Here is a 72,089-nt window from a genome sequence, read left to right on the forward strand (position 1 = left end):
GCTGCGCCCCCACCTAGGGTTCCCTCCCTAGGGGTGGCGGAAGCCCCTAGATCCCATCTAGGTGGCGGCCACAAGGGGGAGAGGAGGAGGCGCACCTGGGGTGGGCCTTAGGGCCCATCTGCCCTAGGGTTTGCCCCCCTTCCCTCTTGGAGGCGCCTTGGGACCTTGTGGGGGGGCGCACCAGCCCACCTGGGGCTGGTCCCCTCCCACACTTGGCCCATGCAGCCCTCCGGGGCTTGTGGCCCCACTTGGTGGACCCCCGGGACCCTCCCGGTGGTCCCGGTACGTTACCGATAAACTCCGAAACCTTTCCGGCGACCAAAACAGGACTTCCCATATATAAATCTTTACCTCCGGACCATTCCGGAACTCCTCGTGACGTCCAGGATCTCATCCGGGACTCTGAACAATATTCGGTAACCACATATATCTATTCCCTATAACCCTAGCGTCATCGAACCTTAAGTGTGTAGACCCTACGGGTTCGGGAAACATGCAGACATGACCGAGATGACTCTCCGGTCAATAACCAACAGCGGGATCTGGATACCCATGTTGGCTCCCACATGTTCCACGATGATCTCATTGGATGAACCACGATGTCGAGGACTTAATCAATCCCGTATACAATTCCCTTTGTCTAGCGGTACGATACTTGCCCGAGATTCGATCGTCGGTATCCCGATACCTTGTTCAATCTCGTTACCGGCAAGTCTCTTTACTCGTTCCGTAACACATCATCCCGTGATCAACTCCTTGATCACATTGTGCACATTATGATGATGTCCTACCGAGTGGCCCCAGAGATACCTCTCCGTCACACGGAGTGACAAATCCTAGTCTCGATTCGTGCCAACCCAACAGACACTTTTGAAGATACCTGTAGTGTACCTTTATAGCCACCCAGTTACGTTGTGACGTTTGGCACACCCAAAGTATTCCTACGGTATCCGGGAGTTGCACAATCTCATGGTCTAAGGAAATGATACTTGACATTAGAAAAGCTTTAGCATACGAACTACATGATCTTGTGCTAGGCTTAGGATTGGGTCTTGTCCATCACATCATTCTCCTAATGATGTGATCCCGTTATCAATGACATCCAATGTCCATGGTCAGGAAACCGTAACCATCTATTGATCAACGAGCTAGTCAACTAGAGGCTTACTAGGGACATGGTGTTGTCTATGTATCCACACATGTATCTGAGTTTCCTATCAATACAATTCTAGCATGGATAATAAATGATTATCATGAACAAGGAAATATAATAATAATCAATTTATTATTGCCTCTAGGGCATATTTCCAACACTCGTCACCTCCAGGAATGTCAAGCTCTAGCCCCGAATATTGGTCCACCACCTCATCAACCACGACATGAGCATAGCCTGCTGGAATCGGGTTGCAATGGAAGGTTGCATCGGGGGAATTTTTATAAGCAACACCGTCCGCCACCTTCAAGGATATGTTCTTAATTTTGAAGTGTAGCTTGCAGTTAGTGTTCTCCGCGATATCATCCACGGGGTACCTATCTAGCATTGCGTCAAACGGGGAGGAATCCACGCTGCTTCTCGGCATGGATGGGGCGGTGGTATCCAATGCTGTATCATCCGCTAGCTGCTGCAGCTGCTGAGACCCCCTTTGCTGGCTAAGTGAGTCGATCTGCTCCTGCTGCCGCTGGAATTTGATTGCCAAGTCCGCGTGCGCTGATTCTAGGCCTTGAAGGCGTTCATAGTCGAGCTTCCTCTGCTCCTCCTCCATCTTCCTCTTCTTCTCCTTCGCAATCTTCTTTCTTGCAGGGTTCTCTAGTCGGCGTTCCAGTCCGAAAACCCCTCATACCACGGAATAGCGCCCATGCCTCGTGTTCTTCCTGGGTGTTCAGGATTTCCCAGGGCACGCGTAAGCTCGTCGTTCTCTCTGTTGGGCTCGAACAACCCGGACCGAGCCTCTTCTATTGCAACAAGTAGCTTATCTTCGGCTCCGTCCAGACATGCCTTCTTGGAAACTTTGCCTTTCTTCGGGTCCAACTCCCCCCCATGTGCATAGAACCAAGTAGTACCTGGGGGGCCAGCTCAATGTTTCTGGAGTGACACTTGCATCCAGCATCTCTTTCTCAGACTTATCCCACTTAGGCATTCCCACCGCATAGCCACCTGGCCCCAGCTTATGGAACTTATCCTTTTTTGCGGCATTGGCCTTGTTTATTCTTGACCGTTCCTTAGATAATTCTGAATCCTTGAATTTCACGAAATTGTCCCAATGAGCACTTTGATTCTCTAGTGTTCCCTCGAATACTGGAGTCTTCCTTCCTCCCTTGACGTACTTGTCCCATTCACGATTCTTGTGGTTCTTGAATGCAACCGCCATCTTCCTAAGAGCAGCGTCCTTGACTTTCTACACATCTGCTTCTATGAAATGATCTGGTAGGGTGAAATGTTCCATGAGAGTATCCCAAAGCAGACTTTTTTGTCTGTCGTCGACAAAAGTAAGATCTGGACGTGGCTTTGCTGGCTTTCTCCATTCTTGAAGGGAGATCGGGAGTTGGTCCTTCACAAGAACTGCGCACTGACGAACGAACTTGTCCGCAATCTTCTTAGGCACTAATGGTTCGCCGTTACGTTTGATTGCCTCGATATTATACTTTACGCCCTCCTTCAACTTTTTGTTCGGGCCTCGTTTCGTCCTTTTGCCTGAAGATTTGCTCGATCCGGATGGCTGAAAGAAGAAAGATCGATTCGTTAATATATCTTCAACTCATTTAAAACATGTGATGATCACCAGATGCCTGCTTATATAAATATATATACCTCTCCGGTGTTGTCATAATCGTAGTTCATGACTTCATCAATTCGGTCATCGCGATCGAATATCATATCACCCTCTCCGGTGTTGTTTAGAAATTCGGAGCCGTCATAATCTTCTTCATTCTGATCATCATCTGGCCCGTGTATTATATCGAACATGGTCTGTTCTCCCTCTCTGTTGGTATTGTCCGCCATAGCTTTTATTTAACTATGCCAAAAGAAATTTAAAACAATTTAGTATTCAAATTACATCGTCTCGAATAATAGATATAATCTCGAATACATCGTCTCAAATAATAGATATAATCTCGAATACATCGTCTCGAATAATAGATATAATCTCGAATACATCGTCTCGAATAATAGATATAATCTCGAATACATCGTCTCGAATAATAGATATAATCTCGAATACATCGTCTCGAATAATATATAATCTCGAATACATCTTCTTGAATATTATATATCGAGTACATCACTGGCTAGGTAGCTAATAAAGATCGAATACTATAGAAGAATCTAGGACACTCGCGGTTCCTGCGGCGCGGGCGGTGGACACCCAAAGAGAAGGAACCCTCACAGGATCATAGCTGAAGTGGGATCCCTGAAGAAACTGCCAGGTATTGGAGAACCTGCCGCCCTCTAATGCAACCATGTAGAGATGGACGTGCTCGTCCTCCTCCCTAACACGGCGATGTACCACCTACGGCGGGGCCGGCTCCCTCCGCACCGAAACTGGCCCACGCGAACGCCACCAAATGAGATTAGGGTCGACAACGGGACCCGGGGCCGGGTTCCTCATCAAGCGGCGCGCCCCTCCAGGCAGCACCTCCTAGTGCCAACCCGGCGGAGCCCAGTCCCGGACATGGGTCAGTCGGATGTCGTCGCGGACGGGTCGACGGCGAGGATGCGGGCCGGGCATCGTCGAGAACAAATAGTAGTTATATGCCCGCAAAAAGAAACATTTTTTTAATGATTGGATTTTGATAACTAAAATTTCTAACATTTCTATATAACTAACATTTCTAATATTTCTAGAACTAAAAAAAGAAAATTTCTAACTTTTTTATAACTATTTCTATAACTAAAAAAAGAAAAATTTCTAACAATTCTAACTTTTTTATAACTATTTCTATAACTAAAAACAGAAAAATTTCTAACAATTCTAACATTTCTAACTATTCTAACAATTCTAACATTTCTAACTATTTCTAAAAAGCAGAAAAAATTTCTAACAATTTCTAAAAAACAGAAAAATTTCTAACAATTCTAACTTTTTTATAACTATTTCTATAACTAAAAGATAGAAAAATTTCTAACAATTCTAACATTTCTAACTATTCTAACAATTCTAACATTTCTAACTATTCTAACATTTCTAACATTTCTAACTATTTCTAAAAAACAGAAAAATTTCTAACAATTTCTAAAAAACAGAAAAATTTCTAACAAGTGTGTGTGTGTGTGCGCGCGCTCACCGGCGAGGCGAGAGGCGACGGGGGGCGGCGACGGGGACGGCGACGGGCGCGGTGACGACGGGGATGACGACGACAGGGACAGGGACGGGGCGGCGTTGACGGGGACGGGGACGTACGGGCCGGGGTGGCGACGACGACGGGGACGTACGGGGCGGCGACGACGGGGACGGGGACGACGCGGGACGGGCCGGGACGGGGCGGCGGTGACGACGGGGACGACGGGGCGGCGACGACGGGGACGGGGCGGCGACGGGGGCGGCGACGAGGGATGGAGACGTACGGGGGGCGCGGCGGGCGACGGTGCAGAGGAGAAGAAGCAGATGAGAAACTGAAATTTTCGTAAGTGTTGTTTATATAGGAGGGGCCTTTAGTACCGGTTGGAGCCACCAACCGGTACTAAAGGCCTGTTTTGGCCAGGCCAAGCGGCGGGAAGCGACCCCCTTTAGTACCGGGTGGTGGCTCCAACCGGTACTAAAGGCCCCCCCTTTAGTACCGGTTGGTGGCACGACCCGATACTAAAGGGGGTGCGCTAGCGCAGGTGCGGTGCGGCAAGTTTAGTCCCACCTCGTTAGCCGAGGCGCGACCGCACTGGTTTATAAACCCCCGTGCGGTAGCTCTCTCGAGCTCCTCTCCAAAGCAGGCCTACTGGGCCTTTGCGGGCCTGCATCCTGGCCCAACAACAGGTTGGGTTTCTAGTCGTATGCCGGCCGCTTTGGCCTAGTAGGCAGGTTTTTTTTATTTTTTTGCTTTATTTATTTTTGAGTTGTTTCTTTTGTGTATTTAGAGTTTCTTTGTGAATATTTTTGCTTTAGGTAGAAAAAATTACAAACTTTCTGTTAGTGCCCATAGTTTTCAAATTTGAATAGTTTAAATTTTGAATTATTTGAAATTAGTGTGAATCACTAGTTTGTAAATAACTTAACTTCAAAAATCAGTGAAGGCATGAAAGAATTTGTTTGCACATAAAATTTCTTCGCGTTTCAAATGCCAAAACACATAATTAACCATCCTAACTATTACAGAGATTCCCTTCTAGATGTGAAACACAGAAGAAAGTGATGATAGTGAAGCCGATCACAACCCAGATCTTTGGGTGTGAAACTTTTTCTTCGCGTGTGTCCCTTTGCGCCGTAACCATGGAAAATCTTCATCATTTAACGGGATGCTCGGGTCAATATTCACTGTGAATGGAGAAATTTCATCAAACTTTTCATAATCTTCTGACTTGTCTGTCTTGTCATCCACTCCCACGATGTTTCTCTTCCCAGAAAGAACTATGTGCCGCTTTGGCTCATCGTACGATGCATTCGCTTCCTTATCTTTTCTTATTCTTGGCTTGGTAGACATGTCCTTCACATAGAAAACCTGTGCCACATCATTGGCTAGGACGAATGGTTCGTCTGCATACGCAAGATTATTGAGATCCACTGTTGTCATTCCGTACTGCGGGTCTTCCGTTACCCCGCCTCGTGTCATATTGACCCATTTGCACCGAAACAAAGGGACCTTCAAACCACGTAGATAGTCAAGTTCCCATATGTCCTGTATATAACCATAATATGTTTCCTTTCCCGTCTTGGTTTCTGCATCAAAGCGGACACCACTGTTTTGGTTGGTGCTCTTCTTATCTTGGGCAATCGTGTAAAATGTATTACCATTTATCTCGTACCCTTTGAAAGTCATTATATTCGAAGATGGTAACTGGGACAGCAAGTACAGGTCATCTTCAATAGAGGTTTCATGCATGGTACGTGTCTGCAACCAGCTGGCGAAACTCCTGGTTTGTTCACGTGTAATCCAGTCATCAGACCGCTCCGGGTGTTTGGAGCGTAGCAAATTCTTGTGTTCATCCATATACGGAGCCACCAAGGCGGAATTCTGTAGAACTGTGTAGTGTGCTTCAGTGAGAGAATGTCCGTCCATACATATTATTTGTTCCCCTTCTAGCGTGCCTTTTCCATCCAGTCTGCCCTTATGCCGCGATTCAGCAACACCAATCGGCTTAAGGTCAGGAATAAATTCAATACAAAACTCAATGACCTCCTCATTTTGACGGCCCTTGGAGATGCTTCCTTCTGGCCTAGCATGGTTATGAACATATTTCTTTAAGACTCCCATGAACCTCTCAAAGGGGAACATATTGTGTAGAAATACAGGACCCAAAACGTTAATCTCTTCGCATAGATGAATTAGGACGTGCGTCATGATGTTGAAGAAGGATGGTGGGAACACCAACTCGAAACTGATAAGACATTGCACCAAATCATTCTCTAACCTTGGTATGATTTCTGGATCGATTACCTTTTGAAAGATTGCATTGAGAAATGCACATAGCTTCACAATGGCTAATCGAACGTTTTCCAGTAGAAGCCCCCTCAATGCAACCGGAAGCAGTTGCGTCATAATCACGTGGCAGTCATGAGACTTTAGGTTCTGGAATTTTTTCTCTGCCATGTTTATTATTCCCTTTATATTCGACGAGAAGCCAGACAGTACCTTAATACTGAGCAGGCATTCAAAGAAGATTTCCTTCTCTTCTTTGGTAAGAGCGTAGCTTGCATGACCCTCATGTATGCCGTCTTTTCCGTGCATACGTTGCTGGTCCTCTCGTGCCTCAGGTGTATCTTTTGTCTTCCCATACACGCACAAGAAGCCAAGCAGGGTCACACAAAGATTCTTCGTCACGTGCATCACGTCGATTGCGGAGCGGACCTCTAGGTCTTTCCAATAGGGCAGGTCCCAAAATATAGATTTCTTCTTCCACATGGGTGCGCGTCCGTCAGCGTCATTCGGAACAGGTTGTCCACCAGGACCCTTTCCAAAGACCACCTTCAAATCCTTGACCATATCATGTACATCAGCACTAGTACGGTGGCGAGGCTTCGTCCGGTGATCCGCCTCACCTTTGAAATGCTTGCCTTTCTTTCTTACGGGATGCCTACTCGGATGAAATCGACGATGTCCCAGGTACACATTCTTCTTACAATTAGCCAAGTATATACTGTCGGTATCGTCCAAACAGTGCGTGCATGCGCGGTATCCCTTGTTTGTCTGTCCTGAAAGGTTACTGAGAGCAGGCCAATCATTGATGGTCACGAACAGCATCGCCTTTAGGTCAAATTATTCCCCCATGTGCTCATCCCACGCACGTACACCTATTCCATTCCACAGTTGTAAGAGTTCTTCAACTAATGGCCTTAGGTACACATCAATGTCGTTGTCGGGTTGCTTAGGGCCTTGGATGAGCACTGGCATCATAATGAACTTCCGCTTCATGCACAACCAAGGAGGAAGGTTATACAAACATAGAGTCACAGGCCAGGTGCTATGGTTGCTGCTCTGCTCCCCAAAAGGATTAATGCCATCTGCGCTTAGACCAAACCATACGCTACTTGCGTCATCTGCAAACTCCTTCCCATACTTTCTTTCGATTTTTCTCCACTGCGACCTGTCAGCGGGTACTCTCAACTTTCCGTCTTTCTTACGGTCTTCTCTGTGCCATCACATCGCATGCTCTTTATTTTGGAACAAACGTTTCAACCGTGGTATTATAGGAGCATACCACATCACCTTGGCAGGAATCTTCTTCCTGGGGCGCTCTCCCTCGACATCACCAGGGTCATCGCGGCTGATCTTATAGTGCAATGCACCACATACCGGGCAAGCGTTCAAATCCTCGTACTCACTGCGGTAGAGGATGCAATCATTAGGGCATGCATGTATCTTCTGCACCTCTAACCCTAGAGAGCAGACAGCCTTCTTTGCTTCGTACGTACTCTCGGGCAATTCGTTGTCCTCTGGAAGCATATCCTTTATCATTACCAGCAACTTTCCAAATCCCTTGTCAGATACACCATTCTCTGCCTTCCATTGCAGCAATTCCAGTGTGGTGCCCAGCTTTTTCTTGTCACCTACGCAATTCGGGTACAACAATTTTTTGTGATCTTCTAACATGCGCTGCAACTTCTTCTTCTCCAAATCACTTACGCAGTTTCTCTTTGCATCGGCAATGGCCCGACCTAGATCATCAACGGGCTCATCTGATGCCTCTTCTTCAGCTTCTTCCCGCATTGCCGGCTCAGCTTCTTCCCGCATTACCGGCTCAGCTTCTTCCCCCATTGTTGTATCATCGTATTCAGGGAACCCATGGCCAGGATAGCTGTCGTCGTCCTCTTCTTCTTCATTGTCTTCCATCATAACCCCTCTTTCTCCGTGCTTGGTCCAAACATTATAGTGGGGCATGAAACCGGACTTAAACAGGTGGACGTGAATGGTTCTTGACGTAGAGTAATTGTGACCATTCTTACAGCAAGCACATGGACAAGGCATAAAACCATCCGCCCGCTTGTTTGCCTCAGCCGCAAGCAGAAAAGTATGCACGCCCTCAACGAACTGGGGAGAGCATCGGTCATCGTACATCCATTGCCGGCTCATCTTCATTACACAACACCGAATAGACCAAATTAATACAAGTTCATACATAAAGTTCATACAACACTTAAATGCAACAAACAAATAACTCTCTAGCTAAAGCATTTAAATGCAACAACAAATACGATCAAGATCGCAACTAAGGTAACAATGGATCCAACAACATAATGATACCAAGCCTCACTATCGATGGCATATTTTCTAATATTTCTAATCTTCAAGCGCATTTTCTCCATCTTGATCTTGTGATCATCGACGACATCGGCAGCATGCAACTCCAATTCCATCTCCTCCCGCTTAATTCTTTTCAATTTTTCCTTTAAATCCTCGTTTTCTCTTTCAACTAAATTTAACCTCTCGACAATAGGGTCGGTTGGAATTTCCGGTTCAACTACCTCCTACATACAAATATCTATGTCAACTTGATGGGCATAATTTGTCATAAACACGAAATGCAACTAGTTTTAAAAGAGAATATATATACCACATCCGAATCATAACAAGGACGAGGGCCGACGGGGACGGATATCAAAACCATGGCACTATATGTATAACAAACAACGTACGGGTAAGATAATTATACGAGTAACTATATATCCAAATCACACAAACATCAATTTTTATATAAAATTTCATGAACAAGAGGCTCACCACAAGGTGGTGCCGGCGACGGGACGGTGCGGGCGATCGACGGTGGTTACAACGGAGATTTAGAAGGCACTAAGTAAACCACACCTACATATGCAAACTAAGTGTTATTTTTGACCTCAGATTGCATATAAATCAAATACTAGCACATATATACATACATATATATATATATATATATATATATAATTACTAAACTCACAAATTAATCACTATATAAAGCATTGCAAGAGCTAATCTAGCAATGAGAGATGAAAGGACAAAGTTGCTAACCTTTGTGATCATTTGAATGGATGGGGGCCTTCAAATCTTGACAAATTTTGGGCAAAATGTGTGATGAGCTCGAGAGGAAGAGGGGAAGAACAGAGAGGAGAGGGGAAAGGGGAAGAACAGAGCGAGCTCGGGTGGACGAAGGGTTTATGTAGGACGACCTTTAGTACCGGTTTATGCCAAGAACCGGTACTAAAGGGGCTGGAGGGGCCCCAGTCTGACAACATCCTGCCACCACTCTCATTAGTACCGGTTCGTGGCACGAACCGGTGCTAAAGGTTCGCCATGAACCGGTACTAATGAAAGCGGCCCAGCTAGCCGTTGGAACCGGCACTAATGTATACATTAGTGCCGGCTCAAATACAAACCGGCACTAATGTGCTTCACGTTTGACCTTTTTTCTACTAGTGAGATCAACACGTGGTGGCCTTTAATTAACCAGATGGATGTCCGGACTCCTGCAAAACCTCTTATCTTGCTTCCGGTTAGCGGAAAAATGGACAAGTGTACTGGTCTGCAGACCAATTGGGGACTGCGTTGCATGGCAAAATTCATCCTCACAACTTGGTTCGGACGGTTACAAAAGGTTTGAGGGTCCATATTGGACAAGCCCTAAGGTAGCGTCCTTGAGTGTGGTGTTTTTGGGTTCAACTCTTCACATAATAATTCGAAAAAAAGGCAGGCTTTCCTAAGTGTCCTCTCCCTCCTTGAGTGCAGTGTGCGTGACTAGTAGGGTGCATCCTCCATATACATGTGAAAGAAAGAAAGTCAGACTATTCTTAAATCTCCTCGTCATGTATAACGAACAATTCAAACACGTCATATAATAATACAAGATTGAGAAATAGTTCAATTCTTAAACCATTAAATCTGCTCAGTGTCTTTTTTATTTTTATTTTAGTTTTTCTCCTTGCACATTGTACTTTTTTCATTTGTATGGATTTTCATTTTTGGGGGGCATAAATATAATGCATGCTCGTGATCCGCATGTAATTACAATGCCGCTCTAGCGCCACAACTTCTCAATCTTTTTTTTTTCAAAAAAACTTTTGATCTATTCATCTTCAATCATGACAGTACAACGAACAACAAAAACAAATATTTCTTTCAAATCCATAGACCATCTAGCGATGACTACAAGCACTGAAGTGAGCCAAAGGCGCGCCGCCGTCATCGCCCCTCCATCGCTGGAGTCGGGCACAACTTATTGTAGTACTCGGTCGGAAAGTTATCGTGCTAAGGCCTCATAAGACCAGCGCACCAGAACAACAACGGCCTCCGATGAAGAATAACGTAGGTCGGAAGGATCCAGCCCGAAGACATAGGAACGCAGACGAACAACGACGAGATGCAAGCAAATCCACCAAAAATAGATCCGCCGGAGACACACCTCCACACGCCCACCAATGATACTAGACGCACCGCCGGAACTAGGGCTAGGGGGAGACCTTTATTCCATCTTCAGGAAACCGCCGCGTCTCTTTTCGTGAGCATGACACAAATTCTAACAAGACTGAAAAAACAACTAAAAACGGAGTTCTCCCTCCAGCCCATGTGAGGATCCACCGCGCCTCCATAGCCCTAGGGCCATCAGAGACGAGACGGACCTGCGGCAGCGTCGGTGAGAGGCAGGTACCCTAACTTTCTTTTTCGAGGAGGGGGGAGGGGGGGGGGGGGGCTTAGACGTCCATCGTCCACGTGTAACTATAGTTGCACGCCTGAAGAATAGTGTGAGCCGCAATAACAAACATCTGAAGATTGTGGGACCAATACTCTTGATAAAAAACGCGGGGTTTAGACCAGGTGACAAACTGAACGAAGAAACAGAAGTTAATCACCAAAATGTGTCTCAAATAATCTAGGGGATCATTCCAAACCAACGATAATCGGCGCATCCTCCCTGCATGCTAAGTCGACCGCGCATCTATGCTCGACGTCCTCACCACCGCCAATGGTGATGGGCGTGCAGTAGTAGACGGCTCGTATGCCGGTCATGTTGCGCCCGGTGTAAACATTCTGGACGATGCGGGTGCCGATGATGTTCAACAACCCGCCAGCGATGCTGCTGCCGTTGGCGAGCGTCTCGAAGTAGAACCGCTGGACGTGCGGTAACTCCATATGGGTGGTCTTCTCAACTATAGTTTCCAACGTGGACTGGTGCTCCACGTCCATGGAGGGGAATATTGTCATTGTCAAGAAGCTCTTCATCGTTGACGACGAGTTCCTGCCGAGGAGATGGGCCCTCACATCGGTGTAGAAGATGCGGATGCTGCTGCTGGGGTTGACGGCACGGACAATGTAGCTGAAGGTTAGGTTGTGGCCGACGATGCTCGGGTTGAACGGCTCGGTCAGGTTACCGCTTCGCCGCACCGAGACGGAGCCGCCGACGATCCAGAGGGTGAGGCCTTTGGGGCGGTGGATCTCCCCGACGGCGAACATGATGACCACGGCCATGAGCACGGTCATAGTGGCGGCCACCACCGTGCGCAGCACGGCGATGCACCGGAAAACTGACTTCTTCAAGACGTTGTGTGCCGCCCGCGCCATGCGTACGTACGTGTCTTCTTGGATTACCTTGCTGCGTCCTCTCTATGGGGAAGCACGATTGCTTCACTCCACTGGTATGCATTTATACACCATTTATTCCTGTAAGGAGAGATCGGTCCTACCACACGCGTCAGCCACCGACAGTCGGCCTACTCACGAGAATAACTTTTTGTTTTCGAGAGAGCAAACTTACGAGCAGATGGAGCTGGGCCCAAATATTACATATAGGTTTTTTTGTCATTTATGCCCCCAGTTGTGTCCCACTACTCAGTTTTGCCACTAGGAATTTTCACTACTCAAAAATGTCATCGTTTCGTTAGGCACATGCTCAAAAATGATAAAAACTAGTATTCACAACTACTAAAAAACAGTAATTCTAACGCAACTAGTATGTACCGGTGAAAGTTTCCTAAAAAAATGTGTACCGATGAAACATCTATCATGCATTGTGTATATTAGGATTCATGCTAGCTTTACAGGTATAACATGACAAATCATTTCCTACGCAATACGTCAGGTTCAAGAGAGGAATACAAGTGCATGTGTCAACTTGTGTCTGCTTTAACAGGAGAGACAGCCAGAGAGTGGCCAGAAGGAGCATTGCATGTATTCTCTCTCTCCATGCAAAAGATGGGTATTTTATTTCTTGTCATAGTTTTGAATGATCGGTATATTTTCAACCAAATCGTCATTTCTGAGTTTTCTTATATATTTGAATTCGTAATGAGAAGACCTTTAGGACAGTATCAATCTTGGATATATTTCGATTATTTTTCATTTCCTTTTTTCACATTTTGGAGATATCAAAACTCATATATTTCACATTCACGTATGTTTCATATATACGAAAAGCTGATTTTACTCGCTTCGAAATTATTTTACAGAATGTAAAAAACTGATTACAATTATTTTGAAAAACCAATTTCACTTAATTCAAAAAAATCACTTGTTTCATGAATCGATTTCAATTGTTTCCAAAAACCAATTAGAAATAACCAGGTTGGCATATTTTAAATAACTAGTTTATTTTTTAAAATAGCAAGTTTCACATGTTTCGCACTGGAATATGTTTCATTTCTATGAAAATCAGATTTCACTCATTAAAAAAAAGGGTTTCACTCAATTCAAAATACTTATTTTACTTATTTTAGAAAATGAAATTGCACTAATTTCAAAAACTTTCAATTCAAAAAACAATTTCACTCATTTCCAAAAATAGATTTCACTCATTTAAAAAAATGATTGAAATAGTCAGCTTCTCTGTGAACCCTGTAAGTTAATGATAAAGCGACTTAACTGAGAAGGATCCAGATTTAGTTAAAAGCCATTTAACTCTGTCAGCCTCCTCCGACAGAGTAACCTGACTACACATATCAAGTAATTCATTCCACATTGTAAGAGTTTCTCCATAAAGACATCTCCTAAATCTAATACAATCAAAATCCTGGTTAAAGACTTTAGCAACAGTAACATGTTGACAGAAAGTTAAATTATACAAGCGGGGGAAAAGTTGACAAAGTGGCTTTCTCCCCAGCCATGTGTCCTCCCAAAATCTCGTCTTACAACCATCACCCACCACCCTTTGACAGCAAGAATAGAAGATACTCAACAACCCATTCCAAAAATGGGAATTACCCCGAGATGCTTCACATTGAACCAGAGTTTTCCTACTCAAATATTTGGCTCTAATCATTTCCTGCCAATCCCCTTCCTCATTCTCTAATCTCCATAACCACTTACATAAGTGGCTGATGTTTTTAATCTCCAAATTAGTAATCCCCAGACCCCCCTGGTCTCTAGGTTGGCATACGTCCACCCACTTGACTAAGTGATACTTTCTCACTCCATCCCTTTCTTGCCAAACCAGAGCACGAACAAAGTCCATTCTCTTGCCTACACCTTCAGGTAGTTTAAAAAAGAAAGCAAATGGCTAGGAACATTACTCATACAAGTCTCAGCGAGGGTGATCCTATCACCCATTGAAAGCAAACCCCCTTGCCAGGTTGCTGCCTTCTTCTCAATTTTCTCTTCAGCTGGTTTCCAATGCGCATTATGCAACTTTTTAAAATGTAAAGGAAGGCCTAAATAAGTAAAGGGGAAGTCCCCGACCGCACAAGTGAAAATCTGAGCATATTCTTCTTGTTTCAATAAAGCGGCACCAAAGCAATGGATTTCACTTTTTAAGAAATTGATTTTCAAACCCGTCAAGTGCTCAAACACGCATAGAATGACTTTAAGGTTTCTAGCCCCTTCTAAGTCATCTTCAAAGCAGAAAATCGTATCATCAGCATATTGTAAGACTGTAAGACCACCCTCATACAATCTAGGCAGAACTCCTTTAATAAATCCTTGTTCTTGTGCTCTTTGAACCAGGGTAGCAAGAACATCAGCAGCAAGGTTAAACAATAGGGGAGAGAACGGGTCCCCCTGCCTCAATCCTTTCCTAGTAACAAAATAGGGGCCAATCAAGTCATTTAAAGTAATAGCTACTTTACCATTATGAATAACTGCTTTTGTCCAACGAATAAATTTATCAGGAAACCCCTTCATTTTCAGCGTACTAAGCATAAAGTCCCAATTAATTTTATCATAAGCTTTCTCAAAATCAACCTTAAAAATAACAGCAGCGCATTTAGACTTATGTAGTGAGTGAAGCGTCTCATGGAGAACAGCGACATTATCTAAAATATAACGCCCTTTGACACTAACACGCGCTGGTCACCCTGTACGTCATCGTCGCGATCTCTCCGAAGGTGCTCAAGATTGGGCCGACGTCTGTAGACTCACCCAAAACCGCGGCCGCTGTGTGGAGGATAGGCATGGGAACATCGGAAGATGGAGCACACAATGTTGATGGGGGCGGCACGCGACCTACTACCTACGTCCGGGTGTATAGGTCATGCATATACTTCTAGATCGATAATTTAACGAGAAAATATGTATTTTATGTGAAAAAAATATATTTTTAGAAGCTACACCTGCACATGAATCTAATAATATACCTTTGATGATATATAACACATGTTTAATTAGTTAGTCAAATCGATGATTTAGAACTACGCGCACGCCCTATACATTAGGAGGAGGGACTACAACTTTGTTACAAAATACGAATGATAGTGTATTAATGTATATTAATTGAAATAACTGGAGAAGTGAAAAAAAAGGGAAATAACGGGAGAATATGGACAAATGGTAGATTCCTTTAATCCTACATGACGTGCACGCTAGAAAATTCTTTTTCTGGTACTCACGCAACCGGACTAGTTAGCGATCAAGCAAAATGCTCTAGAAAGTTCACACAGATTCGAATTGAGAGCGAACGGAAAAAGAAGGTGCTTTGCTTCAATAGGAAAACTAGCGTTATGCGTACTCAGATGTATTTGAATCCGTCCGTGCATGCCGGAGCAACAAGGGGCGCACTGGTAGCTAACGCCTAAGGTTAACCAGCTACTACAACCATGGCTACGGCCGACGCGAGCAAATTTTGGACTACGAGGAACTACATCCTGGTGGCCCTCGGCGGAACCCTCGCCGTCACGGCCGTGGTCATTGTAGTCTCCGTCGCCCTTCACCCTGCGCACATCAGCTTCTCCATCCTGGACGCCTCGAACAGCATTGACAGTGCCGGCAACGACAGCATCCCGTACCTCAACCTCACCATCGCCGCCGCCAACACCAGCCGGAAGCGCGCGGCGGTGCGGTACACTACCATCTTCGTCGAACTGCAGAACAGCACATGCAGTAGGAACACTATCCAGACCCAGGTCTACGTGGGGCCGCCGGCCGGCAAGTACCTGCGGCCAGGTACAGGGCCGGCGATCATCAAGGCATCGTCAACGGTAAGCCTGCTGTCGGGAGACCGTGTCCAGAGCATCCAGGGGTTAACGGTGGTGGTGGTGGCGCGGGTGCGGTTCCGGATCGCGGGGATCATCACGAGACTGTACGAGATCAAGGCCTCCTGCCCACATGTGTACTTCCCCGTAGAAAGGTCTCACAAACCCCCCGGGACGCCAATCGACTGCGCGTTGGTTGACTAATCACTAATATTCATGTATGCAGCCTTCATGTCCTCTGGTGCAAATGTGCGTGTTGATTTCCTCTCTTCTTCTTTTGTATTTGCACTTCTTTGTTCTGGTTTCCTGAATTCTTTAATTTGAAAAGTATATTTTTCATCTCTCAAATCTTTTGAAACTTTAGATTCGGTCCCTCAACTCCAAAACCGGCAAAGCTTAGTCCCTTAACTCGTTAAACTGGATAAGTTTAGTCCCTCGTCTCAGCCGATCTAGTATTGCTGCTGACTTAGCGCGTTGGTTTGTGAAGCTATGTTGGTTTTCAACCCATCATGATCCCCACAGTTCTATGTCCTCAACTTTAAACGGGACCCTTTAACTTCCTTCTTGAGCGCGCCCGAGGTGTTTTCATCCAGCCTTTCCACATGGCTTATGTATGATGCATGGTGGAATTCTGGGATGCCCACTGTTATTGGATATCCGCACTTGTTCATAGATGGTTCACTCTATCTATTTAATCCGTGGAGGAATTCAAGGTGGAGGATCTTGGTGTTGAATGGCTTTGAGGCAATGAGTTCCTGCATACCGCCTAATCGTCGAACTATCAAGTTGCCAAACAACCTTCTGTTGAGTCTCTGAATGGCCTTTCCGCTGGTATGTACGCTCCAGGTTTCTTTGGACACTCTCTAGGGTCCTTGCACTTTGCATTGCCGTAGGTGGATGAGAGTGCGATCCGTATCTGGAGTCTTGATGTTTTTGGGCCTTACAAGTGGACTATGAAGCATCGTCTTGGTATGAGAGATGTGTTTGAAAGAGATGACCTTGCTCACCATGACTCCACTCAATAGTGTCAGAATTGTGCTTACAAGATTGCCACTCTCGACTTGGAGAGTGACATCATGTTCCTCTTTGACCAGGAAAACAAGCTTCGTTCATACGCCATCAGCACTGGGAAACTTCATGAGCTCAATGACATTGAACAAGATCATGAGCATAGCTATGACAAGCTCTTTTCTTATATTGCATGCTACTTGAAGCTTCCAGCATCCGTGCCTTTTCGTTAGCTATTTTTGTTGAAACCGAAGGGACTTGGTCAGAAACATGGCAGTTGAAGTTGCTTGCAATTGTTGGGAAACCAAGCTGGAGATGATTTGTGTGTCTTCAGTTCGGCAAGTAATTAATACTATTGCTGTACGCAAGTAAGGAAGCCGGCCTAGTCTAGTGGATGATGTTAAGAAGGCATTTTTGTATCTTCATTTTATTTCCGTTTGGTTAATTTGTAAGGGTCTAATCAAACACTCTGAGTTCTGTAATATCTACAGTTTTCGAGGAGAGGAGCACTTGATCTAATTACACATAACATCCTAATCCAGTAGTGCCCAACAACCTTGTCACCGGCGGAAAACAAAGTTCGGCGCCATACTCTAAGATGGAAACTGTCGTCTGCAATGATGTAATTGCTTGCATACAGCAGCAGATAGACTCTGCTGACAGAACCAAAAACGACCACCCAACAAACAGTTATGTTGACAAAGAGACGGCAAAATGCCACCTGACCTACTCTGTGATCACTGTTGAATGGATCGCTTCAGAAATTACAGTGCCAGGTCACAAGGGACCGGTCACAGGACAAACAAATAGTCGGATCTCGGCCGGTGGCTCCTCCTTGTGGTCTTCTTCCTTCGTCGGTCTCCAAGCAGCCAGCAGAGCCATCATGATCGACTCAAACACAAACAGATGACCGACCAGCTACAACAAGTATGGCTCGACAACAGCCTGCCCAAACCCAGGTCCAGCCTTTATTTTCAGGCCCCAGTAATAATCCCTTAACAGTGTGATGAAGTGTCTTCGCACCAGTTAGAAGAATATTTCCTAGTTTGCAAATTCTTCCTTTCTCACTTCTTCTCCCAATCTCCTCATCAGAGCACCTTCAAAAGCTTCATGACATTTGTTTGACAGCACACGCTTTTACTGAACGTTGATCTCTTCACCACCCGCTGGTTCTTCAGGATGGAATGACGAAAGGTTGCCATGGAGTTCAGAACAAAGTTGGGCATACATCTGACGAAATTTCTGTATCTTCTAACATCGGAGAGGCGCCAATCTGAGATTTCGAAGAAAACTGGGCGATCAACTGATCTTCCCAATCCATTTCGTCAGGTAGCACTGTGCGTGCTATATGCAGTCATGGACCTCCTTTTTTAAAAGGTAAAAGAAAAGGAACATGCATGAGACAGTCTGTTGCTGGATTACCGTTTTAATAATATGAGCCGTATGCATCTATCTGATGCAGAGGCTGGGGTAAAACCCCTTTTCGAAAAAAAAAATTAGACAGTCTGATGTAGATATACTAATACTGCTATGGTGTTAGCTATTCATGTACTCCCATCTCCAAAATAAAAGGCATAAAGTTTCGCTATAAGTCAAAGTTTCTAAATTAGGCCAATTTTGTACAAAATAATATCTACATCTACAATACCACATAAATAATAATGGATTCATCTTGAATTATATTTCCATAATGTATTTACTTGGGATTGCAGATATCGATATTGTTATCTATAAACTTTATCAACTTAAGGCAACACTTATACACCTTATTTTGGGATTGGTGGGAGTATTATGCTAGGACATCATATAATGCTCATCATACCTGGTCTACTGCCTTAAGCTCCTCGATTATATCCTTTGCATTAGGTCTTTTCTCCATGCCAGGGTCCACACATTTTAGGGCTATGGTGACACATTGTCTTACTTGTTTGGTATATTTTTCCACTGGTTTATAGTTTGGTGTGGTTACAAATTTGTTCTTCCAACTCTCAAGCACCTGTAAAGTTGCAACAGTGAGCTTGAATAATTGTATATGCACAAAATCTAGATTAATTCATCTTACTTTCTCCGTGAACTGCTGGAAAGATGGATCAGTATGGTTGGGACTATGTTGCTGGAAATATGAATAGTCCCATGGATAGTCCCTACCACCTGTGATTATCTCTATGACTATGACACCAAAACTGAAGATGTCTGCCTTGTACGATACTACACCTCGGACTCTGTACTCTGGTGCCATATATCCACTGCAACATAATACATAAGTAAGAAGCACTACAATCATAAACAAAGAGATGCAAAGTAACAGAGGGAAATATAAAACAAGAGTTGCAAGAGGTGTACAGTGTTCCCTCTTTGTTATTAGTGAAAAATCGTGATTGTTGCTCGCCAAAGATCCTCGACAAACCAAAATCGGCTATTTTTGGCATCATAGTAGAGTCCATCAATATATTTTCAGGCTTAAGATCCAGATGAACCATACGGCATTCTTCATGAAGGAAATGCAGCCCGTTGCAAATCCCCTTGATTATCTCATATCTTGTATTCCAGTCAAGGCCCGAAGATTCATCTACCGAAATTGTTTAACAGAAAATATTATCTCTATCTTAAGCCAGCGCAATAAAGATAGAGACCAATCACGTCCTTAGGCTAGTGACACTACATAGTTTGGGCGCTGTTATATGGAAAGACATATAGATAGAAACAAAGTACAAGTATAGTGTGTCCGTACTATACCAGAAATATGTTTGTCGAGGCTTTTGTTGCATACATACTCGAAGCAGATCAACCTTTTTGGTTTTTCAGCGAAAACACGCTTCCCACTACCACTTGGGAACTCCATCGTTTCCCAAATTGATTCTGCACAGTAACCTAGTAACTGTACTACATTTGGGTGCTTAATCCCCATGAGATAACATACTTCGTTCCGGAATGCATCCTCTTTTAAATGTATGTCAAAAAGCTTCTTCACAGCAACAATGCTCCCACTTGAAAGAACTCCCTGTGTTGTAAATTAAAACTCTCTTCATAGTATGCATATGTATGTTTAATTAATTAATTATTATTATTTAGTCTTGCCAACATTTAAAACGTAGAGTTAAAAGATATGATTGTACCTTGTATACTTCTCCAAAACCACCTTCACCAAGGATTGACTCACTGGAAAAATTACATGTGATGGCCTTCAAAAAGTCTAGTGGAAAAGACATTGGTGTTCCATCTGAATCCTGTAGCTTCTCCTCTAATTCATAATAAGGTCTATCCACCTCAGCTGGCATGTATTTTTGGGGATTCATAGGCCCGTATACAACCATCAAATTCACCTTATCAACAACTTCACCAGCCTCTTGATGGAACATGTTTTCTGTGATAACCTCATCTCTAAGACCCTCACTCAGTTTCATGCTCTGCACGATGAACTTGTCGGCATGGTCATGCTCACGAACATCTCGTGCTTGCACTTTTATCTGCACGTGATACTTGGATTCTGGTTGCACAATGCCTTTGTCTGGCTGTGCGCTGTATTGTATGCTTGGCAGTTGGATGTTGAAGGCAATGCAATTACGTGTATTATTGGTTAGCTCAATTGAGCATGATATCTCCTTCTTAAGCACAGAAGGAAGCCATAGTTCAAGCGGATTAATATCAAGCATGTCATCTTCATCGAAACAAGGGCTTATCTGCGAGGAAAGAGCTATATGTGTTTAGATGATGATGTATACTCTCCATATTTTATAAGTACATTTGTAAGAATGCAAAAAGTTCTACATGTATTTAAACTAAACAACTACATGTATTTAATCTAAAATAAAGTTTGGCCGAACACACCAAGTGTCCCAAATTTGGGTTTTTTTCTACTGTTAGCCCAACTAACCAGTAATTCAGGCCAACTAGAATAGTTGTCAAACAAATATTTGGGACTATGCTAACCTAGCAGGGTTAAGATTAGCTAACCTATGTATTTTAGACTAGAACCAAATTAACACAGCTTTACAGTTGAATAACTGACTGTTTCACACTTGATTGGCTCTCTGGTCTCAATAATACTATTCTCTCTTTTGACTCCAGATGATCGATGCATCTCTTTCCACATTTTGATTACAATGTATCTTGAACTAGCTAGCTTACCTGGCTTAGACTTCTGACTATTTCCGATATGGATGGTCTATGTTCTGGTTCTTGTTGCCTGCACTGTAGTGCTATTTCAAGGCATCTAGTTACTTGCTGGTATTGTAGTAACGTTGGTGGTTTATTCCACCTGTGTCTCCACCTTCGAAGTACCTACATTTAACAAATGTTAATTATTTGTGATAACCCCATAATCTTACAGCGCAAACTCTATGTCCATGTAATGGTGTGTGTATCCACGGTAGCGCATCAGTTCACGTCAACACCAGGAAAATAAAAACATCCACCCATGTGGGATATATATCCAGAAACATGTGCTTAAATTACATGTGTTAGTCAGCAGGGTAGTATGCATATTAAAGTGTGAAACTATTGTGCAAAACATCATCATCATTCTAAAAAGTGAGAGAAATCGCCCTTACATTATTCTTATCAGGGACGGACATACACCCCGTCACTAATTCAAGAATTATGGCACCCAAACTATATATGTCAGACTTGACTGAAATTTTGCCAGTGTTCTCGTATTCCGGCGCGAGATATCCTCTGCAAAAGAATACGAAACAAAATAAATGTAGGGTTGTAGATAGACAAAATGTCAGTTAGCTGGTGGTTCTTCTGATGCATAGCTTACCGTGTTCCAAAATGTTGACCCATAGTAGTTGAGTTTTCATTTGGTCTTGTCAAACCAAAATCCGTAATTTTGGGGACCATATGATCATCTAGTAATATATTTGCCGGTTTAAAATCCATATGAGAAATATTCTTTTCCTCGTGAAGATAACACAGACCCTTACAAATTCCGGTGATTATCTTATAACGTGTTTCCCATTCAAGTCCCCTTAATTCGTCTGTAGAAGAATATAGGCATAAAATAAAGCAAGGGGTTATGTTAAATGACAATATCAAGGAATGATTGAATGCTTTTAATTAAAGTCTGTCACTAACTATTGATCCTGACTTGAAAATTGAGCACTAGTCAAGGCAATAAGGTAAAGAAATAAGAGAACGGCTGCATCAAATGCAAAAGGATGGTACCAGTAATATGCTTATCAAGGCTTCCATTGCTGATGTACTCCAAACAGAGCAATCTTTCTCTCACGTTGACAAAGATAATTTCTCCTGAACCAGCCTCTTTTATTGTCATATAATGTGTATTAGAACAGAAGCCAAGAAACCGGACTACATTTTGATGATTGATGGTCATCGGGCTAATGATCTCACGGCGAAATAGCCTGTCATCAACTGTGTGTGCATCCACATGCATCCTCTTGACAGCAACATTAATCCCGTTTGGGAGTAAACCCTGTTGGTCAGCGTATAAATGATGCTCAGCACTAAAACTACAATATCAAAACAGAGTGGCCAAGTTCTGCTTTTATTGGTGGTATTTTTTTGAACGGAAACACAGTAGGAGAGTTTCCTATTGTACAAAACAAGATGAATAAGTGGTACTTTTCAATCAAACTAATGACATACTACTGGAGTCGAGATCTTTATACAATTTCTAAATGGTAGGATTACCTTGTAAACCTCTCCAAATCCACCCTGGCCAATTTTTCTCTCTGCAGAGAAATCATCCGTGATGCGCAGTAACAGTGCTAATGGCAGATCCCTCGGGTTCTCGTCTCCGTTAACTATACGCTCCAGTAGACTTTCCCCCTCCATTCTAGGTACACGGTGCTATTCAGATCTAGAGCATGGAAAAAATTAGTTTGCTTGAGAGTTGAGACAGAGGGGCTTGCAGAATGAAATACATAGCAAATGTAGCAAGGAGATGCGTACCTGCTGGGGGTCAGGCCCTGTACGAGTACGAATGTAGTCTAGGAAGCGCAAACTGGATCTGGAACTGCTCGAAGCGATTTTAGCACATTATACAAGATGCAAAGATTGTGCTTACGAGTTAAGGCTGCAACTGCAGGCTAGTAGCTCTGTCTCAAGACGGAACACTGAGTTAGCACTGAAAGTCTGAAAGAGTTGCAATTTTCTACAACCAAAATTACCACTAGTCAGTACGATAGTTACCTCGATGGATCAGGCCGGTTCAGGTCTTGAGAACGTCACCGCTCGCCGGCGGCAACGGACAAGACGGCAAGACTGCTCGGCGCTCGGCGTTCGCGCAGCAGAGGTTCGGCGGTGCCCTGCCGTCCGAGCGAGGGCGAGGACGGAGGGATGGTGACGAGGGAGCAAGGGAAAGGAAGGGGAGCCGGTGCAGGGCCGGCAGTCGTGTAGGCGGGCGGCGGCTTGGGTCAATGCCTGGATCTGAAGGGAGCGACGCCTCTTTTTCTCTTGCTTGCAGAGCTTGACCTGGCTGACACACGGTTTCTCAGTCAACGACCATTGTCATAGGAGTGAGTTACCACATTTAGGATTTTTTTCTTTAGAGCTTTTTGGTTCATAGGGATGGATTTCTATTTCTACATAGGATTGGTTCCTATCCTCCACATTTCATAGGAAAATAAAAAAGAGCCTAGACTCAATGGAAAAATTCCTTTGGTGTCAACCAAATGACATCTTGTTTCCTATTCCTACTCATAGCATTTGAGATACATGTCATCTCATTTCCTACAAGATTCTTATTCCTATGATAATCCTATCCTATGAATCAAAAGAGGCCTCAGATTTTGAAGGCTTTTAACACGGTTTTACTCTGGTCTTGCATTTTTGCTTGATCATGTTAGATAGGATCGGTATTTTGCGTCAATGATTCGCAAAAAATGTGTAAAGAACGGATGGCATCATCAAAGATCATGTCCAGACTTCTTTTGTCCATCTTACACCTGTTCAAACGCTGGCTCAGCCTGAAGCACATGACCAATGCTATTTTTTAATTAAAATAATTATATTTGGGATATCAAAATAATATAATATACCTATATTTTAAATAAAATATACATTTCTTGTTATTTCAGGCTTTTTCCGCCTTTCAGGCCGGGCTATGGGCAGGAAATGGAGCCTAGGTGTTTTTGACCCTGGGCGTCACCTTACACCTTGCCTAACGGACACGCATCGAAAATGCAGGGTTCCAAAAGTGGTGTTCTAGACGAGTTGCCTCTCAATGGGTTAATTAGTGTCATAAATGCATATCTAGCGGGGAAAATGGGTTAATTAGTGTCATAAATGCATATCTAGCGGGTAAAATGTGGAATTCACTCCTCTTTTATTCTAGCGAAATTACTGCACGGCGTTTTCCTCATACGATGCATCATTCGGTGGTGTTCTGCACTTTGATTTTCATTAGGGCTGCAAGAAAAACTTGAGCCTTGTGAGCCGTTCGAGATCGTTTCATTTATTTATTTTATTTTGCTTGACTTGGATATCGATTCAAAAAGAAAAACATAGCTCGGTCAAAAAATGAACTGGTTATGAACCAACGCAAACTTGCTCGATTTTAGCTTGGTAGCTCAGTAGTACTAGTGTCAAAAATGCTCTTATACTATGGGGCGGAGGAAGTATAACTTAATTATGTTGAATGATCCTGTCATATATTAAAAGGAAAACGGATTTATCATATACATCATGTGTGTGATTTTTTCTTCATTTTATGTACAACCAAACATAAAAAATAATGAACATGAAGCAAATTTAGGCTTTAAAAAGACATGTGCTAAGTACTTCCCGGTTGACCAGCTGACCAGTCAACCATTGAATTTTTCTATAAAAAAACTGAAAAATAAAAAATGTGAATACAAAAATAGTTCACGAAATTGAAAAACTCTTTATATATTTTTAAAAGGTTTATGAGTCCAAAAAAGTTTACAGATTTTAAAATAGTTCATGAATTTTAAAAAAGTTAATTGAATTTGGAAAAATATTTATCTAATTTTATAAAGTTCATCAATTTACAAAAAAGGTTCATGAATTTTTTTTAACTGTGCATTAAAGAAAACAAAAAAGGATGAGAAAAGAGGAAAAAAAAGGATAAACCGGACTGAACAAGGATATAAAAGAAAAAAAACGAACTATCTATACACCAACGGGGGTGATGGCCTGATGGTTAGAGCTTAGTGCTCGCAACGAAGGGGTTGCGACTCCCCTCCTACCCCATGTGTGGATTTGGATTGGCCTCTCATGAGGCATGACACATGCGAAAATATATGTGTGAGGAGGTTTTGGTGGGGGAGCGGGGTTTGGATTCAGTTTGCATTTATAGGGTTTGCCTTTTCAACAATCCCCTCTCTTGGATCCGACTTGTGGAGGCATTCGGGGTCCTCATATCCGCCACATGTATGTACCGAGTTTAAGAGGTGTCGGACAACCAAAACGTTTGGGCTGACTTTGCTGGCCTAGTAGAATGGCATTTTTTTTCAGTCCGAACACTGTTGGAGTTGTTTGTCCGGACGTTTAGGGGGAGAAGTGGGGGTCCAATTGTAGATCCTCTAACTATGGAGGGGGAGGGGGTGGTAAGCATGAGAAACCACTCTTTTTTTAGCAAAACCACTCTTTTTGTTAAAAATGAAAACTACTCCCTCCGTTCCTAAATATTTGTCTTTTTAGAGATTTCAAATGGTCTACCACATACGGATTGTATATAGACATATTTTAGTGTAGATTCACTCATGTTGCTCCGTATGTACTCACTTGTTGAAATGTCTAGAAAGACAAATATTTAGGAACGGAGGGAGTAGGATATTGGGCCTTCAACAGGGGCCCACGGACTCGGCCCACGCAGCAACGGCCCGGCCGCTGCGTGCTGGATTCATTCGGCCCCTCACGAGAGGCTGGTCTCCGGGGGCCTGCGAAAATATATAACGCAGGAGAGCGAGAGAGAAGATTGGATTCGAGTTGGATTTCTAGGGTTTGCTCATCCTCATCCCAATCCCCTCCTCGTCGCCGTCCGTCGCCTTCCCCACCTCCGGTCGATCGAAATTTGCGATTTTTGATTGATTTCCGGACGGAAGACATGATCCCCAACTCCGTCGACGCCTTCCTCTGATCTCATCCGTCTCCCCCCGAAAAAACCAACCCAGATTCGACATACTATGGTGCGCCGCCGCCCGTCTTCCTCCTCTACCTCCTCGTCGCCGATGCTCCACAAGAACCTCCGCGCGCTCGGCCCCGGCCTCAATCCGTTTGCCCCCTTCGGCATGGGCAACTACTCCCGCTAATCTCCCCCCTCCCCTCCCCTATCCTCTGCTCAATTTCTCCCCGGATCCGATTTGCTTCTTCCCCCCTTCTCGTTCTTGATTTGATTGGATTGCTCCTCTCTCTGCTTGATTGCTTGGTTGGTTTGGATCTGCTTGCAAGATTGGACAAGGGGCCACCATGGTGCAGCTCCGCAGCTCGCTCAGCATGACCCGGGCGCGCGCTCGCGGCGGTGACTCGGACGACGCCGACGACCGCGGCTGGAACCAGCTCCACGTCGCCGCCCGCAAGGGCAACCTCAAGGAGGTATGAGCTGCTCCCTCTATCTCCTTATTTTTCCGCCTCCTTATTTTGAGCTGCTGCCACAAAACTAGTCAACTAGGAACGTTTAGGCAAGTTTATGTTTGGTCACACAAGCGCACAAATGGATTTGTCGCCCTTTTGAGACACACTGCAACTTGAGTAGCACCACAAACGTGCTACGGATGTGACCGATTAGGAGGGACACGAGACCAAAACTTCGGTACTATGTTGTCGCCTTGTGCAGCCAATTAGAGCAAGTTTGTTTGGCAAGTGCTCTGCCCAATTTAGCCGATTGAGCCAAATGAAGGAACACTCTTTTTGTGTCGAATCACAATAAACCGAATCTGGATGAATGAATGAATTATCGATTGTTTAATCTAGACTCAGTTTAGGCAAGGATATGTTCTGTCATGCGAGCGTGCGAACTTTGGTACCACAAATGTGTTGCACATGTGACCGATCAGGAGGGACAAGAGACCCAACAGTGTGGTACCATGGTGTGTCACCTTGGGTGGATATAATTGAAGAATATTGTTTGGCATCTGCCCTGCCCACTTCAGTTATAAGTGCCTACTTTGGCATCCTGTAGATATTAGATAACTGAAGCAAATATTGTTTTGCATCTACCATACCAGTTTTAGTTGGGAAATCCAAATAAGGTTAGCTCTTAGGTTCCTGCTCCCACAAAACTAGTCCACTAGGAATGTTTAGGCAAGGGTATGGTCTGTCAATCAAGCGCACGAATGTATTTGTCGCCCTTTCAGGACAGACTGCAACTTGGCTGCATCCAAATGTGTTGCACATGTGACCGATTAGGAGGGACAAGACACCCAAAAGTGTGGTACCATGTTGTGTCACCTTGAGTGGATAATTGAAGCAAGATTGTTTGGCATGTGCCCTGACCAGTTCAGTTATAAGTACCTACTTTGGATCCTTTGAAACAGATTGCAACTTGAGTATGCATATGTTTTACACATCTGACCAATTAGGAGAAACGACCAAAACTCTGTTATCATGCTGTCACCTTGTGTGGACAGGATTGTTTGCCATTTGCCCTGCCCAATTTAGCCGATTAAGACAAATAAAGAAACACTCTTTGATGTCCTTCAGGGCATGTTGATGTCCAAACTTTGCATCCAGTTCTGCCAAAATGTCCTGGAATTTGGAGCATGTATGTCAGGCTAGTAACTAGTTAGATATGCTGATTGTTTCATATCTTGTATATGTGACCAATTAGGAGAAACAACCAAACTCTTGTACTATGTTGTTGCCTTCTGTAGCCAATTTAAGAAAAGTTTGTTTGGCAAGTGCTCTGCCCAATTAGCTGATTAAGCCAAATAAAGAAACAACCAAACTTTTGTACTATCTTGTTGCCTTGTGTAGCCAATTTAAGCAAAGTTTGTTTGGCAAGTGCAATGCCCGATTAGCTGATTAATAAGCTAAATAAAGAAACACTCTCTTATGTTCTTCAGGGCTTGTATATGTTTAAAAATTGCATCCAGCTTTGGACAAATGTCCTGGGATTTGCAACATATATATCTGAGGCTAGTAACTAGTTAGATGTGCTGATTGCAACTTCAGGTCTTGTTAGATGTACTCATTTGCAGGTCTCCGATGTTCTTCTCTATGTGTTCATCTAGGACTGGTTATAAGTACCAATAATTCTAAGTTATATTCTGTCTCACATCAATTCGTTTCAGAGGCCTGTTATTCATGGGATCACCTTAAACCAAATCTGCAAGAATGAATGCATGTTTTAGGCTAGATTCTGCTGTATAGCAAAAATGTAGTTTTGTTTATTCTTAACCCATTGGCTTGGTGACTAATTAATCCCATACAACTTCTTAACTAGAGATTGTTATCTTATTTAGTTAGTAATCATCCTCGTGAAAATCTAAAACAATCGTTTTTTCTGATTCTCCCTAGGTGAGACGTCTCCTGAATGAAGGGATGGATGTCAATGCACCCGCATGGGGACCAAAGTCTCCTGGCGCTACTCCGCTGCACCTTGCTGCTCAGGGCGGGCATGTGAAAATCATGGATGAACTACTGGAGCGCGGTGCAAATATCGATGCCCGAACAAAAGGAGCTTGTGGCTGTAAGTTCACTTGTTTTTTTTTAGTCATTGCCTGTATTGCCAGTGCCATTATTTTTATTGTTGATTGTTCTTCCATCAGTTCTACCTTTCTAAATGTTATTGTTTTTAATTATTTTTGGTATTCTATATGTATTGTTTTGGGATGCCACTCTTAATTGTCTATACATAAATGGCCAAGCTGTGGAAGTTAGTACATCCAGCCTAATTTGTTTCCATTCTTTTTCTATGTTACATGACTAGGTATGTAGATGATGTTTACTTATGGTGGACCTGCAGATCTAATCTTGCTCTGTTTTAAAGTAGCTGAACGGTGTGTGTTGCTTCATATAGTATTATGTGGACTGAACGCTGTGCAGTACAGTTTTCTGCTATGTAGCTTATATCTAGGTTATATATATACTCCCTCCGTTCGGAATTACTTGTCTCGGATATGGATGTATCTAGAACTAAAATACATCTAGATACATCCATTTCTGCGACAAATAATTTCGAACGGAGGGAGTATTGTTTTGGGTTGCTGGTGTTAATAGCGATGCATCTGCTTAATTGACATCCAAACATAGCTTGTTTCCATTACACGAGATCTCCATGTTTTATTACTAGGTATGTAGGTGTGGTTTACTTGTAGCTGATGTGTATAGTGTAATCTTGCCCTGTTTTTAAAGTATGTGAACGTTGTGCGTGGCTTCATGTATTAGTATTTGGGTTAAACCTCCTGCAGTGCTGTTTTCCTGCTACCTAGCTTAACTAGATTACTAAAATGCGTTTATTACTACTATCTACTCAATTGAACCTACTTGACCTGTGGAGTCCTAAATTTATTTTGTCCTAATCCAGGGACTCCCCTGCACATTGCTGCCAAGGAAAGAAACAAGAGGGTGGTCAGGTTCCTTGTCGAGAATGGCGCATTCCTGCCCCCTGACCTGAACGACCACAGGTTCAACCCACCCCTCCACTACTGCTCTGGGCTGGAGTGGGCGTACGAGATGAAGCGCATGCAGGACGAGAGTGACTCGGGCGGTGAAGCTTCCTTCAGCTCGTCCAACTAGTGAAAAGTGATCTATCCGCAGGGGATTCTGCGGATCTTTGGGTTATGAGTGCTTGTTTTTAATTATGAAATCCACCCTTCCTAGCTTATGTGCCGAGCCTGCGAGGAGCTACGTCCAAGTGAAAGCAGGCTGATGCTGGTATTGTATGTGTATACAAGAATAAATATGGTGCCGTCACGAGGTCCTGGAGTTGCTGCTGTGCTGCCCTGTAGTTTACCTGGTATATTCTGGTACATCGGTGACCAGGCTGCAGTGATCTCAGATTGGAATATCCGTCTCTATGAAGGAACATCCTTCGTAAGCATACGTTGTCGAACCTTTGCTTTGTTTTCCGGACAAGTATTGTACATCTGATTGGTTTGTTTGAAATTGGAACACATGTTTTTTTTTGTTTGAAGCTATTGTTGTGTTTATTTGGAAGCTTGATTTTGTCTTTTTGACCTAAGATTCTCTAAACTGGCCTATTGTTTTCATATCTTGATATGCACATGCTCAACCCATTGTATGCAGCCAAGAAGTTTCATTGTTGTTGCAGAAAACTGGCAGAGTTCAAGATAGATATCTAAGCTGGGGTAAAGTTAAGCAACGATCAATTAAATATGTATTGTTGTGGATATGTACATACTATACTGACAAGAAAGTAATCGTTTGTGGTCATCCCTAGTATGTATCGTTGTGCACATGCATACTATAAACTCCATAAATTATGTATAACTTTCTCTTGACCACTTAATGTCAAGTTTGAGGAAGTTTGTCAACGGAGCCGTGAACTTGAAGGGGCACCTCCAACCACTACAGGTAACAAACTCATTATTTTCTATGACATTTTTGTTAATTGATCACTTACATATAAGTTCTATTTTCTTGCGGACTTGGTTCTACGAGAAATTCCACATTGATCGTATCATTTCCTATTTTCAACATGACAAACCGCTTATCCTAGATTGTAATGAAGCATAAGTGGGCAAGGTCAGACAAAATAATCTCAAAGAACTACGTATAAGGGCCTCTTTGATTTACAGGATTTTGAAAATGTAGGAATAGGAAAAGTATAGGATTGCAGTGGCATGTCAACTTGAATCCTATAGGATTAGCAAAGAGTGTTTGATGTCACATGAAAAACAAAGGAATTGTAAAAAAAAGTTGGAGTGGATGTTAGATTTCCTATGAAATGTAGTACAAAAGATTCCATAGGATAAATTCCTATGGGATCCAATCCTATGAATCAAAGAGCCGATATAGAAAAAATTTCTAAGGATTTCAATCCTCCAAAAATCCTAAATAATTCCTTTGAATCAAAGAAGCCCTAAGATTGAGAGGTACTCCCTCCGTTCCAAAATAGATGACTACAAAGTTGATTCATCTATTTTGGAACGGAGGGAGTATATGCTTAGTGTTACCTGTTGTAATCTATTCGGCTTTCACAAAAATAATTCATAATAAATATTTTTGCAAATAGTTGAGGACCTCATGCTACCATGGAAGACATTGGCCAAGGTTTCTTATCAGCCTTCAAAGTCAACTATAGAACGATTCTTCAAAGTCAACTATAGAATGATACTAGTCAATAATGTTTTTTAGGTTGAAACTAATTCTTTCTAAATATCTTTTTTTAAACTGGTTCTAATTTTTCTTAAATTGTAGCTTGATGGACACCAGGCTGCCTAGTGGCCCAGATGATAGAGATGAAAGTACTTATCTCCGCAACATTCGGAGATGTCTCCACAACTAGATGAAATAGTGCGGTGCCAGAAGAAAACCAACAGCATTTGGAGTGTCTAATTTCTCGATTCAACGTAAGCATTTGTTTTTATTACAATTCATTTTTCCAAATAAGTGCATGACCAACATCTTTATTAAAAAGACCATCGATTTGGTGTATGACACAACTTTGATGCGGCAAAGAAATCAAAGATAGTATGTCACAAAATTTGTAACTTTTCTCTTCATGTCACAAAAAGTATGCTAACCATTTATCTTTTGAACGTACAAATTAGAAAACCTCAAAAAATGTAGCCGCTTCCCCAGCAAGAACGGTATGAAGTTCCATATTGCTTGCACGTTTTTCTTTCCCAACCATACAACTACGTTCATCTTTACAAAAGGTAAAATAAATATCTGTGGACCACCAAAGGGAAAAAATTGAGAGGATGTCGTGTAATCAATTGGGAACCATTTCAGGTATGGGAGCAAGAACTTATCAGCAGAATATGAGGTCAACGATTGTCTCGTAAATTTGTTGACCTCAGGCTCTGCCGGTAAGTTCTTACTGTCATCACACGTGAAACGCTTCCCAATTGATTCCACAGGGTCGTGTTTTTCCCGGTCCATAGATGTTTGATTTACCTTCTGTAAAGATGGACACAAGTTAGCTGTATGGTTGGAAAAAGAACGCGCGGGCAATATGGAACTTCATACCTCAAATTTTGTTGCAAAGTTCTTGCTGGGGTGCTGTAGACACTTTGGAACTTCATTTGTAGAGGCGGCTACATCTTTTGAGGTTTTGTAGTTTACACATTCAAAAGATAAATGGTCAGCATACATTTTGTGACAAGAACAGGAAAATTATAAATTTTATGACATGTTTCTTTGTCAACTCTCTTTCCCGCATCAAAGTCGTCGTGTCATATGCCAAATTGATGATCTTTTTAATAAAAAAATGTTAGTCATGCACTTATTTCAAAGGATGAATTAAAAAAAATGCGCACATCCAACCACATGATGTTTTCCTTCTAGGGTCGTACTATTTCGTTCAGTTGTGTAGTCGTCAACGAATGTTGATGAGACATAATTGCTTTCATCTCTGCCATATGGGCGAGTAGGCGGCCTAGTGTTCCATCGAGCTACAAGTGAAGATGAATTATAACTATTATTTTTAAAAAGATTTAGAAAGAATTAGTTTTGGCCTAAAAAACATTACTGACTAGCATCATCCTACAAGTTATATAACACGTACCTCCATATCTGACTTTGAAGGTTGATGGGAAACCTTGGGCCATGCCTTCAAGGTCGCATGAGGTCCTCAACCTTCTGCAAAAATATTTATTATGAATTATTTTTGTAAAAATGGATCAGATTACAACAAGTAACACTAAGCATATACCTCTGACTCCTATGTACTTATCTGAGATTATTTTGTTGACCTTGCCCGCTTTTGCTTCGTTCTAGTATTGGATAAGCGGTTTGTCACGTTGAAGACAGGAAATGGTATGATCAATGTGGTCGACTCGGAATTTCTCGTAGAACCAAGTCTGCAAGAGAATGAAACTTATATGTAAGTGATCAATTAACAAAAATGTCATATGAAATAATGAGTTCGTATTACCTGTAGTAGTGGGAGGTTCACCTCCAAGTTCGCGTCTCCGTTGACAAACTTACTCACACTTGGCATTAAGTGCTCGAGAGAAAGTTTTGCATAATTTATGGAGTTTATAGTATGTATGTCCACAACAATACATACTATGTGGATGACCACAAAGGATCACTTTCTTGACATTAAGGGAGGGAAGCTCGTGAAGGGAGATGCTACCCCGTCTAGTTTTTCTCGTGTGTTCGAACCAGTCTTTGTGCATTGCATTTCACCACTTCACAGGGGTAAGACTTGGTTCCTATAATCTCTCCCTAGACCCTACCTTGTGTGGGAGCTTATGTGCACTCGGTCTGTCCTTTTCAAGATTTGGTGATGGGCACAAAGAAACATCACCTATGGATGAGCTGGCTTGGCTAAAGCCTTAGCCTAAGCTGAAAGCTACTCTTCCTAATGGATGAGTCCTCGTTTTGTGAAACATGTTCTTGCTGGCCTTTGCTTGTACTAACTAATGCATCTATTCTTTGCCCCCATCAAGGTTTATTGGGTATTACATCCTCTATAACAAAATGTATGATGTTTTTTATGCCCTATGCAAAACCAAAAAAACGCCTTACATTAACATATAAGTTGTTCAGGTTGATCAAGCGTAAAATAGATTGACGTAGTGATTAACTAAATGGCCGTATATAGATGAAAGGAAGGAGTGTGCTGAAAGCTTAATTAACATGTTCTTCCTGGCCTCTACTGGTCCTCCCCTGACAAGCTCATGCTGCAAGCCGCCGTGAGTGTGTCAATGACATTCTGACATTCTGACTACATCTGATGATGGCTACACGAATGCCTTGTGTGATAGGATCAAGATCTCTTTATCTATGGCATGACAAGCTAGATAGATTGTTGTCTGTACTAACATCTACACCCTCTGTTCCTAAATATAAGATGTTTGGCCAGTTCAATTTACATTTATAAACAGAGGTAATACATATTTACACTGAATTGTTTTGCTCTCTTTTGTTACATCTTTTCGGTTGTATGAACACTTAATAATTAGTATATGGACTAGCGGATTCTCTTTGCACCGTTGTTCTATGCAGGGAGGGAGATATAAACGTGATTGGTTTATTCATACTTGAGCTAGCATTTTCAAATAGTATGATGAAATAAAATTTTCAAATACTTGGAACAAGCAAATTACAGCCACTTCTGTCGTAACCGCAGCCCAAACAAACGAGGCTCAAGTATGCTAGAAGCTAACTTAGCTTTAGCGAAAGGTAAAGAAGCGTTCTCTTCCTGGTTATCCTTTTGTGTGATATGTTCTTCTGTCTGGCCTTTTGCTTTGTCGTCCTAGCCACTGACAAATGCATCTGTTCTTTGCCCATCACATAGTTCTGAGAATATATAAAGACCTGCTGTGTTCTTGGTCGTGGAAGCGACGCGCACGAAAGCATCGATCTTTGCCGTGCGCATGTATGTCCCAGGTTGCAGCAGCAGGGATTCTTTTATGCACCGTACGGTACGGGCGGATGATGTATGCACACCCTCAAACCAGAGAAAACGCCCATGGTTTATTCCCAGGTGATTCTAATGATCCTTTTGGTTATGTGGGTGTGTTTGTTCTCAATCATGATATAGTTCTAACGTAGTAAACTGTATGATGATGAACCTTCCAATTAGGCTGGACATACAATGTGCCTTTGTTTTCCATGAGGTATGTGGGTTTGCATGTTGGCATCATTGGATGACGCTCTTCTCAACCGAAACCTTAGAGGGCACACGTTCGGTCTTTGTTGTGGCGTCGTGCAGTACCTCAGCCTTCTCATAAGAAACTGAGACGAGCCTATTAGATATGGACTAAAAGAGGGGCAATATGTACAAGAAGTCACATTTTTTTTAAGGTAACATGGCAAGCTCTACAAGCCCCAAGACCGCCTGTTTTGAAATAGGGCATTCTCAAAGCAGGATGTTATAACTAACATAGCTTGCAAAAACGTTTTACATTGTGGGACAGAGGGAGTAGTTCTCAAAATATAAGTCCATCATAAGATGGATGCTCTTCCTAGCCCCTTTGCTTGTCGATCGTCCAATTCTGAGAATAATTAAAGACCCGGGCACATGGAGAAGTGCCTAGGAATCCAGCTCAAGCAGATGTTGCCCAAGGCTTTGTGCACACTGCACACAGGCAGCATCGATCCATGCCTTGCCTCTTACCCTGACTGAAATTCTGTCCCACATTGTGGCACACGCATGCCAAAACTGGCAGTACAAATACCACAAACATAAGAGCACAATGCAAACACATGTGCCAGCCACCAGCGTCTTCCTGAGGAGGGGGGCGGGGCTATGGTGCTGCTGTCGCCGGTGAGCCGGGCTGCCGCGGCAATGTACAACTCCAGCGCCCGCCGCGACATCATCATCAACAATGTCACGGTGTGTGCCACCCCGGCGGCCACGCTGGTGGCCAGCTTCACGGTGTCCGCCGACATGCGTACCACGGAGCGGCTCATGGTCACCACAACGGTCCTCATGACCATGCTCGGCACCGCCCTCTTCCTCCTTGGAGTTTCGGGACGCCTCTCGGGCCGGGGCCGCGGCCACTCTACCGCCACCCGCATATTCTTCCGCGCCTCCTTCGCTCTCTTTCTCCCCTTCATGTCCTACATGTTCTCCCAGGTAAAATTTTGTTGAAGGAAAAAGAATTACCAAACCTTAGTGAAATATCCATTTTTTGAGAATTCTTTTGGGTTTTGATCTATCGATGTTCACTCGATTTTAATGGATTTTGACCGAATTTGTATTTGGTTTAAACTTGTTTGAATCTAGGACGAAATTTTGAGGTTGCATATATTTTGGTGCTAGTATGAATTATTGAACTGTTAGAAATTTTGTTGAAATTTTAAACCTTGTTCATAGGCCAAGAGCAAGCCACCCGACACCGGCAACCAACCCCGTGCGCAACTCATTCTCCTCTGGATGATCCTCGTCGAGCTCCTCCGCAAGAAGGTCTACGCCATGGTTGCCCCCGCCACCGATGCCTTCGCGCGCGGCGTCGGCCGCTACAGCTTCTTTGATGCCGTCGAGGAGGCTGCACGCATGGCGTGGATTGGGTACCTCATCTACACCTACGTGCATGGCTTTGGCGTCAAGTCCTTCTTCATCATCCTCTGGATCTTCAGCGTCGTCAAGATGTGCAAGCGCTCCATGTGCATCTACCTTGCTAAGCGCTCCTTCGACCTCGCGAAGAACGCCGCCCTCATCTCCGGCTACATGGTGCAACTCGTCAACAAGCGTCGGCAATTGCTCTGTGATGACGAACACGCAGTTGGCGCCGGTATAATGAGGGTTTGCAACTACGCGGTCATGGGAGAGAGACGGCTCAAGAGGGAGGTGACACCCCATGGCTTCAAGATCCAAGAAGAAGAAATCAACAAAATTCTCCTTGGAGATGGAAGTCCAAATGGGAAGGAAGAGGTCAAAAAGTCCGAGCTGGTCCGGGTATGTAACATATGGGACCTCGCCAATAGTGACCCCATATTCAGGTACAATTTGAGTAGGAAGCACAAGTTGGAGAACATTTGCCTTGCCGTCGCACTCTTCAAGCTGCTTCGACGAAAGATGGAGCACTTCCACATGGCAGAGGCGGACACCCTACAAGCGCGCGATCTCGTCCTCCGGGGACTCCTCGCCCTCGAGGGGCACGAGGACGAGGTTGCCAATGCTGAGAGGGCTTTCGAGGTGGTGGAACTGGAGCTGAGGTTTCTAGACGAGTACTACCAGGCCATCATCCCGTTGGCATTGTCCAAGCCAGGGCTATTCATAGCCAACTTTGTCATCTCCATCGTCTTCATCTTTTTATACTGCATCACCGTGCTCCTCGTCACAGGCAATGGCCACATCTTCAAGGTGCTAGGCTCCCTCTTTCGGGGGCTCATCGGCCTGTCGATCGACATGGTGGTGCAGTACAAGTGCTTTGTCCACCAAGTGAACTTCCTCTTCGGCATGGTTTGCTCCTCCTCCGACCTCATCGTCACCTTCCTCCTCACGCTCACCCTCCTCGCCGTCGAGGCATATGAATTCTTGCAGTACGTGCTCTCTGATTGGTTCATTGTGTCGGTGATGTACACCTATGCCCGAAAGACAATGCTCCAGCAGAAGGGGCATGCCGGGAGGGTCGCCAAGGGCACGCTATGGGCGAAGCACCGCTCCCACGCCGTCATCAAGGTCCACCAGATCACCATGCTCAAGCCCCACTATCTCGACCCGCGTTGGGTGTGGATGCTCGTTTCCCGCCTGCTCAAGAGGCGCCTCGTCGGGCTCCCCGATGCCATCGTCACCGGTGACACAAAGGCGGCCATCGTCAAGGCGTTGAAGGACGTCCTCACCCCAAGCTGCGGCAGACACTTCAGCAACGGCATGGCTACGTTGGAAAGGCAACGCTTCCTTAACCTCAAGTGGGCATGCGACCCCAAGATGAGCACCGCAACAATGATAGTGGTGTGGCACATCGCGACGGCCCTATTTGAGATGAGGGACAAACAGAAGCACCCTCTCCCACCACACGGCCAGGCTGCCCTGACGTTGTCGAGGTACTGCGCATACTTGGTGGCCTACGAGCCGGGGCTCCTCCCGGACAATGAGGCATGGACGAAGAAGGTGTACAAGGACATCAAGGGGGAGCTCAGTAGTTTCTTCCAGAGCTGTTGCAATACTGGTGACCGCCGTGAGCGTCTGGTGAAGTTCGGTCAAGGAGAAGAGGACGAGCAGAAGTCGGCCATGGTGAAGGGTGTCAAGCTGGGGAAGCAGTTGGAGGCCACTAGCAGTAGCGGTGGTGACTTGCTTGAGGACGAGAGAGTGTGGGGGATGCTACTCGAGTTCTGGGCAGAACTTCTCGTGTTCGTGGCGCGCAGGCCATCGGCGGGCCCGGAGGCGCACGCGCTGGCACTGAGCAACGGCGGCGAGTTCATCACCCACATCTGGGCCATGCTCACCCACGCCGGCGTGCATGTCCCCAAGAACCACCACGAGGACCAGGTTCCATCGTGCAACTGCCATCTAGTTTGATCACAGGCTCACGATCAAGGCCCATCACAGCCAGTCTCATCAAATTCTTTGTTTATTTGTTGTTGTTTTGAGAAGAGTCGCATAATAATACTTGTTGTTGTTATTTATTTTCTTTTTTAAGTCACTTTCTCTGATTTATACAAGTATTAGCTGGTGGGCGTAATAATACTGTAATGAGCCAGTTGGCATAATCATGTAATGTTCTAGCACAAGATGAGCTGAGATGGCATAGCTACACTCGTGCCAGTTGTGCTTGCAGATGACTATATATCGTAAATTCAAAATATTTGATCTTGATGCAGACATAGTGATTCTTAATTTGATGAAAAATCACAGAGCTACTCTATGTGCAATCACAATGCATCTCGGAACATATCCTAAAACTGAGATCTGGGCAAGGTATCAGCCGTACAAACACTAGGCTGGGTTACCATCCATCTACTCACCCAGCAAGCAAAGCTATTCATTTTAATCTTGATGTAGCAGGAGGATACCCGTCATATGTAATTAATGGATGGACTATTTTCAAATCACGGTTTGGGCGCGAGCGGGGCTACGCTTTGCTCCCGCGGTTCGATAATCTTTGGCTAATATGGTGATCAGTGCGCTTGTGTTGCAGTCATGCCGACATTATTTCTGCCCAACAGCCCAAGGGTGGCGAAACGAGTGGTGATGGAGTTGGGACAATGAATACCTCCACAAGACCCGGTACATAGGTTGCCGGACTCGGAATTGTCGTCAAGGGTTGCACTTGGCGACTTGGCGTGCTAGACTTTAGGGCAACAACGACAATCATCATGGAGGCACCGGCCATGCACCTCATCACGCCATGATTGCAACTCGAGGGAGGCCTTGACACACGAGTAGCTAAAGCCTTCTGCAATGCATGCACACATTTGGTTCCTGCCATACCCATAGGGATGAAGGTGACATGGAGAACATGGGCTCACCTCTTAGCTCTTGGCGTCCAGACCTTCCGTCGAACACGTCCCGTGCGCTCAGGTCAGGTGTCCTCCGGGAAGTGAGGTCGTGGATGGCTGAGGCATGCCGAGGACGACCGTGACCGTGCGGACGAGGTCAGGGTTGCCGGACGGCCGCGTGTGGCCTCCAACTCTACCGTGGACGGGAATCCCCCCACATTCCTCCCGAATGGGGCGAAACAAAGAGACTGGATTAACTACCGGTCGTTGATAGCTGCGCCGCGATTCGTGCCGAACAGTGCAACCCACCCATACTTTTTTGACAGTATGATTAAAACATTGTATCAATTTTATCTTTTGAACACCAAAGTTAGATCCACGATTTGTTTGCACATTTATGTTTCTGGTAATGAAGCCTTGCAAACAAAACCAATCTTGAATATATTTTGACAAGATTTCAAAATAAGAATAAAAAACATGGGCAGGTGCCCCTTTTTTCAAAAACAAAATATTAATTTTGGAAAAGGTAAAAATATTCATGATTTTTTACAACAAACTTGCACAAGCGTTACACTCGCGTAATTATTTCGTGAAGAAATAACTATCATGGTATATTGGCAAAAAAATATCAGCATTACATTAGGTCAAACGGAGGTCCCAGGGTTGGCTGTGACTCTGTATCATAGAACGCGATAAAACTTTCTCTCTCATTTATCCTTGGAGGAAGGGATTATATAGCGCTGGAATTAGGTCAAACGAGGTCCCAAGGCCCCACAAGCCTGGCCGGCGTGGCCTGGGCATGTCCCCTGGGTCATAGGAAGAACGAGTGTTCTGTGCGAGAAACGATTTCCAAATTTGTAGTATCGCGACGATGATAAATAAATTTGGCCGGGACCCTCAGCACAAAAAGATCTCGCCTCTCCTTTGGGTCGTTGTGAACTTGTGAGCGATGGACGATGGTGGCCTCGCGGGCGGAATCATTGCGGCACTCTAGGACGGCTGCGGTGAGCAGCACAGCGACGTCGCATATCCTCTTTGGCTTCGTTTTGCGGGAAGAAGCCGGAGCTCCACAAAAATCCAACGCATGTACTATTCTAGAAAGAAAAAGGCTTCAACGCAATTGTTCCCTTTTGATTTTTTACCTTTTGGCCGTTCTGTCAATGGAGTTTCTTCAAAGCTGGTGGGGTTAGGCTGCGCTGCACGCACGCCACTTGACCGACCGTAACGTGGTGTGATACATGTGAGGGATTTTCCAAATGCCCAACATATATGCAGTACTATATGGAAACGTACGTCTCTGTGGCCACGTTTCGATTGGAAGTGTATAATGGAGATGGGTTCGCGGTCGGTTGTACAGATGTTCGCCCCCCCCCCCCCCCCCCCCCCCCCCCACCCCCGCGCGCGCACTTGAAATAGCGCCGCCTGAGAACGAGCCGGCGGTAAAATCGGCGTGGAGACGGTTGGTTTCCCAATCGCCGCTCCAAGGTCGCCCTAGACGCCGCTTTTTGAAAACCAAAGTCGATCAAAATTTGGCCAAACTATGTGCAAAACGACACAAATTTGGAGAAAATTCAGGCGGTTTCATTGAAGACGAGTCAACAACCGCCGGCAAAGGAAAATCGAATGAAACAAACGGCGTGACATCAGCTGGTCGAGAAATAGTTATTTCTCAATCAGCTGAGGGTTGCAGGCGCTCCCTTATTTATTTGATAAGAGATGCCATTTGTCTTCCTCCAAGCAGAATCAAGATTGGTTGCTGGTGGTCGGTCGCTCTCTCACAACCTTAGTCCGACGCTTGCCTTCCTTCCTTTTTATTTATATATAATTAAACCCTTGATTGATTCAACACAATATGCGAGGGAGGGTTGCCTTCCTTAGCCCGATCTCCTCCAAGCTAGGCAGCCAAGTGAGGTTGTCCGTCTCTCGCTCGCCCGATCTCTTCCTCCTGCCTTCCCTCTCGTCTATTTCATGGCGAACAACAAGGATGCCGAGCTCGAGACACCACTTCTCATGCCGGAGGAGGAGGAAGGAGGACCAACGGCCCCGTTGCTGGAACAAGGATCACCGGAGCTGACACCACGTCCACGGCTCCCACCACCCAAGTTTGGGGAGCTCATCACGGTGTTGAGCATCGATGGCGGCGGGATACACGGGCTCATCCCGACGGTTGTCCTCAAATGCCTCGAGGAAAAGCTCCAAGTAAGTCAACCACGTCTCTCTTGAAATGTTATGTTATGTGGTTCGACCAAGTAAGCCGGTCCATCTCTGTTGATGTGATTAGGCGATTGACGGGGAAGATGCCCGGATAGCGGACTACTTCGACGTGATCGCAGGCATGAGCACGGGCGCCATCATCGCAACAATGTTGGCGGCGCCAAACACGAACAAACGGACAAAGTACACTCCTCGGGAAATCCAGGATTTCTATGTCAACAACGGACCTAATATCTTCCCTTCCAAGAGGTAGGTATTCGAGAAACTAAGTTGTCATCTTGGTCGGTAGACAATGTGTAATTAATTCTCACTGTTTGTCGCAGGTGGTGGCGGCGGCCGCTGGACCTGCTAAGCGCGTCGCGGGGGCCCAAGTACGATGGCACGTTCCTGCAGAAAAACAAGATCAAGGAAGTCAGCGGTGAGCACACCCTGAGCAAGCTCGCGGCGCCTACGTTCGACGCCAATAGTCTCGAGCCTCTCACCTTCTCCTCGTTCCAGGATGCCAAGCAAGAACTAGTTGAAGAGGCCGGACCAGAACTGCCGGATGTCAGCATTGGCCCGCCATCGACGGCCACGCCAACCTACTTCCCAGCACACTACTTTGATATCTGGGTCAGTGACATGGAGCAGTCGAAATACCACCTCATCGACGGCGGCAACAACCCCACAATGGCTGCCATATCCAAGATCACCAGGGAGCAGCTTCTCAGGAATCCGGAGTTCCACCCCAGCGGCGTGGATTATATGAAATACCTGGTTATCTCTGTAGGCGCAGGGTGTGCAGTGCACGAAAATGTGCCGGCCAAGCGGGGCGCCTTCAACTGGTTTCACAGCAGGCGCAATAGCCACCGCCCGGTCACCGACACCTCCTCGCACGCCAGCGCCGTGTTGGCCGACTGGCAGGTTCGCATGCTCTTACACAATGGCAACCGCGTGCGGAAGCAGAACTACCTCTACATCCAGGCTCCGGTACGTACGTACATACTCCCTCTATCTCAAAATAAGTGACTCAACTTTATACTAGCTTTATACTAAAGTTAGTACACAGTTGAGTCATTTATTTTGGGACCGAGGAAGTATGTACAAGTGATCAACCACCTTACCCTTCATCGCGTTTAAGTAGCTTATTATGTCCATATATATGTAGTAGTCCCTACAAACTAAAACATGTGTCCGTAGGCACCGTTGTTCGGGGAGGCCATTTTGCCAATGGGCAACGCGACATCGAAGAACATGGCTGACCTGCTCAACATTGGCTACAAGTTGCTGGCCGAGAAGGTGGCTATGGTGGACTTGACCACGGGGAAGTATGAGACCATCGAGGACGAGAATGCACCCACCAATGATGCAGAGCTCCAGCGCTTCTCCGAGCTTCTAGTCGATGAGCGCAATCTGCGCCTTAAGGAACACCAACGACAACGACAAGGAGAAGAACAGAACGGGGTTCATTTGCTTAACATTATTGAATGATCAATAATATATATTTGTCGATCCACCAACTCATGACCTTAAGGAACAACAACAACGACGACAAGGAGAAGAACAGAACGGGATTCATTTGCTTAACATTATTGAATGATCATAGTCGATCCACCAACTCATGACCCTTATCATGGAATCTAGATCATTGACCCAGCCAACCAAGCAAAAGTTTGTTATGACTCGATTAGGAGAACTGAACTACGATGAGAATATCAGAAGGATACAGATCTTTATGTCCCATCGAGGATACATGGAAGAGGGGTGTGCGAGGAGACCCGATTGCCCTCTCAGCTTCGGTGGCCACCGTGGATGTGGAGTGGACGGCGCAGCTAAGGGCGCCGCTCCTCCTCCAGTGGCCAACCTCCCATATCATGCAACCACAAGTATGATTGAGTGTTGCACTGTTGCTAATTGATCTTATCATATGATCATTGTGTTCTCCCGTTTGCAACGCACATACACATTTTCTAGTAATCAATAATTTATGGTTGTACGTATCAATCATTGCAAAGACCGAGGGTTGATTTCCCTCTTACATTAACAAACAGCTTAGCTACTATCATATTTACAATACTAGCTAGCCCATTGCAGACGTCAGTCAAGATGTGTCATTACATTACACAACAGCCATGTTGCAAATGGTGCTAAAATTGACCGGCATACGATGAGGACGTCTGGCCAGCACTTACACGGACCAATATCCATTTTTTTTAAAGATTATAAGAGTCGTGATGATAGTGCATAACGATGCAAATGGTACACAAATAGATCGATGACGACAATTAGTATCTCATTTTTCTTAAGACGGCACAACATTGTCTTATTATAGACCAGGTCCTAGAGTGTTTCGACATGGCACGGCACGTTTCGCCTCTGGCGATTCCGGCGGCGTCTCGCGGTGGCCGGCGTGGTATGAGCCGGACATAAAGGCGGCGGGCCAGCTCGCATACCACCATGGGGTGGTGGTGCCCCCGCTTCCGACGCGAGACTCCTGCTCGTTGAAGAGCGAGGATGTGTGGTGGACTCATGGACCGGTTCAGGGGAGCAGCTGGTTCAGGTACTTCGGACACGTTTCCCTGCCACGTTGCACGTCTCGAGGAAGCAGATGGGTCCACCACGACAAGCACCTTGAAGGCCGCGCATGGTGGGCTCGTCGATCGTGGGGGGTTTACTTTGGGTGGTTGGCAGGGTGAGTTAATTCACTCGCGCTCCGTCTTCAACTTCCTCCCCCACCTTGGCCAATGCGACCAAGTGCGGCGATGGTGCTGATCGAGGAGGAGCAGCTGAGGAGGTTCGCGGGCGGCGATGCATGAAGATGTGCCCGACTGTCCGAGATCGGCTCCTGGTTCAGCACCAGGGTGGAGATGCGCGTGGAAACATGGCGATTCACAACATCTTGACAAAGGCAGAGGAGGAGGCGTTGTTTGGGCAAGCAAAGCACAAGCACGCTCTAGAGGTGCTTCTGTGGGCGATGGATCAGGCCGATTCACCGGTGAGGGCGACAGTGCAGTGGTGGGCGGAGTACGTTTCGTTCGACACCCCCTGACCCGTGTGATGTGGGTGATAACGCTCAGACCTCACAGGTGATCCTCGCCCTCCCTGCGGCCGGGTCAGCGCTAGCTCCGATGGTGATTCAGCAAGAGGCGGGGGCTGCGCGCGGTCCGAGGACGTCGTGGCAGCCGCCTCATCATTCTGCTCATCCGGCACCTCCGACACCTACTCCCGCTACTCGCCGCTCCGCATGCCTCCCCAGGGACAACGCCTGAATTCCAAGCTAGCCAGCAACTGTTTCTCGATGTTGGTGATACGTCTTCAATGTATCTATAACTTTATTATTTCATGCTATTATATTATCAAACTTGTATACTTTATATGTCATTTTATATCATTTTTTAGAACTAACTTATTAACCCAGTGCCCAGTGCCAGTTGTTGTTTTCTGCATGTTTTTGGTCCACCAGGTCACCATGCTGAAGCTCCACCCGCGTCGGGTGTGGATGCTCGTCTCCCACCTTCTCAAGAGGCACCTCATCAGACTCCCCGAAGCCATATTGACCGGTGATGCCAAGGAGGCCATTGTCAAGGCGTTGAAGGACGTCCTGTAACGCCCTCGATGCGGCTATAGCTCCCACGTGTCGAGGCACGACTTAGAGGCATAACCGCATTGAAAGCAATATCGTAAGTCAGGCAATCATTACAACATCCCATGTAATATATAATAAAAAGGGGAGATAATATAGTTGGCTTACACTCGCCACGTCACATCAGAGTACATAAATAACATCCATCAAACAAACACTCATGGCCCGACTACGGCGCCAAAATAGAAAAGAACCCAACATGCGACAAGGTCCTGAATCGATAACCCCAACTAGGCACCACTACTGATCATCCGGAAAAGACACATAGTATCGCTGAGAGTCCTCGTCGAACTCCCACTTGAGCTCGTAATCGTCAACTGGAGCGGAAACACCTGGACCTGCATCTGGAGTTGTAGTATCTGTGAGCCACAGGGACTCAGCAATCTCACACCCACGCGATCAAAACTATTTGAGCTCATAGGAATGGATAAGGCAAATATATGTGGAGCTGCAGCAAGCGACTAGCATATGTGGTGGCTAACTTATACGCAAAAGAGAGCGAGAAGAGAAGGCGAAGCACGAGCGAGAAGCTAAAGGAACATCCTGCGCAAGCATAACTCCAACACCGTGTCCACTTCCCGGACTCCGCCGAGAAGGGGCCATCACGGTAACACACACGGTTGTTTCATTTTAATTAAGTTTAGTTCAAGTAATCTACAACCGGACATTAACAAATTCCCATCTGCCCATAACCGCGGGCACGGCTTTCGAAAGATCAATCCCTGCAGGGGAGTCCCAACTTAGCCCATGACAAGCTCTCACGGTCAACGAAGGAATAGACCTCCTCCCAAGACGTTCCGATCAGACTCGGTATCTCGGTAACTCAAGACACTTCGACAGGTTAAAACAAGACCAGCAACACCGCCCGAATGTGCCGACAAATCCCGATAGGAGCTGCACATATCTCTTTCTCAGGGCACACTCAGATTGTCTTAGGTACGGGTAGGCCAGCCCAGAGTTGCCCCTGGTAGCCACCGGTAGCTGACAGGTGGACCAACACTCAGAGGAGCACTGGCCCGGGGGGGGGGGGGGTAAAATAAGATGACCTTTGAGTCTGCAGAACCCAAGGGAAAGAAAAGGCTAGGTGGCAAATGGTAAAACCAAGGTTGGGCATTGCTGGACAAGCTTTAATCAAGGCGAAATATCAAGGGGTTCCCATTATAACCCAACCGCGTAAGGGACGCAACAATCCGGGAACATAACACCGATATGACGGAAACTAGGGCGGCAAGAGTGGAACAAAACACTAGGCGAGAGGCCGAGCCTTCCACCCTTTACCAAGTATATAGATGCATTAAGATAACATAGCAATATAGTGATATCCCAACCAGTAAATAAATGTTCCAACAAGGAACGGCTCCAATCTTCACCTGCAACTAACAACGCTATAAGAAGGGCTGAGCAAAGCAGTAACATAGCCAATCAACGGTTTGCTAGGACAATGGTGGGTTAGAGGTTCAACATGGCAATTGGGAGGCTGACAAGCAAAAGGTAGGCATCGTAGCAGTGGCAAAGCAAAAGAGCGAGCAAACTAGCATAGCAAAGATAGTAGTGATTTCGAGGGTATGATCATCTTGCCTGCACAGTTGTCAGAGTTGACTGGATCCTCACAAGCAAACTCAACGGGCTCCTCGGTAGCGAACTCGTCTCCCGGCTCTACCCAACAAGACAAACAAGCAACAAGGATACAATCAACCACGGGCAAGACCAAGCAATATGATGAAACGACGATATACTATGCGGGATGCGATGCGGGATGCAAAATGCAAGATATGACAGGAAATGCATGAACCTGGCATCAACTTGGAAAACCAAGTGTGCCACTGGATAGAGGGGATGAAATCGCTTGAAAACGATATAAAGATCATTGGAATCGGAGCTACGGTTTGGAAATGGCAAGCGTTTTAAGATATGACACCGGTATGCGATTTACAGCAAGTAGGCATCTAAATGCAACGAAATGAACATGCTACAGCCACCAAACATGAAAACAAAAAACATGGCAGTGATGTACACAAGATGGTTGACAAAACACTAGCACTGAGCCATAGGCAAATTCATCCATTAAGAGGTTCAAACAAGCATGGCTAAAACGCAAATGCAAAACAGATTTCCAGACTTAGTGAAATTAACACTAGTCTGAAATTTCAGATCACGATGCTCTCTTCGGAGCAGCAAAACAACATGATAGAAAACCTGAACATGACAAGTAAGAACATGGCATGGAGCTACTCAACAAGCTTAACAAAACACCCAAAGTGACCTGGGGCCAAAAGGGTTCACAAAATACTCTACCGAGCTCACGAACATAGCTCGAACACAATCAGTTTTCAGACGGTGAAAACTGAGACACGCTGAAATATAACTCACGAAGGCATGTAAACAAGCTCGATGCACTCACTACGGTGCAAGTCATGGCAAGGAAAGCATATAACCAGCAAGAAGGCACAATGTGCTAGCTACTCATGGCAAGAACGAAGGCATAGCATGCATGGAACACTAACGGTAGCATCGGCAAAATCGCAAACAAGTTGACGATCTGCCCAGATTAACAACGAAGCAAAAGTTGAGCTCAATTGAGTCAACCTAGAGCACTCCACATATGTAAACAAAGACATGGATGGATAGAGCATAACATAAATATCAAAACTCCCTTACTGATCATCCTCAAAAGAGGCACGGATCACTAGGAAACAAGCTGGACATATAGCATCATGAACTAAAATATCCCAGACTTAGTGAAAATCACTAAGTCTCTGAAATCAGCAATCTCAGGTACCTCTCTTCGCAAGCTTGCACAAGACAACACACACATCCTAAAAATGCATGGGTGGCGCCTCTGGAAAGAAGACAAAATGCTTAACAATTCATCCCAAAGGGGCACAGGCATATCATGCACGAATTAAACATGGCAAAAATGACAAAAGTGCATGATGAACTAACGGATCTGCAATTTAACTCACGAAGCCTCCTTCTAACAGCATTTTGGGCATGAAGATGACCTCAAATGCAAATGATGCAATGGAATGAAATGATGTACATGTCGAGACGAAGATTTTGATATATCATATGCCCAAAACGGAGCTACGGATGCGGAGATACGAGCAGTCAAAGAATGCATAAAAAACTAGGGTTTCTGGACAAAAGTCAACGGGGGGGGGGGGGTTGGATCTGAGATCTGGAACCGCACGGAAACCGAGGCGGCGCCGGAACACTGTAGCAACGGGGCGTCGCCGGAGCTCGTCGCGGCTCGCCGGAGGAAGAGGGACGGCGGCGTCGGGCGCCGGGGCGACGAGGGGCGGAGGCGGCGGCGGAGAGCGGGGGCGGCGGCGTAGTGGCTTCGGCCACCGGAGTCGCTGGACGGGGCGGCAGGGCGCTCCGGTGGGCGGGGCCGGCGGCGGCGAGCACCCACAGCGGCGGCGGCGCACGGCCGGGCTCGGGGAAGGAGGGCACCGACCCGGTCAAGGGGGCGGCGGCGTCTCGCGGGCCGGGGAGGGCCCCGCGTGGGCCCGCGGGCTGGCGGCGCGGTCGGCGAAGTGGTCCGGCGCCACGTGGCGCGACCCGGCTGGCTGAGGCGGGCGGCGGCGGACGTTGTCCGGCCGGGGGCGGACACGTCCGTCGGCGCGGTGGAGGACGATGATCTGTTTTTTTTTAAACTAGGGTTTCGGACGGGGGAAGAAGAGATCCGAATGGAGGGGGTATTAATAGGCATAAGTGGAGCTAGGAGAGTCCAAATGAGGTGCGGTTTTCGCCCACACGATCGTGATCGAACGCTCTAGGGCATGGAGCAGAGTTTGGTGGGTTTTGGGCCAAATTTGGGGGGTGTTGGGCTGCAACACACACGAGGCCTTTTCGGTCCCTCGGTTAACCGTTGGAGTATCAAACGAAGTCCAAATGATACGAAACTTGACAGGCGGTCTACCGGTAGTAAACCAAGGCCGCTTGGCAAGTCTCGGTCCAATCCGGAAATGTTTAATTCCCAAACACGAAAGAAATCTAGAGATGACCACCGGAGGAGAACGAAGCGCCGGAATGCAAAATGGACAACGGGGAAAATGCTCGAATGCATGAGATGAACATGTATGCAAATGCAATGCACGAGATGACATGATAAGAGATGCACGAAAAAGAAAACAACACACGGAGACAAAGACCCGAACCCGAGAAATAGATATAACTAAGCGCCGGAGACGGCAAAAGTTGGATACAAATATGGAAAGTATATCTGGGGCGTTACAACACTCCACCACTACAAAAAGATCTTGTCCCGAGATCTAGGACTGAAAGAACTCCGGGTACTCAGAACGGAGGTGATCCTCGCGTTCCCAGGTAGCTTCACGGTCGGAATGGTGAGACCACTTGACTTTGAGAAATTTGATTGACTTGTTGCGAGTCTTGCATTCAGTCTCTTCAAGAATAGCAACTGGGTGCTCACGATAAGAGAGATCTTCTTGGAGCTCAATGTCCTCGAAGTTGACGGTGCGGTCAGGAGTCTTGAAGCACTTTCGAAGCTGAGAGACATGGAACACATCATGAACATTTGCAAAGTTTGAAGGAAGCTCGAGTTGATAGGCGAGGTTGCCTCTCTTGCTGACAATCTTGAAAGGTCCCACGTATCTAGGGGCAAGCTTCCCTTTGATACCGAAGCGACGAGTACCTTTCATGGGAGAGACGCGGAGGTAAACATGATCTCCGATCTCGAAAGCCAAATCACGGTGCTTACTATCATAGTAGCTCTTCTGGCGGGATTGAGCTGCTTTGAGGTTATCACGAATGACTTTGCACATTTCTTCTGCTTCTGTGATTAAGTCATTACCCAGCAGCTGACGTTCACCGGTTTCAGACCAGTTGAGAGGGGTACGGCACTTCCTGCCATACAGAATTTCAAAAGGGGCCTTGCCCGAACTTGCTTGAAAGCTGTTGTTGTAAGAGAATTCAGCATAAGGAAGACAGTCCTCCCACTTCATGCTGAAGGAGATCACACAAGCCCTGAGCATATCTTCAAGAATTTGGTTGACACGCTCGACTTGACCGCTTGTTTGAGGATGGAAAGCTGTGCTGAAGCGGATGTTGGTGCCCATGGCTTTCTGAAAAGAATCCCAAAACTTGGAGGTAAAGATGCTGCCACGGTCTGAAGATATCACTTGAGGAATACCGTGCAGAGAGACAATGCGAGAGGTATAGAGTTCCGCCAATTGAGCTGCAGTGATCGACTCTTTGATAGGCAGAAAGTGAGCCACTTTGGTGAGCTTGTCGATGACAACAAATATAGCATCATTGCCACGCTTGGACTTTGGAAACCCAGTCACGAAGTCCATTTCAATGTGGTCAAACTTCCATTCTGGAATGGCAAGAGGTTGGAGGAGACCAGCTGGCCTTTGGTGTTCTGCCTTCACTCTTCTGCAGACATCACATTCATTCACGAATTGAGCGATCTCGCGCTTCATTCGAGTCCACCAATAAGCTTGCTTGAGGTCCTGATACATCTTCGTACTCCCAGGGTGGATGGAGAGGAGAGAGTTGTGAGCCTCGTTCATGATCACCTTACGAAGTTCACCTTTGGGCACAACAATTCGATCCTCGAAGAAGAGAGTGTCCTTGTCATCAAGTCGGTAGCACTTGTACTTGGACTGACTCTTTGCAATACCAATCTTCACCTTCTTCACCATATCATCAAGAAGCTGGGCTTGGCGAATCTGGTCTTCCAAGGTAGGAGAAACTTGAAGGTTAGAGAGGAAACCTTGAGGAACAACTTGCAGATTAAGTTTGCGGAAAGCTTCACAAAGCTCGGGTTGATAAGGCTTGAGAATCAGACTGTTGCAATATGCTTTTCTGCTCAAAGCGTCAGCAATCACATTAGCCTTGCCTGGAGTATACTCAATACTCGGATTGTACTCTTGAATCATTTCGACCCATCGAGTCTGCCTGAGGTTGAGATTAGGCTGAGTGAAGATGTACTTGAGACTCTTGTGATCAGTGAAAATGTCCACTTTCCTTCCCAATAGAAGATGTCTCCAAGTCAACAAAGCGTGCACAACTGCCGCCAACTCGAGATCATGAGTGGGGTAGTTCTTCTCATTAGGTTTCAACTGGCGAGAGGTATAAGCAACAACTTTCTTCTCTTGCATCAGTACAGCACCGAGACCTTGGAGAGAGGCATCACAAAAGACCTCGTACGGCTTGGTTTCATCAGGCGGAGTCAGAACTGGAGCAGTGATCAATTTCTCTTTCAAAGTGTTGAAAGCAATATCACACTCCGGAGACCAAACGTACTTGACGTGCTTCTGAAGAAGATTTGAGAGAGGCTTGGCGATCTTAGAAAAGTTTTCAACGAATCTTCTGCAATAGCTTGCGAGACCGAGGAAACTACGGAGTTGCTTCACGTTCTGAGGAGGTTCCCAATTCACAATTGCAGACACCTTCTCAGGATTCACGGAAATGCCCTTGGCAGAGATGATATGACCAAGATAAAGAACCTCATCGAGCCAAAATTCACACTTGGAGAACTTGGCGTAGAACTGATGTTCCCTGAGCTTGTCAAGAACCAAACGCAAGTGCTTGGCATGATCTTCCTTGTTCTTCGAGAAAACCAGAATGTCGTCGAGATAGACCAAAACGAATTCATTGGTGTAGGGGTTGAAGATGAAGTTCATCATGCGAGAGAACGTCGGAGGAGCGTTGGCGAGGCCAAAAGACATGACGGTGTATTCATATGAACCAAAGCTTGTTCTGAACGCCGTCTTGGGAATATCTTGCTCACGAATACGAATCTGATGATAACCCATACGGAGATCAAGCTTGGAGAATACTTGAGCACCCTTGAGTTGTTCGAACAGCTCATTGATGTTGGGAAGTGGGTATTTGTTCTTGATGGTCTTCTTGTTTACTGGACGGTAATCAACACAAAGTCGACTCGATCCATCCTTCTTCTTCACAAAAAGAACACCACAACCCCACGGAGAAGTACTAGGCCGGATGAGACCCAATCTTTCTTGCTCATCGAGTTGTTTCTTCAACTCCTTCAACTCTTCGGGGCCGAGCTTGTAAGGACGTTTGCACACAGGTTCCGTGCCAGGCTCAAGTTCAATAACGAATTCAACTGGCCGGTGCGGAGGCATTCCTGGGAGCTCTTCTGGAAAGACGTCTTGATATTCACAAACGACAGGAATTTGAGAGATGGCATCCAATTCACCCTTCTCATTGAGAGAAAACAACCGGATGGTATTATCCCGAGCGGCAAAGACAATGACATCCTCAGACGAATGAGTCAGTTGAATCTGCCTGGCTGCACAATCAAGCTGAGCTTTATGCTTAGAGAGCCAGTCCATCCCGAGAATAAGATCGATATCCGAGTTGCCAAGAACCGTAGGAGAAGCCAAGAACTTGTAGTCACCCAGAGTGATAGAAACATCCGGAACGATGGAGTTAGCCTGCATGCGCTTACCGGGAGAGACAACTGCTAAAGGACTAGGCAAAATTTGCAAAGGCAACCCATGCTTAGATGAAAATGGTCTCGAGATGAAACAATGCGATGCACCCGTGTCAAAAAGAACATTTGCAGGAATATCATTAACAGGAAGGTTACCCATGATCACATCTGACGAGTCCTCTGCCTGAGCTGCATTCATCAAGTTGACCTTGGCGGACTTGGGGTTATGCTTGACCACAGCTGTACTTGCCGATCTGACAGGAGGAGGAGGAGGAAGACGCCTCTGGTTGGTACACTTGTTGGCATAGTGACCCTTCTGTTGGCACTTGTTGCACGTGACCTCTGAAAGCGGACGGTGATACGGAGCACTCGATCTTGGCGCTTGAGACGAAGACTTGTTCTGAAAGCCTGGGTTGGGTGGGTGGGAGAAACCACTGCCACCTTTGCTCTTCTGCTGAAACGGCTGACGGAACGGAGGAGGAGGAAGCCAGAACTTCTGCTGCTTGACCACTTGAGTAGAGGAAGACGGAGTAACATCTCTGGCACGCTTCCTGGAAGCATCACACCTCAACTGAGCAGCCTCTTGCTTCAGTGCCATGTTGTAGAACTCATCGTATCTCAACGGCTCAAAGAGGACAAGAGCGAGCTGAATTTCCTCACGAAGACCACCCCTGAACTGATAGATCATGCTCTTCTCATCAGGAACATCCTGCTTGGCAAAACGGGCGAGCTTCTGGAACAACTTGTTGTAGTCATAGACAGACAAAGAGCCTTGCTTCAGATTGCGGAATTCCTGACGCTTACTCTCAACCACACTTTGAGGGATGTGATGAGCGCGGAAATCTTGACGGAAAATCATTCCAAGTGATAACACGTCCACCTCTGGAATCCTTGTACTGCTGGAACCACTCTGCAGCCTGATCTTTGAGCTGGAAAGAAGCGAACTTGACGAAATCTTCAGGCCTGACGTTGCTGCATTCAAAATGCTTGCCCAGATCCACTAGCCAATCGTCAGCATCGGTAGCCTCAACACAACCGCTGAACGTCTTTGGGCCATTAGCAAGGAACTGGTTCAGTGTAGCAAAGTGGTGCTGATTGTGGCCTTGATTCCCTTGACTGCCTTGATTGCGCTCTTGGAGAATTTGCATGATCAACTGTGTGTTTGCATTAGTAGCGGCCATCACAGCTTGCCATGCTTCCGGAGGAGGCGGAGGTGGAGGCGGATCAGGATTCGGAGTCGTGCGCGTTGGAGGAGCCATCCTGAAGAGGTTGACCACCATTAGCACATTGATAGACAACAATATAGAAGCTGAATCCAACTGAATGAAAATTGCAACATATAGTCTTCACATCCGAACAAAATGAACGAATGCATTCCTCTTCAAATGGTCACATATCCATAAATTGCGAAGCCACGAAGAATTAAGGTAGAGAAACAATTCAACAAGGTACGGATCAAGAACGAATAATCGGTAAGAAAACCCAATCTCAAACCAATATCCGTGGAAGAAGAACTAGAGCTACTAGAATTCCCACCTATGAAATTCCCGAACCTTTCTGGTTATGCAATCAGGTGTTAGGGATACAGGGGAAGCACAATATCTCACCCAAACTAGCAAATCCTACATCCAGCTGTATCCATCCTTCAACACATAACCAGGAAAACTTCGGAAACCATCTATCTCAACCTTCGAAAAGCATCCGTTATACAAGTTATGGCGATACTCCCGAACTCCCGCCCCAGTACTGGGTGGCGTCGAGGTTATCTCACCAACGAACTGCATAAAGGAGATTTTCGATGTCGCGCACATATCTCAAGTATACCAGAATTGCAACGATAAAATTGTGACGACAACACCTCGGAGCTCAACTCGCCGGGACACTGCCACAACCCCTAAAGACAGGAGGCACCAAGAACAATGTTCTCGTCACAAAACCATCGGAACAAATCCAAAATACTCGCGTGATCCTAAAAATTTTTTTTAGTGAAATTTGAGAAGAGAAGAGTCAAAACTCTACGCCAGGATGCCTTACCAGAGCGATGAGGAGACTGGGAAGTAAAAAGAATTCCTAAGCTCTCCGATATATAATTCCTAAGGACTCAAAACATTTTTCTAGACACAACTCGGCTGCTAAAAACGATCAAGCAATGGGGCTCCTAAGGTCGGGGAAGGCTCTGATTACCAACTTGTAACGCCCTCGATGCGGCTATAGCTTCCACGTGTCGAGGCACGACTTAGAGGCATAACCGCATTGAAAGCAATGTCGCAAGTCAGGCAATCATTACAACATCCCATGTAATATATAATAAAAGGGGGAGATAACATAGTTGGCTTACACTCGCCACGTCACATCAGAGTACATAAATAACATCCATCAAACAAACACTCATGGCCCGACTACGGCGCCAAAATAGAAAAGAACCCAACATGCGACAAGGTCCTGAATCGATAACCCCAACTAGGCACCACTACTGATCATCCGGAAAAGACACATAGTATCGCTGAGAGTCCTCGTCGAACTCCCACTTGAGCTCGTAATCGTCAACTGGAGCGGAAACACCTGGACCTGCATCTGGAGTTGTAGTATCTGTGAGCCACAGGGACTCAGCAATCTCACACCCACGCGATCAAAACTATTTGAGCTCATAGGAATGGATAAGGCAAATATATGTGGAGCTGCAGCAAGCGACTAGCATATGTGGTGGCTAACTTATACGCAAAAGAGAGCGAGAAGAGAAGGCGAAGCACGAGCGAGAAGCTAAAGGAACATCCTGCGCAAGCATAACTCCAACACCGTGTCCACTTCCCGGACTCCGCCGAGAAGGGGCCATCACGGTAACACACACGGTTGTTTCATTTTAATTAAGTTTAGTTCAAGTAATCTACAACCGGACATTAACAAATTCCCATCTGCCCATAACCGCGGGCACGGCTTTCGAAAGATCAATCCCTGCAGGGGAGTCCCAACTTAGCCCATGACAAGCTCTCACGGTCAACGAAGGAATAGACCTCCTCCCAAGACGTTCCGATCAGACTCGGTATCTCGGTAACTCAAGACACTTCGACAGGTTAAAACAAGACCAGCAACACCGCCCGAATGTGCCGACAAATCCCGATAGGAGCTGCACATATCTCTTTCTCAGGGCACACTCAGATTGTCTTAGGTACGGGTAGGCCAGCCCAGAGTTGCCCCTGGTAGCCACCGGTAGCTGACAGGTGGACCAACACTCAGAGGAGCACTGGCCCGGGGGGGGGGGGGTAAAATAAGATGACCTTTGAGTCTGCAGAACCCAAGGGAAAGAAAAGGCTAGGTGGCAAATGGTAAAACCAAGGTTGGGCATTGCTGGACAAGCTTTAATCAAGGCGAAATATCAAGGGGTTCCCATTATAACCCAACCGCGTAAGGGACGCAACAATCCGGGAACATAACACCGATATGACGGAAACTAGGGCGGCAAGAGTGGAACAAAACACTAGGCGAGAGGCCGAGCCTTCCACCCTTTACCAAGTATATAGATGCATTAAGATAACATAGCAATATAGTGATATCCCAACCAGTAAATAAATGTTCCAACAAGGAACGGCTCCAATCTTCACCTGCAACTAACAACGCTATAAGAAGGGCTGAGCAAAGCAGTAACATAGCCAATCAACGGTTTGCTAGGACAATGGTGGGTTAGAGGTTCAACATGGCAATTGGGAGGCTGACAAGCAAAAGGTAGGCATCGTAGCAGTGGCAAAGCAAAAGAGCGAGCAAACTAGCATAGCAAAGATAGTAGTGATTTCGAGGGTATGATCATCTTGCCTGCACAGTTGTCAGAGTTGACTGGATCCTCACAAGCAAACTCAACGGGCTCCTCGGTAGCGAACTCGTCTCCCGGCTCTACCCAACAAGACAAACAAGCAACAAGGATACAATCAACCACGGGCAAGACCAAGCAATATGATGAAACGACGATATACTATGCGGGATGCGATGCGGGATGCAAAATGCAAGATATGACAGGAAATGCATGAACCTGGCATCAACTTGGAAAACCAAGTGTGCCACTGGATAGAGGGGATGAAATCGCTTGAAAACGATATAAAGATCATTGGAATCGGAGCTACGGTTTGGAAATGGCAAGCGTTTTAAGATATGACACCGGTATGCGATTTACAGCAAGTAGGCATCTAAATGCAACGAAATGAACATGCTACAGCCACCAAACATGAAAACAAAATACATGGCAGTGATGTACACAAGATGGTTGACAAAACACTAGCACTGAGCCATAGGCAAATTCATCCATTAAGAGGTTCAAACAAGCATGGCTAAAACGCAAATGCAAAACAGATTTCCAGACTTAGTGAAATTAACACTAGTCTGAAATTTCAGATCACGATGCTCTCTTCGGAGCAGCAAAACAACATGATAGAAAACCTGAACATGACAAGTAAGAACATGGCATGGAGCTACTCAACAAGCTTAACAAAACACCCAAAGTGACCTGGGGCCAAAAGGGTTCACAAAATACTCTACCGAGCTCACGAACATAGCTCGAACACAATCAGTTTTCAGACTTAGTGAAAACTGAGACACGCTGAAATATAACTCACGAAGGCATGTAAACGAGCTCGATGCACTCACTACGGTGCAAGTCATGGCAAGGAAAGCATATAACCAGCAAGAAGGCACAATGTGCTAGCTACACATGGCAAGAACGAAGGCATAGCATGCATGGAACACTAACGGTAGCATCGGCAAAATCGCAAACAAGTTGACGATCTGCCCAGATTAACAACGAAGCAAAAGTTGAGCTCGATTGAGTCAACCTAGAGCACTCCACATATGTAAACAAAGACATGGATGGATAGAGCATAACATAAATATCAAAACTCCCTTACTGATCATCCTCAAAAGAGGCACGGATCACTAGGAAACAAGCTGGACATATAGCATCATGAACTAAAATATCCCAGACTTAGTGAAAATCACTAAGTCTCTGAAATCAGCAATCTCAGGTACCTCTCTTCGCAAGCTTGCACAAGACAACACACACATCCTAAAAATGCATGGGTGGCGCCTCTGGAAAGAAGACAAAATGCTTAACAATTCATCCCAAAGGGGCACAGGCATATCATGCACGAATTAAACATGGCAAAAATGACAAAAGTGCATGATGAACTAACGGATCTGCAATTTAACTCACGAAGCCTCCTTCTAACAGCATTTTGGGCATGAAGATGACCTCAAATGCAAATGATGCAATGGAATGAAATGATGTACATGTCGAGACGAAGATTTTGATATATCATATGCCCAAAACGGAGCTACGGATGCGGAGATACGAGCAGTCAAAGAATGCATAAAAAACTAGGGTTTCTGGACAAAAGTCAACGGGGGGGGGGGGGGGGTTGGATCTGAGATCTGGAACCGCACGGAAACCGAGGCGGCGCCGGAACACTGTAGCAACGGGGCGTCGCCGGAGCTCGTCGCGGCTCGCCGGAGGAAGAGGGACGGCGGCGTCGGGCGCCGGGGCGACGAGGGGCGGAGGCGGCGGCGGAGAGCGGGGGCGGCGGCGTAGTGGCTTCGGCCACCGGAGTCGCTGGACGGGGCGGCAGGGCGCTCCGGTGGGCGGGGCCGGCGGCGGCGAGCACCCACAGCGGCGGCGGCGCACGGCCGGGCTCGGGGAAGGAGGGCACCGACCCGGTCAAGGGGGCGGCGGCGTCTCGCGGGCCGGGGAGGGCCCCGCGTGGGCCCGCGGGCTGGCGGCGCGGTCGGCGAAGTGGTCCGGCGCCACGTGGCGCGACCCGGCTGGCTGAGGCGGGCGGCGGCGGACGTTGTCCGGCCGGGGGCGGACACGTCCGTCGGCGCGGTGGAGGACGATGATCTGTTTTTTTTTAAACTAGGGTTTCGGACGGGGGAAGAAGAGATCCGAATGGAGGGGGTATTAATAGGCATAAGTGGAGCTAGGAGAGTCCAAATGAGGTGCGGTTTTCGCCCACACGATCGTGATCGAACGCTCTAGGGCATGGAGCAGAGTTTGGTGGGTTTTGGGCCAAATTTGGGGGGTGTTGGGCTGCAACACACACGAGGCCTTTTCGGTCCCTCGGTTAACCGTTGGAGTATCAAACGAAGTCCAAATGATACGAAACTTGACAGGCGGTCTACCGGTAGTAAACCAAGGCCGCTTGGCAAGTCTCGGTCCAATCCGGAAATGTTTAATTCCCAAACACGAAAGAAAGCTAGAGATGACCATCGGAGGAGAACGAAGCGCCGGAATGCAAAACGGACAACGGGGAAAATGCTCGAATGCATGAGATGAACATGTATGCAAATGCAATGCACGAGATGACATGATAAGAGATGCACGAAAAAGAAAACAACACACGGAGACAAAGACCCGAACCCGAGAAATAGATATAACTAAGCGCCGGAGACGGCAAAAGTTGGATACAAATATGGAAAGTATATCTGGGGCGTTACACGTCCTCACCCCCAAGCTGCGGCATATAGTTCAAAATGTTTCCAATCTCATGACTATTTTAAAATTCATAAATAATTTCCAATCTCATGACCGTTTACAAATAAACGTTTCCAATCACATGACCATTTTAAAATTCATAATCATGAACAATGTTCTGAAGGACGCCCTAAATGGGCCGACTAATAATCATGCAGGTTCTTGTAAACCAGTTCTTGCCCATTTGTATTTTTTCAAAAATATTATGTATACATATATTCCAAAAACTCAATGTACTTAATTTTTATAAAAAATATTCAACAAGAATTAGAAAAATGCTAGTGTAGTGTATGTTTTGTTAGTGTAATTTTTTAAATAGTGATAGCATTAGAAAATGTCCGTCATATTTAAAAAATATTCACATGTTTCAAAACAATTACGTGACATTTTTTGCAAATTTTTTACAATGTAATTAATGTTCATGTAATTTTAAAAATATTTCATGCAAATAAGTTCATAAGTCTTGAAACTTTGTTTGTGGATTTTTAATAAAACAAATTACAATGTTAAAAAATGTTTCCATAGTTAAATAAATATTTCATATCATCAAAAAAATATTGGAATGATTATTTGAAAATTTTCTGACATGTATTTGAAAAATGTCAGGAATCATGTATTTGAAATTGTTAATTACGGATTTTCAAAATGTTAAACATGCTATAAACTGTTTAGATTTATTTGAAAAATGTATACAATGTGTGTGAAAAAGAGTTTTTTTAGAAAAGGAGGAGGACCCCGATCAGCTAAATAAGCGAGACATAACTCTCACAATTAAATAAGAGGTCCCGAAAGTTTGAAGGGAGACCCAGGAGACCGCCATTGTCCATCGGCCGATACAGTACAGTACATGTCTTCAGGTTAAGAAGCATGGACACAGGCGTATGGCTCTGGCTGTCGGGTGTGCAACACCCCAGTATCTACTCTGCCGAGCTGCTGCATCCAGATGACTACATTTAAGGTGTTTTGAATTTGTGAGTAATTGTAAACATTTTGTGATGTAATAACAAAAGTTTACCGCGGGTGGAGAACACAAAATTCTTCTAATATTTTGGACCAACTGGTAGTTCTCAGATATGATATCTGGCTTATAATGGACACAATAAGAGGAGGCGACTCGTCGAATTATAACACAAAGGAAGCATTAACAGTTTAACACCTATGGAACAAATGGCTCCGGTGGCCAATTTAGAAGCGCAACTGGAGGTCCAGAGAGAAAACAATGGCACGGGCAATGCAAGGACTGTATGAGAAGACGGGGGAGAAGAATAACAATAAGGCTATTGAGGAATACATGGGAGATTGATGAGTAAAATTTCCCTGAGACATTTGGGAGCTAGGGCATGACAGGAGATTCATGCATGGTAGGCGAAGTCTGGCAAAAAGTACATAAAATACGTGCTCCTTTGGTCTACAGGATTCTAAAACGCAGGAATATGAAAGGCACTGTGGTATGATATAAATGTATGCACAAAAATAGATGATTAGTACACACATGAATTATGTCAATTAGGTGTTTGGTTCACAGAACTGAAAATACACAAAAATTCCTAATAAACTTGGCAAATTAAAGCCAAAACAACATAAACGTGTATAGTTACAATGTTATTGTGCATAGAAAATTGAAGAGGAGGTACAAGTACGTGTTAGAATTCCTGCTTTTTTCTTTTGAAATTGAGATCGAAGGAATATTTCCTCCATTTTCTTTCGCCCCATTCATGGGAACCAAATGCATGAATAGTACCACCACAGGAAAAAATCGTATTCTTATGTTTTCCTTCACTTTTTCTTTGTACCAAAGAGGCCCCACATGAATATATTTGCGTGTAAAGAAAGGATGCATGCAGAAGAAATACAAAAGCATTACATGATCCTGAGGAGGGTACAGGGGTGAAGATATGGGTGATGCAATTCCCATTGAATTGGACGTTATTTAATGGAAAGGCAAGTTCAAAGCAGCATTTCGTACTGCTGGTTTTAGAAACGAAATCAAATGATGCTCATCCTAGCGAGCATCAAATCAAATTAAATTATGATTAAAAGGACTTGGCTCTGTTTTTGATGTATACACCACGCGGTTGGGCTGTGTGTTTGAAAAACTGCTGCTGACCCCTCCATTATCCTTTCATCATCTCATGCTGGCTGCTGCCGCCAATGGCTGAACACGAGCATCGATCCGTGGCGTGTGCCTCTCACTCTCACTTCTCCAGCGGGATTCTATATCTCTCTCACACACACGCGTGCCCAAAACTAGTGCTATAAATACAGCAAACGCATGCACCACCGTCATCAGCATCATCAAGGGGCGCAATGGTGCTCATGTCGCTGGTGAGCCGGGCAGCTGTGGCCATGCACAACTCCAGCGCCTCGGCGCCGGCACCGGCGCCGGGCATGTGCAGCACCACGGACATGGCGCTGATGTGGAACCGCTCCATGTCCGACACCCAACAGAGCACCACCGAGCGGCTCATGGTCACCACCACTGCCCTCATGACCTTCCTCGGCATCGCGCTCTTCCTCCTCGGCGTCTTGGGCCGCTTCACCGGCCGCCACCGCGGCCACTCCCCCGTCACGTGCATCTTCTTCCGGGCCACCTTCTCGCTCTTCCTCCCCTTCATGTCCTACGCCTTCTCCCAGGCCAAGACCGAGGCCAAGACCGACCCCTGCAACAACTACCGCGCGCAGCTCATCCTCCTCTGGATGCTCCTCGTCGAGCTCCTCCGCAGCAAGGTCTCCGCCATGGTGGCCCCTGCCGCCGGCGCCTTCTCGCGCGGTGTCGGCCGCTACAGCTCCTTGGACGCCGTTGAGGAGGCCGCGCGCTTGGTGTGGATCGGGTACCTCATCTTCACCTACGTCCATAGCCCCGGCATCAAATCCTTCTTTATCATCCTCTGGATCTTCGGCGTGGCCAAGATGTGCAAGCGTGCTATCTGCATCCGCTGCGCCCAGGGCTCCTTTGACCTCGCCAGGAATGCCGCCCTCGTCTCCGGCTACATGGCGCAGCTCGTCCACGAACAACGGCAGCTGTCACATGATGACGTCGCCGCCGCCGCCGCGCTCGGCGCCAACGTCATGAGGACTTGCAACTACGTGGTCATGGGAGAGGCCCGGCTCAAGAGAGAGGTGACGCCCCATGGCTTCGAGATCTGCGACCAAGGAGTGAAGAACATTCTCACTGGCGATGGTGATCCGAATGGCGAGCAGCGCAAGAAGTCCAAGCTAGTCCGAGTGTGCAACATCTGGGACCTCTCTGAGAGTGACCCCATCTTCCGGTACAACGAGAGCAGGAGGCGCAAGATGGAGGACATCTGCCTTGCCCTCGCCCTCTTCAAGTTGCTCCGGCGAAAGATGGAGCGCTTGGACATGGCGGAGGCCAACACCCCGCAGGCGCGCGACCTCGTGTTGCGTGGCCTCCTCACCCTCGAAGGAGGCCATGACGAGTCCGCCGACGCGGAGCGAGCGTTCCAGGTGGTTGAGCTAGAGCTCAGGTTCCTGGACGAGTACTACCAGGCCGTCATCCCGTTGGCGCTGCCCAGGCCTGGGCTATTCATAGCCAACTTCGCTTTCTCCATCGTCTTCATCCTGATATACTGTGTCACCGTGCTTCTGGTCACCGGCCATGGTGACATCTTCAAAGTGCTGGGCTCCCTCTTCCGGGGCCTCGTCGGCCTATCCTTCAACACGGCGCAGTACCATCACTTCAAAGACAAGGTGGGCACCATCGTCGATATGGTCTGCGACTCCTCCGACCTCATCGTCACCTTCCTCCTCACGCTCACCCTACTCTCCGTCGAGGCGTATGAGTTCTTGCAATACCTGCTCTCTGACTGGTTCATCGCATCCTTGGTCTGCCACTACTCACGGAAGCAACGGGCCATCCGGAAGCAGCTCGTCAAGGGTACCCTGTGGGTGAAGTACCGCTCGCGCCCCGTAATTAAGGTCCACCAGGTAACCATGCTCAAGCTCCACCAGCTTCACCCACACCGGGTGTGGGTACTCATCTCCAGCATGCTCAAGAAGCGCGTCGTCGGGCTCCCCGACGCCATTGTCACCGCCGACGCCAAGCTGGTCATCGTCAAGGCCTTGAAGGACGTCCTCGCGCCCAGCTCTGACAGGCGCTTCAGCAATGGCATAGCTGCATTGAGAAGGCATGGCTTCCATCACTTGGAGTGGGCGTGCGACAACAAGATGGGCGGCGCCGCAGTGATCATGGTGTGGCACGTCGCGACGGCACTGTTTGAGACAAGGGACCGGCAGAAGCACCCACTACCACCATACGGCCAGGCTGCCCTGATGCTGTCGAGGTACTGCGCGTACCTGGTGGCCTACGAGCCGGGGCTCCTCCCGGACGACGAGGCATGGACAGACAAGGTGTACAAGGACATGGTGACGGAGCTCAACAACTTCTTCCGGAGCTGCTCCACCACCGTGCGCCGCCGCGAGGGCCTGATGAACTACTCCCCGGCTGGGGAGGAGGAGGAGAATTCGGTCATTGCCAAGGGTGTTAGGTTGGGGAAGCAGCTGGTGGACAGAGAGCAGCTGGAGGATGGACCCAGCAGCAGCGCTGATGGCAGCATGCACAAGGACGAGAAGGTCTGGGGGATGCTGCTCGAGTTCTGGGCGGAGCTGCTCGTGTTTGTGGCGCGCAGGCCGATGGCGGGGCAAGAGGCGCACGCACGAGCTCTTGCCAATGGCGGTGAGTTCATCACCCACATCTGGACCATGCTCACCCATGCTGGCATCCGGGTCCCCAAGCGCGACCGGGAGGACCAAGCTCACCAAGTTTGACCACAAGGCTCACCACCAAATCAATGCCCATCACAGCCGGCTTCAATAAAACCTATTGCCTATTTGTTCTTGTTTTCCAAAAGAGTGGCTTGATTGTTCTTATTTTCAAAAGTGTGGCTTATTAGTTGTTATATCAACGTAATACTTCTTATATTCCCCTTTGTTTCGAGAACTTTACAATGATTTATACTGGCGGAATACCAGCCAGAGGAAGATTAGTAGACCCTAATTGAGCATTGAGGATAGGAGCTTATTGTAAAAGACCTGTAAGCAACTCGCTAAGCTAGCGAAATAATGCCCAACTTGGGATTGACAGGAATTAAAACTTAATGCGTGAAGCTAATCGATACGGCCCATGGCAAGAAGCCAATTCCAAAACCGGTGTTAATGGCACATGGCAACAACCAAACTGTTTAGACCGGCAGTATAATATCCTAGTAGTTACCCAGATTGTGATAGCACACTGTGATATCGCATCCCACGATCTTCTTCAGATAGAAAGAAGATTTCGAGTTGCACATGCGGTTTCAACTTTGGAAAAAGAAAACTAGTAGTACTACGTATGACAAGGTATCTATCTATCTTCCCGGGAGACGATATCAAGTTGACAATACAAGAGAGAATGCTTGTGCGTGTTGGGCTCCTGATCTGTTCTGAAACAGGATCAGTACAAGACGATCGAGCAGATAGGTTGGTAGCCCCCGGAAACGGGATCAAAGGGCCCGTGGATCGATTGACATGGGGTTGACGGTGGGTTCTACTACGTCGGCTTCGACATGATGCCCTCGTCGGCGCGACGCCGCCCGACGTCGATGCAGTAGAAGCCCCGGCCAAGCCTATGTGCCAGAAACTCTAGCCTGTGGCGGAGGCGGAGGAACGGCGGGGAGGTGAGGAGGTGAGGACGATGGATTGGATCCTATTTTACGCCCCGGAGCGGGCCATGCCACACGGGAGATTCCTATTCTAGCGCGTCGGCGCCAACAAGCCAGCACGCACCATATTGGGCTGGCCCATCATCGGGGCTGGACGGCCACCTTTTTACTTCGTAGTTCTCCATTTTGCTAAAAACAAATCTGTTTTTTTCTTCTTCTTTGAAATAATATGGAATTTTAAAAAAGCTACAAATTGAAAACAAATGCTCCAGAAATCATAAACTGTTCATGGATTAGAAAAAAATGTTTGTATTTTTCAAAAAATGTTCGTGTATTGAAAACAATTTCGTGAGTATGGACAAATGTTTGTGAATTCAAAAAAGGTCATGATTTTTTAAAATGTTGACAAAAATAAAAAATGACCGTGAATTACAACAAATGTTCGCTGATTCAAAAATTTCATGCATTTCAAAAATAAAGTTCGTCAAACAAAAATGTTCTTGAATTTCAACAAATGTTCACCGATTAAAATAATGTTCATCGATTCAAATTATGGACATGCATTCGAAAAAGTTTGCTGATTCAGAAAATGTTCTCCGATTCTAAAATTTATACGGATATAAATAAATGCTCATCGATTCAAAATATGTTCGCCTATTCAAAAGAATGTTCAAAAATTTCAGAAAAATGTTGCAAATTTAAAACAAATGTTGGAAACAATTGTGCAAAAATGTTCATGGATTTGAAAATTGGTCAAATGTTCATGACTTCAAAAAATGTTGACACTATTAAGAAAATATCTCTATCCCAAAAAAATTGGTGACTTTAAAGAATATGTTGCAAAAATGAAATAGAAAAATATAACATAGAGAAAAAGGAAAGAAAAAATGAAAAAGAAAATAAAAGGCGAACATGATTAAAAGAGAAAGCGAAATAGAAAATTAAAAAAGTAAAAAAACGAGAAAATAAGAGAAAGAAAATCAGAAGAAAAAACAAAGAAATAAAACGGAAAAACATTTCAGCAAAGGTTCTAACAACTTCCCAAAATCGGGTGGGAAAAGACCAGACTGGGCCGGCCTACAGGCGCACAGGGGGTATGCATTAGATTGCTAGACAACGACCTACGCGCCATATAAGAACTGCGTTGCTTTTTTTAGGGGTGCCAACACTTACATTGATCTATGGTAGCATTGAGGGGAATACATGCTGGGTCATGAGGGCATAAAAGCCACAAATGGCGACCCTGATCAAGAGAAAGAGTGCGTTTGGCAAGATTGTGTGCATCACTATTTGATGCTCTATTTTCGAAAATAAAGCTACAATTATTAAAAGCAAGACTTCTTACACAAATTTCTCTGATGACTGATAAATAAGCTCCTCCAGTCCCTCCTTGTATATCAGCTACCACCTGCTTGCAGTCGTAGGCCACCATGAAATTCTGGAGGGATAGGTCTTTGGCTAATGCCAGCGCCTCACGGCACGCGATTACTTCCAGCACTACCGGATCCACCACTCCTGAAATGACCAACGAGGAAGAACCCATGTGTTGACCCTACTGGTCTCTGCATACCGCTACTGCTGCCCCTAGACCACTGGCATGTGCGACACCCCCATCCACCATTATCTTCATCTGACCCAATGGAGGTGGACGCCATGCAGAGCGAGAACCTTCTGCTCTCTTTGCTTGCGGTTTACACCCCGCCGTATTTGTCAGCACTTCAATACTTTGGAGCTCCGCAATAAAATGATGGACAAATATGTCTGTCGCTAGTGGACTTTGGAAGATCTCCCCATGAATCACCTTCCGTCTCGCGGTTCAAATTGCCCACAAAGTGACAGCTGCTTCCATGGACTGAGCATGTGATAAAGAACTCTGTAACTGGAATAGCTAGTGTTTAGCGGTCAGTTCCACTATCTCGACCATTACTTCAACGACCCTCTCAACAGTTAGAGACCAAACACAGCGTGCCATCGAACACTCCAACAAGGAGTGTCTCCATGACTCAATATTACAGCACAATTGGCAGTTATCCACTATGCTCATATGTCTATGCTTCCTCACATCCTCGGCAGGTAAAGATTGCCTCGCTAATCTCCACATGCATGTTCTGATCTTCAAGGGGACTTTGGTATTCCACAATGAGTTCCACTTCCACCCCCTCTCATCATAGGTTTGATCTGAAACTGTCGCTCTTCCACTTAACAAATTTCCCCCACTCTTCTTTGTCTCCCATAGCATTCTGTATGCTGATTTTACTGAAAACAAACCCTTCTTCTCGAACTGCCACGACCAGAAGCCTGTCATCGATCTAGTACACAGTTGGATGTTTTGAATTGCTGCCACATCACATGGTAGGAAAAACGGGTTCATAACGTCAACTCTCCATGTCACAGTAGATGGATCAATGAGCTCTGCCACTAACGATGGCGGGTTTTGACCGAGGCATACTAGGGGTTTCATCGCATGGTCCCGTGGGATCCAGTTCTGTGACCAAATTTGAGTAGAATTCCCATATCCTATCTTCCTGATAAGTCCAAAGTAAGAGCGTCCCTTCCTTCCTGCAGCGATCGCCACACTTGAGATGGGTGAGTTCCCAAGGTGGCATTAAGAATATCTCCTTCAGGAAAGTAGATAGCTTTGAGTAGTTTTGAACATAGCGATTCAGGAATTGTCAGGATCCTCCATGCTTGCCGTGCCAAAAGTGCAACATTAAAAAACTCGAGGTCTTTAAAAACCAAGGCATCCGCATCTTTTTGGTTGTGTCATAGTGCTCCATGACACCCAATTGGATTTTCGCTGTCCTGCCTTACTACCCCAGAAGAATTGCCTAATGAGTTTGTTGAGGTGTTCACATAAGCCCCTTGGCAATTTGAAACATGACATCGAGAAGACCTGGAACGCCTGTGAAACTGATTTGATCTATATTTTCTTGCATGATGCTGAAATAGCCTTATCAATCCATCCCTTCAGCTTTCTCCACAATTTATCTTTTTAATACCTGAAAGCTCCAGTTTTTGATGCACCTATATCAGAAGGCAGCCCCAAGTATTTTCCATTTAGGGTCTCTGTTTGTACATTGAGGATGCCCTTCACCTCATCTCTGACCACTTCTGGGCACCGTTTACTGAAGAACACCAAAGACTTACTATTATTGATCCTCTGTCCTGACGCATGACAATATGAGTTCAGTAAGTTTGGCACCTCTGTCGCCCCTGCACCGTTAGCCTTGAAAAACAATAGGCTATCATCAGCAAAAAAGAGATGGTTAACTGGAGGCGCCGAGGGGGCCACCTGATTCCACCAACATGCGATGACTGATCTCTGGATTTGAGGAGGCCCGAAAGGCCCTCCGCCGCTAACAAGAAAAGGTAGGGTGATAGTGGGCCTCCCTGTCGAATACCTCTCGAAGGTTTAAACTCCTCCATTTTCTTCCCATTAAAGAGAACCAAGAAAGAAACTGACCTTACCACACTCATTACTCTGTTTACCCAAACATCTGAGAAGCCCAATTTGAGCATTATAGGTTCCAAGTACTCCCATTCAACTCTGTCATACGCCTTCATCATGTCCAATTTCAGGGCATAATGACAATGCTTAAGAGCCTTGTTTCTCTTCATAAAGTGCAAGCATTCACACACAATTATAATGTTATCCGTAATTAACCTCCTAGGAACATAAGCAGGAACTGCCGTGCTACACATGCCAACAAAGGATAATCCAGGAGAACCTCAGTCCAGCCCACCGCATTGTAACCTCATGCCAGGCTTGACACAAGCCCAAACCCTATTTGGTGTCTTATTAAGTGCCGATTAAAGTAATTTTTGTTTTCATTTCCATAATGGACGGTCATTCGAGAACGAGTCAGCCCATGTAAAGCGGTCGCTGCTTGTTTTTTTTGAATCGTTCTCAGCCTATTTTTTTAAGCTTCTAGAAGCTTTTGACAGTTTTGGGAAGCTTCGGGTCATTCTTTTTTACTTTCTATTTGTTTTTGATATTTTCTCATGTTCCTTTTTTATTCATGATTTTTTTTCAAATGTGAACTTTTCAAATAAATGAATTTTTTTTCAAAATCATGATCTTTTTCTAACGCATGAATTTGCACTTCTTTCATATCATCTAAACTTTATTTTAACTCATAAAATTTTTATAGTTATCGAGCTGTTTTCAAATCCCGCGAACTTGTTTTGAACTGGTGATCTTTTTTGAGTTCACAAACTTTTTTTGAACTAGTGAACTCATGAATTTACATCGTAATTTGCCTTATATTATTTTTCCATCTTATTTCAATTTAACTTTAAGTTATGTCCTACAAAACTTACTTGTCCAAAAAAGTGCCAAGCGTCATTTCTTGAAACTTACTGTGCAAGAACGTCTTCGTCAGTTTTCTTCTCTCCTACACTATTATAAAAAAGTTCAGCTCTTTTTCTTCCCGCACCGTCCACATCGTTCCTTAGACTTATGAGGCTTTTATTTCCTTGGTCCCAACTAAGCTTGCTTTCCAGACGTATGAACTTCTTCTTCCCTTCTTTCCTCTCTTCTCTTCTGCTCTTACTCTTGGTTACCACCGCCATCCTTTACATCTAGACTCTTTTTACTTATAATGCACGATCTTCTCGTCCAGCACAACAACGTCAAGCCTCGGCTCAAATTGTTGTGGTGTCATGTCTAATGTTTATAGTGTTCATAAAATGTGTTGCTTGTGTATTTAGAAAACAAAGCTCTAATTGTATTAAATTGTGTTGGTTGTGTATTAAAAAACATGTGTGCCGGTGTATTAATTTTTTTTATGTTATACTTAGAGAAGGTTGATTGTGTATTAAGAAAATGGTTATCATTTATCCAATAAACAATTGTCATGTATTAATCTTTTCCTAAGTGTACCTAATTGTTTTATAAATATTTCAACAATATTAATTGTTTTTCATAAAAAAATCATCTGTAATTTGGAAAATAAATGTGAATTATTTTCAAAAAATATCTTATGAACATTTTGATATACATGCGAAAACTTTTGAATTGTTCTTAAATATATGATGATTTTTTTAATTGACGATGAACATTTTCTATGTTTTGAAATACATCATATACATTTTTTTCAACATGCGCAAATTTTTTTGGAAATACACGGAGAATAACAACTTTCAAATACATGATATTTTTTAAATAGACATAATTGTTTTATTAAAGTAGTAAAATACAAATATTTTAATAAATAATTTTTATTAAAGTTATGAAAGTTAAGAATAAGTGATCGAATGCCACTAGACAGAATTTCTCAATATGAAAAAGCCATTCTAAGTACTATTAATCAAGAATTACAAAAATCCTTCTTCGAAGAAGATGACTTAACTAACGAAAGAATGATGGAGCCAGATGCTTCTTTAAAAGAAAGCACTTTGCCTTACCTGTGAATTAATAAAAGGTTGCCCCTTACTCGCAGATGTAGGAAGAAGGCTTTTCTCGCCAACTGAACCCCAATAGGCTATTTTGGACCTTTCGCACATAATTATTAAAGAAAGATTTCCATGCCATGCCTAAACCAAGCTGCTGTGAGTCTACCCCAGCCACAAGGGGGAGCTGGAAAAAAACAAAATATTGAGGGACGTTTGAACGACCTGAGGGACGCATTTATGGGCTAGCCTAGTTACTAGCATTGCAGGAGATGTGGCTGCTTCGCTCGCTACAAACGAGTTATAGCAGTGCCACCCTATTTACGGGGAGCTCCTATTGGACGCTCTATGCGTCAAACTGGCATCGCCACGCACGGGGAGGCAGCCTGACTGGGCCGGCCCATCTCGCTGTAAGGAAAAGAAAGCAAAAAGAGAGAGGCAGGCGCGATGGCAGGACTCCAACCAGCAACCATCATTTTACGACTGCGAGTTCCCAGCCACTAAAACTGACTAGCATTGCTTGCAACAGAACAACAAGCATCTAGAATATCTTAGCAAAACCGTACAACCGGGCCTGTCCACTGTATCGAATCGGAATTAGTTACTATAGCGCACATCTTTAAAAAAGTGTACATATTTCTGAAAATGTGTATTTTGAAAAAGTGTGAACATTTTTCGAATTTCTGAACAAATTTTCATAGACGGGAACATTTTTTTGCATATGCGAACAAAAAAACTGAAACTGCAGAAAATGTTTCTCAAAAACATGAACCATTCTTTGAAGTTGTGAAAAAATTATAAAATTCCAAAAAAATTAAAATCGCCATTGTTTTTGAAATTTTGAACAAATATTTGGAAAATTGAACATTTCACGAAATTACAAAAAATGAAACCTTGAACATTTTTTGAGTTTGTGAACAAAGAGTTGAAAATTGAACTTCATGATATATCTACTAGAAAATGGAAACCACAAACATTTTTTAAAATCCCTGAACAAGGTTTCAAATGCGTTTTTTTTAAATTTCAGACCAAATTTAGCAACAGCGAACATTTTTTGTGCAATTCCAGAAGTGTTTTTTAAATAGGAACATTTTCTAAATTTGTGAACGAATTTTGAAATACATGAATATTTTTTAAAGTCATTTATATTTTTTGAATTTGTGAACATTTTTTAAAAAGTGGAACATTTTTTAAAATCTGAACAAAATTAGAATTAAAAAAACAGATATCAACTTGGAAAAGAAAAAAAGGAAGAAAAGAAAAAGTAAAAAAAAGAAACAACAAAAGGAAAAGAAAAGAAAGAAGAAAGAAGAAAAATAAACAAAAAACATAAAAAATAAAAATAAAAAATAAAAAAGGAAACGTAACCAGAAAAACCTGCTGGGAAACTCTAGAAGGTTCCCAAAACCGGAAGGCCAATGATAGGCACCGGCGTGCCAACCGAAATTTCGGCCGGTCGCACCGCACACGTCCGGCGGTTCAGATCCAATCCTCGTCCTATACACGCTGGTCAACACACAGACTCGCTGCCCCGCGTGCTCAACATCCTCACCCGCCGCGGGGTCGCGATAGCACCCGCCTCGCCAGTGCTCAACGGCTCGCTGCCCCACTCGCCGCAGACGGCCGCAGCCCCCTCCCTCCAGCCTTACCTTCCAAACCCCAGTTGGAGCTTCCCTCTCTAAGGCCGCAGCTCCACCAATGGCTGCAACTCGCTGGCCGCCTACTGTAGCACCGCCCCCATGCCGGTTGCAGCTCTCCAGCCTCTCCATGGAAACATCCCAACTCCCTGGCTTGCCGTGGAAGCATCCTTCCTCGTCGGGTTTTGGTTGATTTTTGCCAAGTAGGTAAATGATAAAAACAGAATTTTTGATACTTGAGGTGACATTTGAGTATTTAGGTGACATTAGGGTTTTGGTTGATTTGTGTCTTAATGTGTTATTCTAGTACGAACTCTAGGGCTGTTTGTGACACTTATAGGAATAGCCCAACGGATTGATTGGAAAGAATAACTTTGAGGTGGTTTCGTACCCTACCATAATCTCTTCGTTTGTTCTCCGCTATTAGTGACTTTGGAGTGACTCTTTGTTGCATGTTGAGGGATAGTTATGTGATCCAATTATGTTAGTATTGTTGAGGGAACTTGCACTAGCGAAAGTATGAACCCTAGGCCTTGTTTCAACGCATTGCAATACCGTTTACGCTCACTTTTATCATTAGTTACCTTGCTGTTTTTATGATTTCAGATTACAAATACCTTTATCTACCATCCATATACCACTTGTATCACCATCTC

General features: G+C 45.3%; 3 protein-coding genes and 1 pseudogene across 3 annotated transcripts; 3 read left to right on the forward strand and 1 right to left on the reverse strand.

Annotated features, from left to right (window-relative positions):
- Nucleotides 1–15,641: 15,641 nt before the first annotated feature.
- On the forward strand, nt 15,642–17,327 carry LOC123131524 (uncharacterized; annotated as a pseudogene).
- Nucleotides 17,328–17,540: 213 nt separating this feature from the next.
- On the reverse strand, nt 17,541–23,467 carry LOC123131569 (G2-specific protein kinase nimA). The gene is made up of 13 exons (XM_044551214.1): nt 23,178–23,467; nt 22,938–23,083; nt 22,677–22,845; nt 22,191–22,458; nt 21,787–22,003; nt 21,575–21,698; nt 21,153–21,305; nt 20,141–20,704; nt 19,761–20,025; nt 19,368–19,593; nt 19,087–19,270; nt 18,847–19,020; nt 17,541–18,389 (listed from the first exon to the last, which is right to left on the reverse strand). Exons 3-13 carry the CDS (start codon nt 22,818–22,820, stop codon nt 18,369–18,371), a joined length of 2,340 nt encoding a protein of 779 aa, XP_044407149.1. The 5' UTR covers nt 22,821–22,845; nt 22,938–23,083; nt 23,178–23,467; the 3' UTR covers nt 17,541–18,368.
- Nucleotides 23,468–25,919: 2,452 nt separating this feature from the next.
- LOC123131570 (phytochrome-interacting ankyrin-repeat protein 2) lies at nt 25,920–30,084 on the forward strand. Its single transcript, XM_044551215.1, has 3 exons — nt 25,920–26,543; nt 28,467–28,638; nt 29,476–30,084. The coding sequence occupies exons 1-3, from the start codon at nt 26,418–26,420 to the stop codon at nt 29,685–29,687; spliced, it is 510 nt and encodes a 169-aa protein (XP_044407150.1). The 5' UTR covers nt 25,920–26,417; the 3' UTR covers nt 29,688–30,084.
- A 217-nt stretch (nt 30,085–30,301) lies between these two features.
- LOC123131568 (uncharacterized) lies at nt 30,302–44,217 on the forward strand. The gene is made up of 7 exons (XM_044551211.1): nt 30,302–34,268; nt 34,384–35,667; nt 35,908–38,025; nt 40,878–41,174; nt 41,257–41,438; nt 41,513–42,158; nt 44,023–44,217. The coding sequence occupies exons 2-7, from the start codon at nt 35,338–35,340 to the stop codon at nt 44,215–44,217; spliced, it is 3,768 nt and encodes a 1,255-aa protein (XP_044407146.1). The 5' UTR covers nt 30,302–34,268; nt 34,384–35,337.
- Nucleotides 44,218–72,089: the final 27,872 nt, after the last annotated feature.

The sequence above is a fragment of the Triticum aestivum genome, chromosome 6A (assembly GCF_018294505.1).
Source record: "Triticum aestivum cultivar Chinese Spring chromosome 6A, IWGSC CS RefSeq v2.1, whole genome shotgun sequence".
NCBI classification, from domain to species: domain Eukaryota; kingdom Viridiplantae; phylum Streptophyta; class Magnoliopsida; order Poales; family Poaceae; genus Triticum; species Triticum aestivum.

Excerpts from the sequence above, each read along its gene's own strand:
- LOC123131570 (XM_044551215.1), top strand. The coding sequence starts at position 26,418 with ATGGTGCAGCTCCGCAGCTCGCTCAGCATGACCCGGGCGCGCGCTCGC. Across the intron at positions 26,544-28,466 it reads GCAAGGGCAACCTCAAGGAG|GTGAGACGTCTCCTGAATGA; the intron begins GTATGAGCTGCT and ends GATTCTCCCTAG. Across the intron at positions 28,639-29,475 it reads AACAAAAGGAGCTTGTGGCT|GGACTCCCCTGCACATTGCT; the intron begins GTAAGTTCACTT and ends GTCCTAATCCAG.
- LOC123131569 (XM_044551214.1), bottom strand. The coding sequence starts at position 22,820 with ATGGAGGGGGAAAGTCTACTGGAGCGTATAGTTAACGGAGACGAGAAC. Across the intron at positions 20,705-21,152 it reads TAGTCAGAAGTCTAAGCCAG|ATAAGCCCTTGTTTCGATGA; the intron begins GTAAGCTAGCTA and ends CTTTCCTCGCAG. Across the intron at positions 19,594-19,760 it reads CCTCGACAAACATATTTCTG|ATGAATCTTCGGGCCTTGAC; the intron begins GTATAGTACGGA and ends CAATTTCGGTAG.
- LOC123131568 (XM_044551211.1), top strand. The coding sequence starts at position 35,338 with ATGGTGCTGCTGTCGCCGGTGAGCCGGGCTGCCGCGGCAATGTACAAC. Across the intron at positions 35,668-35,907 it reads TGTCCTACATGTTCTCCCAG|GCCAAGAGCAAGCCACCCGA; the intron begins GTAAAATTTTGT and ends CCTTGTTCATAG. Across the intron at positions 38,026-40,877 it reads AGAACCACCACGAGGACCAG|CCAAGTGAGGTTGTCCGTCT; the intron begins GTTCCATCGTGC and ends CAAGCTAGGCAG.